This window comes from Patiria miniata, unplaced genomic scaffold (assembly GCF_015706575.1).
Source record: "Patiria miniata isolate m_02_andy unplaced genomic scaffold, ASM1570657v1 HiC_scaffold_6, whole genome shotgun sequence".
NCBI classification, from domain to species: domain Eukaryota; kingdom Metazoa; phylum Echinodermata; class Asteroidea; order Valvatida; family Asterinidae; genus Patiria; species Patiria miniata.
The window spans coordinates 22,020,202-22,082,223 of NW_024037073.1; the positions used below are offsets into that span (position 1 = coordinate 22,020,202).

The following is a 62,022-nucleotide window of genomic DNA, read 5'->3' on the forward strand; positions in this document are numbered from 1 at the left end:
TGTGTTATGAGTGGTAATAAGGTACTGCACCGCACCACACTGAACGAAACAAATTCCCTATCCATTCCAACCCAACCCAACCCGACCTGACCCGACCCGACCCGACCCGACCCGACCCAACCCAACCCAACCCAACCCAACCCAGCCCAACCCAACCCAGCCCAGCCCAGCCCAGCCCAGCCCAACCCAACCCAACCCAACCCAACCCAACCCAACCCAACCCAACCCAACCCAACCCAAGCCAAGCCAAAACCAAGCCAGCCCAACCCAACCCAACCCAACTCAACCCAACTCAACCCAACCCACACAAGTGTGTAAACACCTTCAATCGTGGACCCCTATTATCCATCTTTTGTTGTACATTACCTTTAAAGGTAGACCTCCCATATGTTTTGTACAAGCATGGGCAATTGTTGACCTTCGGAACCCTTTTATCCTCTATTGTTCAACATCCCCTATTAAAAAGCCAGCCTATCCCATCCATCCCAGCCCAGCCCCGTCGTTTTTTCGTAAACGACATCGGCATGGGGTGTACGCTATGGCGGTTTGGACTTCATGAACCATGTACTGCAGGTGTTGTTTGGAAAAAAATCGCGCCCAGTCCAGCCCAGCCCATCCCAGCCCAGCCCAGCCCAGCCCAGCCCAGCCCAGCCCAGCCCAGCCCAGCCTAGCCCTGCCCAGCCCAGCAAGCAAAACACACCATAACACAACATAAACATACATACAAAATACCTAAAGACCATCAAAATATCAATAAGCACTGTCTATAAACAAGAGGGCCACGGAAATAGTTTGTGGCATGAAATTGTTCATACTTACTAAGATACCACACCAAATTGGGGGCCCGAAGTCATTGATATACAGCGCAGGTCTAAATACTACCAGAGACACAACACCGCAAATGGCGGTCAATGAACCCAAAACCCCTTGAATTACTCCTGTCCATAGAATACCCTTCCAGTTACCACTTCGAGGCTGTGGAGCGGGTTGCACAGTCACCTGGGGAATGACACATGATAAGCGGTAATAGTGTAGAGCGACAATGATAATGCTACTAAAATGCTCGGTTATTTCATGAAAGAATGGTAAAGTGGGAATGTTATATTAAAGAGATAGTCCGGGATCTAGGCTCAATTAACAATCTGAGCACCAACGGTTTGATAACACCACGACATTAGGCCGTGTGTGTAAAAAACTAGCAAATGCTGGGAAGTTTAAGCAAAGAGTAAAAGCATTAACTTTGGAGTACAAGCATTAGGGAAAAGCAAACGCTTGATTCCGTATGAATAAAAGTTTTCCTTTACTGTTCAACATTTACTAGACAACAGGTAGCAAATGCTTTTTACTGTTGGATTGTTTTCATGGACGAATGATTGTCAACAGCGTGGTCTCTTTTGTGTGTACGAACTGCCACACACGGAGGGTTTACACGTGGGGTAATAGTCCAATTCAAGGTGACCGGTGATGCATACAGTACATGTAGTGCATTTGTTCCTCAAATTGAGCAGAAATCATGACACTTTTCGCCAGTTGCAGAATACAGAAAGTACACTTTCATCATTCATGAAAACTGTAAAGGTCCACACTGTGAACATTCCAAAGTGGATCCATCTCGTAAAAATATTTTCAGTCCTATTCAAGTTCAACCAGGCCTGCCGACTTTCACGGTTTTACCATGAAAATGCACGATATTTGTCACAATTGGATCAAACCACTCCTATACACCGCCTCTGGACAAATGTAGCCAAACATTGGGCGGAAATATGACGTTTGAAAATTCTAGAATGATATTGGTGTGGTGCTTTCAAACCTTTTGTGCTCAAATTGTTAATTAAACTCTGCCTAGCTCCCGGGTTAAGAGTTAAATGAGTTTGTGGTAGGCCTATGTTCTTTTTTAAAACAAACTCCTTTTTCTGTTCTGACATAAGCATATTAACAACTTAAAACGGGCAATGTCCGAGTTCCCTTTGTAACTCAATTATCGCAAATCTCTAATTGTTTATATTTTTTTTAATTTTTAACAAACTCGACACCGAAACGGCAAATTTCATACAGGTACATGTAATTGACGAATCATAAACACAACAACACACTCGCTCGACATGCATATCTTTGAGGTAGACAGAATTTTTTTGTTCATGCCGAGAAAAATTTCCATGTGAATAAACGCACTACGGACATGTACATGACAGTGCAAATAGCAAACGTGAACTTTATTTGTGCGTGTGTAGTCATGCATGACGACCAGTCGTGTACAGTTTGCAATAGGCAGGCAAGCAATATATGGGAACGACTTAAAAAATATCGGACAGAATGGCGGTTCCAAAACTCAAACGATTTACGGACTGATATAAAACAACTATTACTTCAAAGCGATGATGGTTAACAGCAATAAACTGATAATACCGGATAGAAACTGATATTTACTCATTCCAAAATATAATTTCATTAACTTTTCACCGTAGCGAACGTTCCTTTTCTGTAAAAATAAAAGAAGGCATTCCGGAATTGTTGACTGGCTTACCGTTTGTTGCTGGCCAAAGGGTTGAGGTGCTGCCACGTAGGTAGGTGGGGCGTTAGTAGTGGTCATCATCGTGACAGAAAGTATCTCTGGAGTCTCTGTAAATCAATCAATAAATTATTCAATCAATCAGTCTGTCCTACTCGTCAATATTTGCTAATGTTTCAAACATTTGAATCGGTCAAAAGAGTCGGAGTAATACACTTCTTGATTCGGTATTTATATGTTCCAGTTCGCATATTTGAATCGTGTCTCTCTCGGCAGGCGCGAATAAAGGCCTGCTTTCCTTCCGTCTCCGAGGTATAATTTAGTGGCGAAACAAAGTGAAAACAAACGCGATCGTTTTACCTTTACGCTGGAGTGTTCCTGTTTCCTCAACCGTCCTCACTGCCTGGCACGGCGTACTGTACACAGCGCATAACGACTGGGTTTGTCAGGCAATATTATTGCGCAACAATACGTCATATTCTAAATAAAGCATTTGCTAGTGGCATAGTAGCGTCCCATCCTCCTTCCCACAGTCAGCTATGGCAATGGTACGGGTGAGTGATACAGAAAGGGTTCTGCGTTGAAACCCTTTTTCAGCTCTCATTTGATAGATTCTGTATCTATCTGTATTGCTACTGCACAATCGCCTATGGTGGGGCTATCAAGTGCAGGTAACGCTGTCATGGTGCTGGGTGATTACTAAATTTTGAAGTGCGCATGGGTGGACAGTTGGCTGATATTAAACTTGTTTAGGCGGGTTTTGAAGGCATTCAGTGAGGGTTGGTAATAGTAGAGTCAGGTAGGAGGTTCCACTCAGGGATTGCCCATGGGTATAGCGAGTGGAGGTAGTTGTTTTTGTTTGACTGTATGCGTTGAAGATTTAAAGCGTTATTTGTTTGTCTTGTAGTACATCTGGTGATTAGCTGGTCACTGGGTAGATGAATTTGAAGGTGGGAGATATCACTTGGAATAATACCGTGAATTTCTTTGTAGATTGTGCATAGTCGAGCTCTGTTGCGTCTTTTATCAAGCACGCTGATGGTGTTCAATTGGTGGGGGTCCCATATGACTTGAAAATATTCCACCAGTCGAACAATATGCTATTTCTTTGGTGTGTTTATCACAGCTGGATAATGTTCTTTTGAGTAGACCGAAGGTTCTGTTTGCTTTGACTGCAATTTAGTTTATGTGTCTATTCCAAACGATTAAAACTTAACAAGACTGAAATCCTGTCTCGTTTATAAGACTTAAGGCCACTGTTATATTGAAGGCATCCCAGAGATGAAATTTGATATCAGCACTTTCAAATAAAGAACAAGAGATTTAGTGATGCCATCACGTTTTTCTCACATGTCAATACCAATCTACACATTTTAAAGAAGTGCCAATATTATGTTGTTTCAAGGGGCACAACATCCGAGGGATACAATATATATAGGACCAACAGTTTTGAGTAGATCATTTTTTTATTTATATAAAGTAGTTCTCAGTGTTTGCTGACACTTTACCAGACAATTAGGCCGTCGAAAAAAACTAAAAACAAACGCAAAGTCAGATATTACGGGGGAAAACAGTTTTCCGCACAAACATACAAATCGTAATAGCTGTTTCTTTGAAGATATGGTCAATAAACCTCTGTACTGATGGCATCACACTTTGTGCTTTCTTTTGGGAGCCTGGTGGGGACGACGTTTTTGTAGCTCCATAGAAAAGCACACATGTAAACAAAGTGTGACGTCATCAGTACAGAGACTTATTTCTCATGGATACATGATAGCATAATTATAATTTTCTTAACTGAATATACATGTACTGTTTACAGTAGACAAATCTGAGTAATCACTTTCGTCTTTGAATCCACAAATATTGAGTAAACCTAAGATCTAAACGAACAAGATGAAAAACGAACAAAAGATTAAAGCGCATAACGCGTTCTAAAACTAAATTAGATTAAACATACGATAACCGTAACAAAATTAATGGTAATATGTTTCTTTTCTTATTACTTATTTTTCTCATAACAAGTACGTTACGTTTTCAAGTCAGCGTCCTGGAACCAAACTTCTTGCAGAAAAGGTACCAGGTTATAGGGGCATGTCCATTAAGATCATGGGGTGGGAGGGGGTGCTTAAACACGCTCGGCCCTTCCCCTTGAGCCGGCAACAACTCGCCAATTCAAGAGGTGTAGAGATATTTTTTTTTTTTTTTAAATTTGAACACCCAATGTTTATCGCATCATTATGCATCGGCCCTAACATATTTAAATGCCTGTAGTGCATCATGATTAGTAACTAGTCATTGAATTCATATATAGACCCCTTTAAGCTCCGGGCTACATCTCGAATTTTGGGCAGCTTGTCAGAACAAATGTCTAGAAACGTTTAAATGGATGGCGAGCTGGATCGTCAGCCGTCAACTTTCAGCAAGTTTGAGGTCCATAGACCCAAAACCCGCGTAGCAAATGTGATATAAAATATGCTAAAATTTCTTTGCCGATTTTATCTCTCTTTGTATTATTTTCCAGTTGACTGGAAAATGCATAATTGTTTTGGACAATTTTACTGGCAACATACCCACAATTTGAGAAGTAGACCGCCATTAACAATTTTCCAGGAATTGTTACCGAGCGAATACCAAAATGTAGGCCTCCTGGTAAGCGCGGGCCATTTTTTTTTTAGTGAAGCAGCATATTAAGCACTTTTATTATCTGAGTACGTGTACTATTTGTTGCTACTGTATTAATAAAACAAACATATGCAGGTTCTTCTATTAAACTGAATGTGCAAGAGCAGCCAGGGCAACCTTAATGCAATCCCTTTTAATCCAGTCCTTTATGTATAAATGCCAATAGCTAAATGTACAGCCACATAACAATGTAAAAGCCAAACTTAAATCTTGTTCATTACAAAGTCATACTTCCGTTGTCATACTTCCGTTGGGTCAAAGGTCATCGACGATCTATTTCATGAGTTCCTGGTACTGTTGCTCACCGGTTGGGGGAGCTTGAGCCTGCGGATACTGCCCCTGCTGGGCTGGGCAGACTACATTAAAAGAGTAAAAATGGGGAAAATGGATGAGGTTTTAAGGATGAGACGAGCAGAGCAGGCTGTTATACTTTCTATGAACATGTACACATCAGCCCCAAAAAAGCAATTGGTATAGACACTATGACAATTTTTGTTACTAAAGAGTAATTTTGAAATATTCAAAAGAAAACGACCCTAAAAGGCTACATGGGAGAGACCACAAGCCTCTCACTTTGACATCTGATCATTATTACTATTGTACCTAAAATATCTAAAATGACATCCCTTACCAACTTGTGGCTGGCCAGCGGGTATGTTGTAGAAGGCCGTACCCAGGGGCTGTGTGGCAACTACCACGCGTGGTCGAGCTTGGTAGTGGATCTGTTAACACCAAGAAAGTGGAGAGTTTCTTAACATACATATCAGAAGAGTGAACTTGTTTCAATTGATCAAATCACGAATTAATGAATGTCCATATGACATTTTCTTTCTTTGTCCTAGCTTTGACCAAGGCTGTTCCCCACACGAGCTTGTTCCTACCGCACAGCGTAGGCTTATTGGTCCGGTACCCTTGTAATATACTTGGCACACCGCCGCCGGCGCCACGCGTCGTGCGCACTGTAGTACAGTTAGCCTCATCGACCGTTGCTTGTACTTTGTCTGCACGACTGTGCACATCCTCCCACACACATCCGTAAACAGCCATATGTGTGTACGGCTGTTTACGGATGTTTGTGTAGGGTGTACCGTACGCACGCAACTGTGTTTTTGGGTAGTTGTGGGGTACCACTATTGTCCACTTGACTTTCCTTCTTTTATTCTCCTTTGTTCCTATTGAAATCTTAAACTCCATAGCGTTTTACATATGGGATGCTGAGATTTTTAAAGACCGACTTGTAGGGTACCATTGTCCCTATCCGCGTGAGCTTGTCTCCAAATCCTCACAAACGCCATGGTCTGATAATCTTTCGTAGTTTGCATGGTGAATTATTCGAGACCATCACAAGTCCACCATCGTGTGCGTCGCCAGGATATTTTTTGTAGAGGGGGCAAAGCACATTTCCCCCCGAAATTCCTGTACTTTTCGAGGGTATTCTCTATTATCATATTTCGAGGGGGCCTGATTTCCCCCACCCATCAAATTAATATCAATATGACTTCGCGCAACGTTTCTTATTTTCCCTCTTTTTTTCTCCTTTTTACGGAGGGGAAATTAAGTTCCCCCTTGTCCCCACTCACGACGCCAATGTCCACCATGGATCTCCAAATGTGATCACAAAGCAATAAGTCCCAAATTAAGTCACAATTAGCATTTCGTGACAAAGGCATTTCAATAATTGATTACACCTTAAGTACTTGTGAATCGACTCCTGTCGGACCTGTTACTCTACTACAAAAGCGGTGAAGATATATAACAATGCATATACACAGGATATTACTCGGTGTTGTCACAACACGGTACGTACCACAGTCTGAGTTGCTGATCCACCACTGCAGAGGGGACCACAGGTCAAGCTGGCACCAACGATGGCGACAACAAACTCCGCTAAGGCGAGAAGTATCAGTGAAGCATACACACCATATACAGCATTCTGTATGAGAATCATTGCAAGAGATAATGTATTGGTGACCTTCACACTTCAAGGGCATCCCTCATATTTAAACCTAATTATTTTGTGGTACGTATCTTTCCCTCATGTACACATCTAGGTAATTTTCACTTTTTGCATCACAAAACGCTGATTATTATTATTAATCTAGCATCTCAAGAGTGAACCTAAGACGAAGGATTTGCTTAGAGATAAAAAGATAGAACCTCCATAAATGACGAAGGCAGGAACAATAGAGAAAACTCATTAAAGGTTATTAAAGCTATGCCAACCTGCAAATAACAGCCAACTGGTACATCTGGATAGTAGTAGTGGTGATAACTTCCGTAGTCGTAGTAACGCGGACTGTTGAAAGTGCAGACTGAATAGACGAAGAGCATCCAGATAACCGCAAAACAAATGACGCAACATGTCGCCAGACAAGCCAAGATGGACATGACCATGTAGCCGACAGCCTGTGCAGAAAATGAAATCCTAAGAATAGTCTTTCTAAAATCGTTTTGTTCATTATTGTAAGTGGTCCCAGGTCCGCAACGTGGTCAAAGGTTAATGTTTTACCAATAAGGTATGCAAGAAATTGTTGTAGGATTGTACTCGTTAGTTGTCATTTGCCATTCTGAGAATTTCCACTTTAAGAAAGCGAAACCCTATACCCACACTGCAAAGTAAGAAACTACTAACAATAGCTTACCACTTCGGAATTCTTCTTAGATCCAGAAACTATGCCAAAGATTCCAGCGAAGACGTAGAACTATAAAAACATTCAAGGCTGAAGTTCAGGGCCTATTCATGCAATTATGCTACATTTTGAATGCACAAAATTAATGCAGCAAAGGTATAACCACTCGAAAAAGTATCATCGATAATTTATTTGATACCACATCATTAACTTGCCCTTAAGAGTCTTCGCTAAGAGAACATTAATAATATATATATTTGCCCGGCAGGAAGGGAACATTCAATGCTGGAGTTTAGGTAAAGGCTACATGCTACATTTTGAATGTACATTTGCAGCAGGGGCATACCACACTCAAACAACCACACCCATCTTTGCTCACTCCTTTGTACCGTTTTAGCAACATGATCTCATTGGTTTCGTGCACGAATTTCAATCGTGGACTATCGGTCAATCGTGGACGTATTGCTTGTGCCCTAACCATTTTGTCCTAGGTCCACGATTTCGTGTGTTTACATACTCATGATCATTGGCAGGGTATTGGACACCACTGTAGCATTAACCTGCCAAGATAGTGTAAGACAAGTTCAGATTTCTGTGTAGACACCTAATGAGGCACCGCACCGCACCAAACGAAACAAAAACCCAACCCAACCATACTGGAATTTGTATCCTTGTGGAGACGTTCTTTTGTTCTCGTGTACTAAAGTTTTCAAGTTTAAAAGTGTAGTTTAAAATGCTCTTCAACCAGAATTAATTTCCTTGGCTGAAATTTGGACTTAATATCCCTTTTCTAAAACTCTTCTATTTGCGACTAGCAACATAGCTTCGAAATTCCTAGTTTTTGAGTAAAATCCATACATTCGTGAAAACCTTGTGGAGACGTATTCATCTATAAAAATTGCCCTGTGGAGACGAATACAATCTTTTGTTCCCTATTGTACACATGTCTCCAGAAGGTACGGTGTATCAGATCAACCCAACCCAACCCACACAAGTTTGTAAACATCTTCAATCGTGGACCCAACTTTCATTTGTACTTTATCTTTTAGGAAGACCTCCCGCGTATGTTTTATACACGATCGTCAATGTTGGACCTTCGGTAATTGTGGAACCTATTATCCTCCATTGTTCAACATCCCTTATTGAATCCAAAAACGAACCCAGCCCAGCCCAGCCCAGCCAAGCCAAGCCCAGACCAGCCCTGCCCAGCCCAGCACAGCACAGCCAAGCCAAGCACAGCACAGCCAAGCACAGCACAGCACAGCACAGCTCATGCAACCCAGCCCATCCAACACAACATAACACAACATAAACATACAAATAAAAAAAAAATTACAGACCAACAAAATATCAATCAGCACTGTCTGTTAACAAGACAGGTATAGAAATAGTGTGTTTCATATACTTACACAGATACCACACCAAATTGGGGACCCGATATCATCGACATTCAACGGACGTTTAAATACTGCCAGAGTTACAATTCCAAGAATGGCGGTCAATGAACCCAAACCAACTTGAAATATTCCTGTCCATTGAATACCCGTCCAGTTACCACTTCGACGCTGTGGAGCGGGTTGAACTGTCACCTTGGGAATGAAACAGAGGCTGGTTTGGTTGAGCGACAATGATAATACTAGTAAAACATTCGGTTATTTTATTGGAGAATGGTAAAGTGGGAGGGAGCTGGGTTCATTTAACAATGAGCACAAATAGTTTGTAAGCCCACCACACACGGAAGCTACGTGCTGTGCCAAAAGTCATTCGAGGCCGTTTGCTCAGAAAGTAGCTCACAAAATATCACCTTGTGCAGTCAAGTTTTGCTGAATATCAGCAAATTATCTCACCTGAAAAAGCTGCCCCCTGTTGGAAAAAAAGCCACCTTACATAATTCAGACTTTCCCCAAGGCCATATGCATGTATGTAATCTCAACAAAATTGTACTTGTTGACTTGTTGGGGGAGGCGTGGTTCTCTTTTGAGCTTTGGGAGTGGGGGTGGCAGGGGAAGGGGCTAGCTGTCAGGCGGCTGTTGGTGTAGATTGTAAAAGGTTCACTTGCAAATTGATATCTAGTATTTACAATTTAATTTAGGCAAATACATGCAGAAATCAAAATCTGAATATGGTGCCAAGGGAAGAGGCGGGGCCTAGCTGGGAGGGGAGGACTGGACATCATTTGAATAAAAGTGCACTTAAATCAGAGGACAATGGATATGGCCATTATCATTCATTGCGGCTTGCAAACACATGAGTTTTGCCCATGTGACAATGATTTTACCAACAATGCCAAGAAATTGGTGGGTGGTCACACCCCACCCTCAACGGTGAACCCCAAGCAATGCCCCCGGGGTGGGGGAAGGGGAGGCTGTGAAAAGGAAGTCTATGTTATTTCTAAAGTGTTCACTTGCATATTATTTATTTACATTTGTTTCGTTATGCAACATACAAGTTCAAACTTCGGTGGCACAGAGGGAGTGGGCGGGGCCTAAAGCCAGATGTGGGGGGGGGAGTACACGACTTACTATTCATCCACTGGTCTAAAAATGATACAAAATCTGATTCTGTTTGTGGAAATGTGCTAGATTCATGAACAATACCAATTAGAAATACAAGTTATTACTCAAAACAAAGGAAAACACTGAAAATACACTTTTTAAGGTTTTTGTGAAATTTACCATTTTTGGAGCGCTACTGCACAAAGGCTATACAATAACCCAAAATTTTCTAACCAGATATGAAAAGACCAATGTCTGAACTAACCATAGCCGAAGGGAAATTATTCTGAGTGCCCTGGCAAGTGCCATTTTGGAGGGATAAAAATGGGGTCAAAAATGCAATTTTGCTAGTTGTACCCACATGCTGTATTATAGGGCCTAAAAATAATATAAAGGAGATTTTTCAGAAGTGTAAGGGTAAGGATGATAGTTTGTCCTGATATAGTTACTTTTGTGACATTACTTTGCAGTTTGGCTTGATTTTTTGTTGCCTCAAAATTGCCCCAAAATGGCCAAAACACATAATGGCCCGTAACCATGGCAGCGGGCATTTTGGGAATTTTTTGAACGTGGACACTTATATGACGTATTTACACGAAATGACTCTTAACAACTTAGTCTGCCTAATCAAGTTCCCTTTGTAACTCAATAATCGTAAATCTCTAATTGTTTTTATTTTTAACAAACTCGATGCCAAAACAGCATATTTCATTGACGAATCGTAAACCAAACAGTACACTATACTAGCACGACATATTATCAGGGATGTTGACAGAATTTCATTTTTCTTATGCTGAGAAAAAAATTACCATATGAATGAACGCGCTACATACATGTACATGCCATTGCAAATACCAAACGTGAACTTTATTTGTGTGTGTGTAGTCATGTATGAAGACCAGTCGTGTACAGTTTGCCTGTACTGAATGGTACTAGGCAGGCAATATATGGCAACGTCTTACGAAATCTCGGTTAACAACAGAATGGCTTTTCCCCAACTCAAACGATTTACGGCCTGATATCAAAACGACTATATATTATTTCAAAGTAATGATGGTTAACAGTAATAACCTGGTAATAACGGATAGAAGTGATATCTACGCAGTACACAATATATTTTCATTTACTTTTCACCACGTTGAACGTTCCTTTTCTATGAACAAAATAGTCATTCCAGGAGAGTCGACTGACTTACCACTTGCTGAGGCGCAGCCACGTAAGCAGGTGGGGCGTTAGTAGGGGTCATCATCGTGACAGAAAGTATCTCTGGATTCTCTGTAATTCAATCAATCAATCAATCAATCAATCAATCAATCAATCAATCAACCGATCAATCAATCAGTCGGTCAATCAGTAGGTCAGTTGGTCTATCTCATTCGGCAATATTTGCTATTATTTCAAACATTCGAATCGGTCAAAAGAGTCGGAGTAAAACACTTTCGGCATCTATATGTTCCAGTTCGCATAATAAGAAGTAGGCCTATCTACTGGAAAAAAACTGTGGCTCTCGCAAGGCGCGAAAAAAGACCTGCTTTCCTTCCGTCTCCGAGGTATAATTTAGTGGTGAAACAAAGTGAAAACAAACGCGATCGTTTTACCTTTACGCTGGAGTGTTCCTGTTTCCTCAACCGTCGTCACTGCCTGGCACGGCGTACTGAACACAGCGGATACCGACTGGGTTTGTCAGGCAATATTATTGCGCAACTTGACAATACGTCATATTCTAAATAAAGCATTTGCTCAGTGGCATAAAAGCGTCCCATCCTCCTTCCCACAGTCAGCTATGGCAATGGTACGGGTGAGTGATACAGAAAGGGTTCTGTGTTGAAACCTCTAATCTATTTCAGCTCTCATTGGATACATTTGTAAAACCCGTAACCTATAGGGCAGCACTTTCGCGAGTGCAGCACCCATGCGCAAGAAAATGCATGCGCAGTTGGTGTTGCAATACTTTAGATACAATAGTAATTTTTGAGACAGGGATTATCAGACATGATGCGCCTTTGGAACGGTGGGAACGAGCAAGTACTAAGGCAAGCCACTGATACCCGTTGCCTTTGCTCTAGTCTGTCGAGCAGTAAGCCCGGGTCCCGAGGGAGTGTTTTAAATTACGCACTGGACTCGGGTAAATATAAAAGATTTTAAGAAACGTGAACGGAACTATGATTGGACATGCGGGGTTTCGTGGCTCCAATGCTATTTTGTCGAGACTTGACGAACTATTCACACATGGGCGTCGCTAGACCATTTTGAATAGGGGGCATCATGAAATATGCCGAAGGAGCGTCACGCAAAATGAGTGCAATAGATAATCGCACCGCCCAAATGATCCCTTTAACTCCATATCTAATTTTCTCCGTAAATATATAACGGTTAATTACAGTTATTACTTTGAATGTTATATATTTTCAGTGGGATAAATTCAACTTCTTCAAAAGTAAATCGTCAAAATGTTGCCCTATCCTGTTGAAAACTTTTTGGACAACTTTTGGACAGTAAGTTCGCTTGTTCAGGCCCGTCTCCTGATCCCAGACTGGGGGGAGGTCTTTTAATTCGAAAGTGGAACTATGTTTATGCGAGCACGGAATATTCTGGATTTTAGATGCTCTGTGGTATTTCCTGGCCATCAAAACTGAAGCTTGACTCTCTTTAGCAATTTGCCCTCTTTAACTTGATCCCTGATTTTGAGTCGTCACTAAAAAGTTGCTCAATTCGTAACTACCTTGTGGTTTCACAATCAGCTGTAGCTGTCAACTGCCATTTATGAAGCGACCCGCGCGGAAGCTCGTGCCGACATGACAAAATGAACAATCTTTTGCCATTATCTATTTCTTTTTCTTTTTTTCTCCATTCTTCATTTTCTATTTTGCCGACAGCACCATGAATTTGTTAACAAAACTTACTAAGGGGGGGGGGGGGGAGCGGGACATCCCCCACACCCTCCCCTGTAATACTGCCCATGTCCTCACAATATAAAAGAGCGAGAACATGAATCGAATGCAAATTTGAGCGTTTTAAAACTCTTTATTAACCTCATTTTTAGTTTTACGATAGAAAAAAAAACATGAAGAATGATTAAAACTAAATGTGATATCCTGATTTCATTTTAAATGACCCTTCCCTAATGAAGTTTCTTCAAATTAGAACGTATCCCAGAAATAAAATCTAGGAAACTCAGTTTTTAGCAGCACAAAACAAGCAAAGGCGAATCCAGAACTAAATTTTAAGGGGCCAAAGAGGGTTTTCCTGAAATTACGTACTGCAAAAACAAATTATTTTTCCAACCAATTTGAAAAGGAGAAGAACAACATTAAGAACACGTGGAAAATTATTAACTCTGTTCTCAAAAACAATACTCCTCGAAAAACTTCTAGTAATAATGTTAACAACTCTAGTATTAAAGATCCTTATTTAATTTCAGAGCATTTTAAAAATTATTTTGTCAATGTTGGACCCAAACTTGCAACTCAAATTCCCAATTGTCCTACTCATTATCAAAATTATCTTCATAATCCAAATCCTTTCTCTATTTTTTTTGCTCCTGTGACAGAACAAGAACTTCATGCAATCGTATTGAGCTTACCCAATAAGAAAAGTTCTGGTCATGATTCTTTTAACAGCTTTACTGTCAAAAATATTATTTCCAGTATTTCTGGTCCGCTTACTTATATAATGAATCAGTCAATTATTACTGGCATAGTTCCACAGTCTATGAAAATAGCCAGGATCATTCCTATTTTTAAGAAGGGTGACCCCACCTAATGAGTAATTATAGACCCATTTCTATCTTAACTTCTTTTTCAAAAATTCTTGAACGTATTATTTATACTTGCACATCTCATTCTTTAAAGAAAAACAATATTATATCTGATGTTCAATATGAGTTCAGAGAGAAAGACTCAACCTCACATGCTATCCTGCAACTAATTGACAAAATTACCACAGGACGCGAACAGTCTTGCCATACTCTGGGAATTTTCCTGGACCTCTCCAAGGCATTTGATACTGTTGATCATGAAATTCTCTTACCGAAACTTACCTTTTATGGAATTAGAGGTATTGCCTTTGAGTGGTTCAGGAATTATCTTACTAATCGTCAACAGTTTGTTTGCATTGATGACAAGAAATCTAACCTTAAAGAATTAACGTGTCGAGTACCACAGGGGTTCTTACTGGCTCCTTTGTTGTTTTCTATTTGATTTTGATATATCTTCTGAGATTCTTTCCTTTATACTTTTTTGCTGATGATTCAAATTAATTTTATTCCCATAAAAACGTAGACAATCTTATTGACACAGTTAACCGGGAGCTCACTTATGTTTCAAACTGGATTAAAGCTAATAAGTTGTCTACTAATATTGATAAAACTTGTTTCATGTTATTCAGCAACACAGTTTCTTGTCTTCCTCAAGATATTTTATTCGATAATTCACCGATTACTCAAACTGACTGTATTACATTTTTAGGTTCGTTTATTGTTGCCAAGCTATCTTGGAGTCAACACATTAATTACCTTAGTAAACTAATGTCGAGAAACATAGGCATTATCAGTAAATTGAAATATGTCTTTCCGTCCGAGGTTTTACATAATATTTACAATTCTTTGATTTTATCACATATTACCTATGGTACTCTAGCCTGGGGTAATACACATTTTGTAAATAGAATTTTGATTTTACAAAAATGGGCGTTGAGAATTATTGATCATGTAGACTTTAGAGCTCACTCAAATCCATTCTTCATTAGACATAAGACTCTTAAAGTCAATGATATTTATTTACTCCAGTTAGGAGTTTTTATGTATAATTTCTTTAAACATGAATTACCTATTTATTTCCAATCTATGTTTTGTATAAATACTTCTGTTCATCAACATTATACTAGACATGCCAGTGACATTCATATCCCATTTACACGGACTTCATTTGCCCAAAAAGGAATTCGTTTTCAAGGTTCTAGGTTCTGGAATTCTTTGGATAATGACAACTAATTGTGTTAACAGTCGTCGTTTATTTAAGCAAAAATTGAAGTGTATCTTACCGGGGAAAATATCAAAACGGCTGATTTGACCTGATTTAATACAGTTCATTTATATTATTTACCTTATTATCATAACCCCTCATGTTGGTTGATCTTCGTGAACAATACCCTATACTGCTGTGCAGTACGTCCTCGTCTTTGTCCTAGTCCTTGTTGCTTGTGTAACTTAGTCATTATTACTTAGTGTATAGCATTCAATTTAACGATGTCTGTTTAATCTAATCCTTTAAGCTATGCACATTATGGGGGTCTCTACTCGACAAGCCCTGCTTTTTGGAGACTCCCACCACTAACCGCCCTTCATTCTAATTATACCCATTTTCCATGTATTGTTATTTGATTGAGTGGAAATAAAGTATTGATTGATTGATTCTGATTCTGAAATGATCATTCACTTCTGAAAAGTGGTCATTCATTTTCGTCTGAATTTGAATGAACGTTTTTAATCCCGTTTCAATTCAACAAAAGTTCAATCGTTTTCACTGTCTGTGCATTCGGTGTTGAGAAACAGACGGCCAATTAGGCCTACGTTACCTGTACATTCATTTACGCAAGCATACCTTCTAAAATTGATTTCAGGTACATGCAGCTAATTTGATTGACGGAATGAAAAAGAAATTCCTAATTGTATCTGATGCCGATGGCATTAAACTAAAATTGAAATAGAACGGTGAATGATTAAAATCGCCCGGTAAGAGCAAACAAGGAGTCTTGTAAACGAATCTGAATGGACATAAACCAAAGGTACTGCTCAATCACTAAACTGATTGAACTGAAAAGGACTCGAATGCTCTGGTAGAGAAAAGGAAACGCGTGTTAAGAGCGATTTTTAAATTCAGAGGAAAATGAATGACCCATTTTCAGAAGTGAATGAACATTTTAGAAAATTGGCCGGGAAAACCTATAGTATCGCGCGCTATTTTCACATATTAAAATTAAGAGGTACATGTATGTGTAAAGCTGATGGATATTTTTATAATTTTTTTTGGGGGGGGGGTTGAGAAAATGTCCTCCGTCCCCCCCCCCTCCCCTATCCGCCAATGACCCCAAGAAAAAAGACAACAGAAGGTTTTCCCCGTACGGGAAGTTCTGACAAAACAAAAAGCCAACAAAATTGACTGACATGTTATCAAACAACAAGTACTCACAGTAAAACAAAAATAATATCAGCTTTACCTCGATACATTAGAAAAAACCTGAATGAGCACTTTGTAATTATGACATCCAAATCTCTTTAGTCATTGCCGTGGAAAGTACCGAGCAAGAAACATGTATCAGCCTAAACTAATATGTGTGAATTACAATCTAAAGCCTAAACAAATAATTAAAGAAAAATAACACTGTTTTTTTTTTGGGCTGAGAAGGCAGGTGAGCTCGTATGGGATATTTTATCAATACCAGCCCTTCCTTGTTAAAAAAAATATCTAATTGTCGAATTAGAAGGACCAGCTCATTCTATGTACAGTTTAGTTTACCATTTCTTAGTTCATAATAACACCAATTCCGCCACGTTTCATATATAAAATGGATTCACCCCCCCCCCAACAAACCGATGCCATATTGCAATGAGTTTCGTATCCAGAATCGTAGAGAATTGAGCACCAACTCAACATAATTCAAAATATTGCCTATTTTATCATGCTCCCTGTACAATGTTTAAGGGTAATACTTTTATTTGTAAACTACCACACCTACTGTTGGCATTGGCTGGTGAGCATTTTTGTAGTAATGAGTGCACAAAACACAAACAGAGAGAACTTGGCGTTTGCTTTCATTGTCGGACGTCTTAGAATATGCGGCAATAACTCACATCCGATCCAGCCAAACTTCAGCCGAGTCCGTGATTTCTGGAATGGTACATTATTATTTAGTATACACATTATCTGTAATAACAGCTTCTGAGTAAATATATGAGTACATCATATTTTCTTCATCTGCTACTTTATACAAATTAAGCATCTGCAACACTCTAACTTTCATTTAATGATAATTATAGCAAAATGGTGCCAGGGCAACATATTGTATTACCTCTAAACAAATTTCTTGGCTAATAGCTAAATGCACACAAACATACAGCTTAACACAACAAGTCAAGACTTAAAGTCTGTTTCAAGCCCTATAGATATCATGATTCCATCAGGTCAAAGTTCACGGATGACCTATTTATTGAGATCCCAGTACTATTGCTCATCGGTTGGTTGCGCTTGAACCTGCGGATACTGCCCCTTCTGGGCTGGATAGGCTGCATAAAAACAGGAAAGGGGAAAATGGAAGAATAAAGTTTTAAAGGATGAGACGATCAGAGTATGAAAAAACGGCTTACATATTGTGAAGACTCTAAACTACCAAATGGCGGCATGTGAATGACCACAAGCCTCGGAGTTTGATATCAGATCAGTATTACTAGGCCTCTACCTTAACATATTGAAAAAAGACATTTCTTACCAAATTATGGTTGACCGATGGGTACTTTGTAGAAGGCCGGTCCCTGGGGCTGAGTGGTAGCTACCACGTGTGGTTGAGGTTGGTAGTGGATCTGCTCATGCCAAAAGAATTCGGTTTTTATTAGTAAGTTTCTTAAAAAAAAACATATCATCAAAAATTAAATATGGATTTGTTTCAATGGATCAAGTACATGTCCACAGATCATTCCTTTCATCGTCCAAATATTTGTTAACGCTGTAACATAAATTGGAAAAATGCGATTAGGGCCTATTTTGCAAAAAAGAGTACGTCTTTTCTTCTAAAAAAAAACAGGTTGTACGCTTCAGTGTTAATCCATAACGTGAAAACTATAAACAGAAGATTTACGACACAGTAAAATTGAAGTGCTTTCGAAGGAAAGCAGGTCAAAAAAGAGTAAAAGTTCTAGCAGCTCATGTTGGTAAGACTGCTTGTGTATACACCATACAGTACCTAGGTTTTAACTCAACTGACTTCACTCTGGATTGCAAGCTTTCCACTGGAGTTTGTCTCCAAATCCTCTCTTACACGATGGTATGATAACCTTTCGGAGTTGCATTTACTAGAGACCATCGCAAATCCACCATGGCCCTCCGAAAGTAATCACAAGGCAACAAGTACCAAGTGAAGTAACAATAAGCACTTTGTGACAAAGGCATTTCAATATGCCATTGTCACCCCTATGTACCAATTGTACTTGTGAGTCGACTTAATTATTGATGGACCTGTGATGGACTCTTCTACAAAAGCGGTGAAGATATATAAACAATGCAGATACTGAGGTAATTCGGTATGACACGTTACGTACCACAGTCTGAGTTGCTGATCCACCGCAGCAGAGTAGACCGCAGGTCAAGCTGGCACCAACTATGGCGACAACAAACTCCACTAAGGCGAGAATTATCACTGTACCATAAACACCATTCACGGCCAACTGCACAATAATAATCCCGAGAATTAATGTATTTTTAACATTCACACTTAATCCCACTTTTAAACCTAAATATCTATGTAGGTAATTTTGAAAATCCTTTAATTTCATCATATCTTTTGAATCACAAATCGCTGTTTAGAGAAAATGTAAAATAAAAAAACTACCGTTAGCATGATTCTTAATTAATTATTATAACACCCCAAGAGTAAAATCAACGACGAAATAGTCGCTTAGGGGAAAAAAGTGCAGAAACCATCGTAATTGTCGAGGAAAGAAACAAGGAAACATTTCTCATTAAATGGAATTAAAGTTTTACCTACCTTCAAATCACAGCTGTAAATCACTGCGTTATAACTATCGTAGTGGTAATCCGAAAAGCAGATTATATTGATGGATGCCATCACATTAGCCCCAAAACCAATGACGCAGCACGCAGCCAGACAAGCCAAGATGGACATGATCATGTAGCCGATAGCCTGTGCAGATAAATCGCAAATCCTTTTAAAAAATCTTTAATATTAATATGTTTTGGTTCATCGTTATAAGTAGTCTCAGGTCTGCAATTAAAGTGGTCCTGTGTTAATGTGTATGCCATAATACATGCAAAATGTCGAAGTAAGATTGTACCCGTCTGTTGTCATTTCTCTTTCTGAGGATATCCACTTTAAGGAAGCGAACCCAAACCCCACACTGCAAAGTATTATAATTCACAATAAGAATAGCTTACCACTCTGGAATTCTTCTTCCATCCAGACACTATGCCCATGATTCCAGCAACGACATAGAACTATATAATAAAAAAAAAGTGTAAGCAGGGGTATAACCACTCAAACATCCACATGATCATTGGCCTGGTATTGGACACCACTGCAGCATTAACCTGTCCAGAGAGTGTGGTATAACTTAAACCTTCTGTTTGGACACAACATGTCATTGTACACCGTAAAACCTTTTTGTGTGCAGAGCACGCTCTATTTTGTGACATGCTTCAAAATATCGTGCCTTAAAATGCTTTTCCTCTGTGAGGAAAATGACCAAAACCATCCCAACCCAACCCAACCAAACCCAACCCAACTCAACCCCCAACCTAACCCAACCAACCCAACCCAACCCAACCCAACCCAACCCAACCCATAACCCAACCCAACCCAACCCCAACCGAACCAAGCACAACCAAATTCAAACACGTTTGCTTATGGTGTAGATCGATGATTTTCTATTATTCCTCATCTCTTTTCCTTTGTTTATACTCTAACCTTTTTTTGCAACTTACACCTCTCATCGGTTTTGTACACGTTTTCTAATCAAGGGGTCCTTGATTTGGTTCCTGTCCTCAATTCATCGATGATGTTGCACAATGTGTATCCTCGATTTACACCATAAACTAACAAACACAAATTCGACCAAGTGTGTAAACACACCCAATCGTGGACCCCCTCTTTTGTTTGTAACATTTTAGGAAAATATCTTATGTTTTGTACCCGATCGTCAATTCGTCATCGGTACCACGAACTGACACTGTGAAAACGCCAGAAGTGAGTCGCGCGTATCACGTGACATTTGTGTCACTTCGTGGAAACGCAAAACCCGTTTTTGACGCGTAGTGTGCTGGCACTTTACACGCGAAAGAATGGTATAGTACACTTCGTGAAAACGCATTTTCCGGTTTTTACCCATTAAGTTGCAAATGTTAATTAATGTTTATTAATGTTTTGACAAAACTAATTAACTATGTGCTTAGTAACTTCTTGAGGTGATAGATTATGTGTAATTAATCACAAATCAGGAAAAAAATCGAAATCGCAAAATATCGATTTTTCGAGGTTAGTGTCACTTCGTGGTGACGGTGACGCAGTTGTGCGTGAGTGCGCTGCACGCGCGAGTTTTTAAAGAACCAGGTTATTTTGTATTGTAAGATGGAATCTTATAAGACGGGTTATTTTGGGTTTCACGAACTGACATCCTCCACAGTGCGGCTCTTTTAGAGCCCCCCCCCCTACATTTCCGGTTTCACGAATTGACACTGACCTTATTTTCACCAATTAAAACGCCTTTTAATTGAATGTTTGTGTAAGCACACAATATACGGATGGATTACATGCCTGTAACACGTTTCAAACCTTTCTCCGTTCTGTATTGCCGCATCATGCTTGGGTGTCAGTTTGTGAAACCGAAATTGTTGATTTTACACGTAATATCAACAATTTCGGTTTCACGAACTGACACCCATTTTCACGAACTGACGCCCACTTGCGCGTGAGTGTCAGTTCGTGGTGCCGATGACGAATTGTGGACCTTTGGGAATTGCGGACCCTATTCTCCTATATTGATCAACGTCTTTTATTGAATGCAAAACAAACTCAAACCAACCAGGCTGAACCAGCCCAGCCCAGCCCAGCCCAACCCAACCCAACACGTCCCCACCCTACCCAAACACAACCCATCCCATCCCAACTCTGGCCAACCCAACCCAACACACACATAGTCGTGTTTTACTATATTCATGAGGACCTGCCCCTTTTCTTCGTTTGTACACGAAATTCTCCCGAGGACTAGTGCCCAGGTACTAGGTCCTCGGGCAGCGTCGGGCCCATTGTTATCGCTTTGTCCTCAGTCCTCAGTCGTATATGATAACCTGTACAGCACAACCCAATACAATACAATACAGAACAACACACATGCACATTACAACAAGTAAACGGCCATCCTCCATACAAACGATCAGCGTTGAAATACGCGCTGTATTCACACACAGATGGGTATAGGCTAATGCATACACCCTCGACTTACTGAAACCATAACTCCTAATAGAAACGGGTACTGAACATAGTAACTGTACCCAATGTAAATTTAGTTTGTCTGCTTGCTGTAGAAACCAAATATTTCTGCTTGCGAGAAAAATGTATGTACGTACTTTTCGAATTCAAAACGACAGCAATTGCACTTCGGGCACACTGACTATGTCAGACATCCATTAAAAATAGCTGTACATGCGTTTTAGGTGGCCGATTCGCTCGGCCAGATGGCATACGGGGCAGTCTATTCGCCTGTCACTCACGAAGTTTGTTCAGAAAGTAACTGCACAGCTAGTTGCTGTCAATTCTAGTGAATATTTAAACCAAATTTGAATGAAATTCACAACAATTTTATGTACGTACTTTTCATTACCATTAATCAATCTGAAGTTGATCGACTGTACAATCGGCGAATAACCCAATTTTGGCTTGTGTGTGCGCCGGGTGTGTGTGCGCGCGTGCAATTCACTCGCCGCGCGCGTGCAGCTTGTTTGTCACGCGCGTTACTGCATGCTGATGGCTAATGGTCATTTGTTTACTGCGTTTGCACATGACTAAATCATGTCACCGCGTTGGCACTAAATGTGTATTCATTACTTCCCAAATCAGTGCGCGCTGTAATTGGCTGTATGTAAATGAAATGATGATATCACAGCTCATTAAAGAGGTTGTGGAATGCTCTAAGACATTTCCGTCATTTTTCGGGTATATGTAGCCTAAGGTGTGATGAAATAAAAACGACTATTGTTTCTGTCATGAAATGAGTACAAAAGGTACTTTTGAGAGCTGTTTTTCAGGTCCAGTTTCGACCCGAACGTGCAACTGTGTAAAAGTCGTCGTTGCGGGCAGCAAACAAAACACAGTAAATCGTGACGTAATAAACAGGACTCCCGATGCACAGTAGCATACACGAGTCCTGTTTATTACGTCACGATTTACTGTGTTTTGTTTTTATTTCATCACTACATATACCCGAAAAATGACGGAAATGTCTTCAAGCATTCCACAACCTCTTTAAAGTTTGTCACCTCGCCCGTGCGTACTTGTTGTATTGAATAAATGAACATACAACCCTACTACACAAACAGCTCAATATCGACCATTACAATATCAATCAGCACTGTCTATAAACAAGAGTGACATATATGTTTCATACTTACTAAGACACCACACCAAATAGGAGATCCGATATCACTGACATAGAACACACGTTTGAATACTGTCATGGTCACAATCCCCAGGATGGTCGTCAAGGAACCCAAAACCACTTGAATGACTCCTGTCCATAGAATACCCGTCCAGTTACCACTTCGAGGCTGTGGAGCGGGTTGCACCGTCTCCTGGGCATGATACAAGAAGTAGAATATTGGGTTATTAAATGTTGAGGTGGGAGTGCTATAAAGCGATAAACAATCATTAGTTGAGGACAAAAAGGTTTGATAATACCAAGCCATTTTCTGTCGGAGGGGTGTTCTTTTAAACTACTGGCCATTCTTAAGTTGCCCTGGGTCGGATGGGAGTCAGGGGACCAAGGTCAATGTTAAACATTTTGACTTTAATTAACATGTTTTTTGATAGTGTTGAGATTGACCACTTACACCAAAAATGCTACGAAAATGGAAAAAAGGTCGCACAATGTTACTTAAGAATGATTTAAACATTTAAACGTTTTTTTCATTTAATGCAATGGATACGTATATCCTCGGTAATAGTGCAAATGCTTTATGTCCATTGTTTTGTGACCAAAGAATATTCATCCCCCTACTTTGCATTGTCGCTCCATTAATTTAATTGTTCTTATGCTAAAATTACTAGTCCGAAAATCTAGGACTCTCAATGCTGTGTATGAGAGTCCGAAAACGTAGTTTTACATGCAAAACAAAATAAATATAGACTGGCACCTGAAACAACCAGTCCAATAAATAAGGCCTTAAGTCCTGCATCAATTGACTGTGCCTGAATAAATATCTGGCACGTCTGGTGTTAGTCTCTATGTCTTCACATTTCTCCTTAGTCAGCAACCAGACTAATGACAATGAATGAAGAGGTCAGTCTTTTCAAACAGTTGGACCATGGTTGGACATGATCTAGTCTAGTCTTTAGCCTCATCTTGAAATCATTTGACGGAAAGAATGTTGCAACCTGACGCTGTTTTTTCTTCATATATCATCTCAATGAAGGTCAGTAGAAGGTCAAAAATGATAAGCATGAATTTGGAACTGTCATGGAGTGTCATGGCCTAGCGGTTAAGAACACCGGACTCATGTTCTGGTGTTTCAGAGGCAACAGTGAAGTGGGTTCGAGCCCGGGCGCGGACACTTGTGCCCTTAAGCAAGGCACTTAACCATTATTGCTTCGTCCTTCGGATGGGACGTAAAGCCGTAGGTCCCGTGTGTTGTATAATGTCTAATGCACGTTAAAGAACCCAGTACACTTATCGCTAAGAGAAGGGACTCGCCCCGGTGTTTCTGGCAGTGCGATTATCTTCAGCCATGAAGTCTGCACTTGTAAGGAAGGAAGGAAGGAAGAACTGAGAAACATTTCCAATTAAGTACCGTTCAATTAGAATACAAGATTACGTAAAGGCACCTATCAATCTCAAAACACATTAGGCCTACTTATCTAATGGAAGTGATGGCTTAAAAAAATAAACAGATTTTGACTGATATAAACCTCTATTTACTCACAATATAGGCCCAATTTGAGTGTTCACGTTTCACACGTTCATATTCTGTGAGCAAGAAAGGCAGGTGTAGTAGGCTGACTTACCAGTTGTTGCTGGCCGACGGGCTGAGGCGCAGCCACGTAGGCAGGTGGGGCGCTAGGAGCGGTCATCATCGTGACAGAAATTATCTCCGGATTCTCTGTAAATCAATTAATCAATCAATCAATCAATCAGTCAGTCTGTCTGTGGGTCCGATTATCAATATTTGCTCGTACTATTTCAAACGTGACTTGTGAAACGTCAAAAGAGTCAAAGCAACACAGTCTATGTTCCAGTGTGCATTTTGAATGGTAAAGAAACATCAACTGGAAAAGACTGTCTCTCTCGTAAGGCCCGAATAAAGACCTGCTTTTTCCTTTCGTCAAGAGGTATACTTTAGTGGCAAAACAAAGTGCAAACAAACGCAATCGTTTTACCTTTACGCTGGAGCGTTCCTATTTCCTCAGCCGTCCTCACAGCCTGACACGGCGTTCTGTACAAAGCGCATACCGACTGTGCTTGCTATGCTCAGACAGTAGTTTTGCGCACCTGTTCGTGCTAAGAATGGACGAGGCGAAACCGAGTGTCTTGTGGAACGAATCTACACTTCCGGGTCTATTCGCCCAGTTAATATATTTCAAAATACAACAATAGTTCATGCAAATAAGATCCCTGGTTTACCGCAATCTCCACGTTTGTGAATAAGTGTAGATTTGTACAATCTATTCAACTCTGCCTGGCCCAGCGCTTGATTGCATCGTGACAAGATCCTATTGATAACCCTTCGGTTTGGGTGCACATCTTTTGTTCCATTCATCATGCGGCACGTTGATCCGTCCTACAGAATTGCAAGGAAATGCATGTACGCCACAATCAAATTAAACAAATCTATTGCTTAAACAGTGCTTTCCATCGTATCAACAATCTCAAAGCCTTTTACAATTATTCCCCACTTAATCAGGCCACGGGACCACACAGCAGCCGATATCAGCGAATATTCGGTCCTCTGTACCCGAACAGCAGGGGGGTGCATAGCCTTTAGATTTTATTTTGAACCCCCCCCCCCCCAGACAAAATGTTTCCTTGCCCCCCGAAAAAAAAAATAATAATAGTGATAAATCGTCACCCCCAAATCGACACCACCCCCACCCCCCATCCCGGACATTGGCGATCGGAGGAAATCAAGAAAATCACAAAACCATAATTAGCAGATTTAACATTCAAATTGTAATTTATTTTCTGGCGAAACCCTGTTTCGGGCGATTGGGTGTTTATTATCACCTCCCGTGAAACGACCTATTGTTTGACAATGACAATGAATTCGGTTTCGAAAAAGCGTCCCAATTGAAAGGTGGAACCATTGGAACAGGAGGCTAACGCAACTTGAGTGTTTATTCAATGAGTGCTAGTGGTGTGCTCACAAACACTACCTTGTGGGGTACCGGAACAATGATATATAGTATCCCACAAGGAATACCCAGCGACTTGCGGGGTACCGTTTTGGTACCCCGCAAGTGTTTCAAGAATAGATATATGGATTTTACTCAAAAACTACGAATTTCCAGGGTGGATTGATCCGTAGCAAATGGAAGAGTTTTAGAAAAGGGATATTAAGTCCGAATTTCAGCCAAGGAAATTAACTATGGTTAAAATAAGAGCATTTTGACATAAATGTGCGACGTTGCAAAAATTTTAGTACACGAGAACAAAGGAAGTACCCCACTTCTATGCCTATGTAATCGTGGGTGCACGCGCGTGTGCGATGAAGTTACTAAACGAACCGGATAAGTACTCATCAGTACACTTGGATGGAGCCAAAAGAAAGGCAGGCGGCATGTTTAGTCTGGTTCCCTAGACCTGACAATTATTCCCGACGCTCACGTCCAAATTGTAGGTCAGGCAGCCTCCGTGGTTAAAAATAAACATTATGACATTGACGGCCCTTTTTAAAAGCTCGGATTCGTTTCCGATTTCGCTTTATCACATAGCTTTTAATGTTCTCATCAAATTTGTAAATAAGTCACTTACTTCGTAATATCATACAGTTCTGATCATACAGTTTGATATTTCTGTAGGATAAAACTGACTAATGTCAAAATTAGGCACCCAAATAGCACCGTTAGCAGGCGGAGCCGAATGAAGACCGAGTTTTGGAAAACCTCGGTAACGGTCGTCAAATTCACAATAATACATGACGCAGCAAAAAGTTCGTCCTTACGATCCGAGTATACTTGATGCCCAAAATCTTCGTTGAATTTCCAGGTTTCTTAATGAAAGCAATGAATATTAATTATTAACTCCTTTAAAAAAGTTTTTAATAGGCAATAGCAGTTAATGTTATACTCGGAAATACTCGGGTGCTATCCGATTGTCGACGAAATGAACTCTGCAAACTTCGGATATTTTCGGAAAAAAGGAGAGGTCCTCCCGTTTTAGCCACGTGACGTAACTTGTAATACAATGTATTACCGGAGGCTACCGGACCGAAGATTCATCAGGAATAGTCAGAATCTGTTGCTCTGGGAACCAGGCTAGCGACATGTCGTAGACTGGTACCCGGTCCCTTTATTCTTGCCTGATGTTTACAGGCTTTTTAAATTACACGCTGACCTCAGGTGAATGTAAACGATTGTACACATGCTGTAAGTTTACATAAAACATGTACGGAGCTACAAGACTGCGCAGAACTGATGAGGTTTCGTGGGTCGATTACTTTATTTTGTCAAGGCAGGACGAAAACTCTTCACAATATACAAGTAAAAGAACGTAATTCAAAAGCATGCAGTTCAAGAGTTTTAAAATCATTTATTGACCGGAATTTAGGGCGATCAGAATCAAAAGATTCCCTTTATTCAGGTCTGCATAAAAAGAAACATTGATAACAACTAAAATGAACGTGATATGTTGATTTATCTAATATCCGGATAAGTTTTAATACCCTTTACCAAATGTAGTTTCTTAAGACTAAAGGACATTGTGGTATACAAGGCATCCTATAAATGATGCAAACAAAATTAACTGACATGTAATCAAACAATAATTACTCAAGATAATTTTTTTTTTTAAATCAGCTTGTCATCGGGACATATTATTGTCATTTGCTCATTGATACATTAGCAAAACCAAAGTAAGTGGACTGTGTATATGTAAAAGACAAATCTGAGTATATTTTTTTACTAATATAAAAATGTGTGAATTTCAAAGCTCTATGCAACTACTTAAAGAAAATATAACAATGTATAAAATTACGTGCGCGAATTGTTGTTAAAGTTAAGGGCCGGGGAACTGGTTTAAATAAAGTCATACCAGCTAAATCAAGTCTGCAATCTTGAAGTTTGTTGTTGCTGCTACATTAGCATTTGCCTCAAAATGACCGAAGTTACCCATTTGATTGGTATGCGTTGTACAGAGAACTGTTTTTTATTTTATAATCATACAAATTCCGCCAGGTCAAACATAAAACAAAAACCCCTTTTAATGCCAAATTGCTATAGATTTCATGTCTAGAACCTCTAACAATTAAACACCAACTCCATATTCCAAATATGGCCTATTAAGCTGCCTTCATAATGGGCCATACCTTATTTGTAAAAGCGGCGAACCCGCAGTTGGCATTGGCTCGTGAGCAGTTTTGAAGTTTCGAATGCATACAATGAGTAGAAAGAAAGTGGCTTTGGTTTTCAGGCATTGCTGGATGTCTTTGAATATAAACCTAACCTCCTAGTGTTTAAGTCGGCAACTCAAACATAAAGCGATTTTTTTTGCAGCCGAGGCCGTGATTTCGAGAATGGCACATTATAAGTGTATTAAATAAATACATTTTTAGTATTGTAACAACAGCTTTTAAGCGAATATCTGAGTACCCTTTTCTTCATTGACTACTTTATAAAAAATAATCATGCCAGCGGCATTCTAACTTTCATTTGAGGACAATTATTATATTGGAGCCAGGGCAACATTATACCTCTAAGCATATTTCTTGACGCGTGACAGCTAAAAGCTAAATGTACAACCACACACAGCTTACCATGATTAGGTCAAGACGTAAAATTCTGTTTCGAGCACTATATATCATGATTCCATCAGGTCAAAGGTCATCGATGACCTAATTGATGAGTTCTTGGGACTGTTGCTCACCGGGTGGGGGCGCTTGAGCCTGCGGATACTGTCCCTGCTGGGCCGGGTAGGCTGTATCAAAACAGGAGAAGGGGAAATTGGGAAATGAAGTTTTAAGGCTGAGACGACCACAGTAGGGTGTTATACTTTCTTTGAACACATACACAGAGGGAAAGACAGCTTATAGATATTGTGAAGATTCAAAAAACGAACCGAAAAGGCTACATGGGAGAGACCACAAGCCTCGCAGTTTGATATCAGATCAGTATTACTATACCTTAACATAATTATTCAAAAACAGACATCTCTTACCAACTTGTGGCTGACCAGCAATGTTGTAGAAGGCCAGTCCCTGGGGCTGTGTGGCAACCACCACGTGTGGTTGAGTTTGGTAGTGGATCTGTCATTATCAAGAAAAGTTATGTTCCATTGGACAGTTTCTTTAAATATATCATCATGTAATTAAATCCCTAGCACTGCACCACCTGGCAAACGCACGTGTATTTGTCACTGCTCCCATAGCTCAACACTATTTTTACCTCGAATACTTTCTTTCACGATCCCAAACACCTGTGTATTATCATTAATTTAATATTTTCCTTGTTTTTATTATTGAAGTGTCCAGTTCTTGATTTCTGAGCAAATCCAAAGGTCGATGGGGGGTCTACCTGATGTTCCCCAATACTGATGTTCCCTAATACCGATGTTCCCCGAAATCCTTAGGATTTGGGTTAGGGTTAGGGTTAGGGTTAGGGTTATAGGGTAGGGATTTCGGGGAACATCGGTAGTGGGGAACATCGGTAATGGGGAACATAGGTATGCACCCGGTCGGTGGGCATTATCGTTTTAATCCGAGTACTTGTTTCTGCCTTTAACAACTTTAAGCAACTTTATGTCTAGAGAGCGGAAACAGCATTCGTCTTTCCAAAAGTTGGTCTACTAGATTAATCAGTGCTAGTCCATGGAATGAAACGGTGGGGACTCGAGAATAAGTAGATTTTTGTTAAAATAAAGTGAAAATTGCTCTCGAAGGAAAGCATATCAGCAGATGGAAACGCATGCCTAGAGACATACGAGGTAATAACTGCTTGTGTATACATATTACGATACCTAGGTTATGCATTATGAACAAGACAGTGTTTTTCTAAACTTCAACTGGACTAATCTTCAAAAGCATTACACATTATCAGTTGGTACAACAGTCAAAACTCCCCAAAAGCCCATGACAAGTTTAATCACATGACATCAGGTCCCACGTCTTGTCACAATAATTAGGTCTTTGTTATGCGCATTTCTATGTCATTATTTGAGCCTCTTACTTGTAAACTGGACATTTGAAAATAAAACTTAAATAAAACGTTATGCTCGTTGGCCTATAGCGCCAGTGGCGCACCCAGGATTTGGCTTGGGGCCCTCACAATTTTTTTTACATTTTTTATAAGTTATATTAAAAAAGAAATTGCCCCACATTTCTGTGCAGTATGCATAAGGATGGTCATTTTTGAAGAGCGCCCCTATTTGGAAGATGGGTACCAGCCCCCTCCCCTCCCCTTTTTTTAATTTTACGGAGGGCAAGTGTCCGGAGAAAAAAACCACACACATGACTACATTTCGGCGCGGATGTGCCGTTGCTCCCACCCCCCCCCCCCGGCCCGCCTTCCCCCACATCAAAAGCTGGATACGCTACTGGTTCGAAACCACGCACCACCGTACATGAATCAAACAAGGCGTAATCACCGGACTATGGAATTGTACTATAAATATGCAATTGACTGCAATTGACTGTCATTTACTAGTTGTGGATCAAATTAATGTATATTCAAAACAATGCTGATCCACAGAGAATATAGCTTGGTGTTGTCACAACACGGTACGTACCACAGTCTGAGTTGCTGATCCACTGTTGCAGATTGGACCGCAGGTCATGCTGGCACCAAACATGGCGACGATAAACTCCGCTAAGGCGAGAAGTATCAGTGTAGAATATACACCATTGATGGCCGCCTGCATAAAATCATTGCAAGAGATAATGTGTTATACCTCGTTACAACTGACATTGTAGTAACCAACGGATAATGTATCACCAACCGATAATGTCACACAAATTGACCGATACTGTATCACTAACCGATAATGTAACAGAAATTGACCGATAGTGTAGTAAATGTTACTACACTAGCTATCGGTCAATATTTGTTACATTATCGGTTAAGACAGATAATGTAACAACAATCGACTGATAGTGACACTATTGTCAATTTGTGTGACATTATCGGTTGGTGATACATTATCCGTTGGTTACTACGTTATCAGTTGTAACATACCTTCACACTTCAAAGGGCCCACATTTCAAAACATATGTCAACCTTCAAGGGCCCACATTTCAAAACATATTTCAACCTAAATACCTTTGCGGTACGTACATTTCGGTTTGTTATTATGTACATAATTAAAAAAAAAAACAAGTTCATCATTAGTTTTAATTACCAATCGCTGTTTTGGAAAACAAAATTCATGCAAAAAGCATTATTTATCGTCATTCTCAATTACTCAATCTAGCATATTAAGAGTACAATCTACGACGGAGGACTCGCTTAGAAATAATAGCTGTAAAAAGATAGAACCCTTCATGATTATCGAAGGCAAGAACGAGCAAATATTTCTCATTAAGGAGGATTAAAGTTCTACCCACCTCCAATTCACAGTGCGGGGAACTGTTTCCGTAGTAATCATAACCATTACTCGTATAAGGCGGATATCTGCAGTGCAAATTGATGGTTGCAATCCTGGCAGCACCAAAACCAATAACGCAGCACGCAGCCAGACAAGCCAAGATGGACATGACCATATAGCCAATAGCCTGTGCAGAAAAATCACAATTCCTTCAAAATCTCCTGTCAAACAATTGTACGTAGCTGAAAGCGGTTCAGACATTAAATGGTCCGGTTTGAACCTGCAAAATATTTTACTAGTTAGTATATTCTTCCTTTTTTGAAGAATTTTCACTTGAAGGAAGCAACACCCAAACCCCACACTGCCCATACGCAATCCCCTAACAATAGCTTACCACTCCCGAATTCTTCTTAAATCCAGACACTATGCCCAAGATTCCAGCGACGCCATAGAACTGTCGAAAACAAATAAGGCTGAAGTTAAATTGCCGTCCGGAAAGAAAGTGGCCAGAGCTTCGATAAAGGCTAGGCCTATCCCTACATCTAATAATAATAATAATAATCGCAGTGCTTATATAGCGCCATATCAGGCCATGATACCACGCAGCAGCCGATATCACGTATCAGTGCTCAATCGGTCCTCGACCCTCACACAGGTACCCATTTATACTCCTGGGTGGGGAGAGGCAATTGTAGTGAAGTGTCTTACCCAAGGGCACATGCAAGCATATGTTTCTGGCAAAATTCGAACCCACGCAACATCGTGCGTGAGTCAAACACCGTAACTACTTGACTACATGGCCTTCTAAGGACCATGGTATGGTGTTCTATAGACGCCAAATCTGCGTCGCGTCGTGCTTTCACGTCGTGCCGTCGCGTCGTACCGTCGCGTCGTGCCGTCGTCCGTCGCGTCGTGCCGTCGCCCGTCGCGTAGTGGCGTCGCCCGTCGCGTCGTGCCGTCGCCTATTAAATTACCGTTTCTAAGCACGTACACTGCATGAGGAAGCGACGCACCTTCACACGTCGCGTCGTGCCGTCGTGCGTCGCGTCGTGCCGTCGCCCGTCGCGTCGTGCCGTCGCCTGTTACCTCGGCGCTTCTAAGTAGACTGCTTGAAGAGGCGACGCACACATTGCCCGTCGCGTCGTGCCGTCGCCCGTCGCGTTGTGCCGTCGCGTCGTACCGTCGCCCGTCACGTCGTGCCGTCGCCCGTCGCGTGACTGTATCTTTCTTGGCAATAGGTGGCGCCTTCATTCTTCATGTACTTGTGTTTAATAGGAAGGGGAGTAATCATACATGTCGCCACTACATTTTAAGTTAAATGGAATGGAGTTTGGCCGCCACCATGCATTAAAGTTTTTATCAGACTTGTGTTTTCTTTAAAAGAAGTAGTTTCTGGCTAGGAAAATAGCAAGGAAGAACCGGTTTTGTGCGAGCAAAATTCAGGGAACAATCTGTTGATAATAATAACTTGTTGGAAAGTTCCAAAGTCATTCCAAGACAGTTGCCACCGTGAATAAGAGTTTAAAACAAGGGAGGAGGATGGGATTTGCTATCAGCATCAGCAGGGCCGTTCCTCATTCTTTTCTTTTTATGGGATGTATGATAAAATTTGAGTGCGAGCTGATGAATCTTTTTGAAAACATTGTATTTGCAACCAGCTAGGGAAGATTTCCGTTTATTTAAGACTTAGAAGCACTGGTATGGATACCTGTGTAAGTATATGACTAAACTGCCTAGAGCGTATTTGTTAAGGTTTTTTTCTTTTTTGGAAATTCAATACGCATAATTATAGGGAGTAACATCAGTTCCACTGCTGGGTTGCGGTGATGGGTGGGTTACAACTTGTCAACACATATTTCGCCAGCGGGCCCATTAGATTGGTGATAACCGGAGAGCGGGAGTTTCAAAAAACTCATCCGGTGTTTAGGCGACGCAGGGACTGGTTTGTGTACATGTGGTTTTTGTTTCTAGTTCACTTAATGATTTGATTTATACCGGTGATAATATGCCACCTGTTTTTTCTTTTTTGTGTGTCGGGGGAAACAGTGCATATTTTCTGTGCCCTTTTTACGCACTTCATCAGTCACCCTTTGTTTAATTCTTTTATACGTATTTACTTTATTGCTAATGATGGTTAAGAATATTTTACGCGTTAGCATTTCTTGTAATGATCAGATTAAGTGGATTCCTTATTTTTTATTTTTATTTCGAAATCCATGCCTAAATGACCATTATGTTAGTTCTGTTTCTTCAAGAAGTTCCGATAGGACTTGTACGTTCTCCTCATCCAAGTTTTTTTTTTCTTGGTTGGATGGTGGAGATGGGTTAATCCTTGATCGGACCAGGCCATCTTTTATGTTTTTTGTCGTTTGTATGCCAGGATGGGTTGGGTCGCAAAGAGTGCACTGAGAAAATCATTATCGCTGATCAGATTCCAGTGTTTCAGAAGGGCCTGCTTAAGAGCTGGGTGTTTAATTTGTGGGTGGTAGGGTAAAACAAAGACCAGCGGGATATTCTTTTCGGTTTTTGCACGCTTTTTAGAGTTCACGCGAGTTTCGCCTTTTTGGAGAAGAAGGGCCAAGGGCGGATCCAGAACACAATTTTTTTGGATTCTAGATGCTCTGTGGTGCGATCTGAGGCAATTTCTGACCACTTTAACCAATGTTTTTTTGAGGAAAAGATGGTGGTGTACTCATTGCCTGCCTTTATTGCGATGTCACATAAAAAAAAAATGGTTTCGTTTTTTTGGGGGGGGGGGGGCCATGGCCCTTTGGCCCCCCCCCAGGATCCGCCCTTGAGAAGGGCTAAGTCTTCTTGGTTGTATCCGCGTTTTTGAAGTTTGTCTTTGAAGAATTCAGCCTTCTCCTCAAATTCTTTTGAGTGTGTGCATATACGGTCATATCTCATTAATTCTCCCTTAATCAAACCGCCAAACACTATATCAGGGTGGGCTGAATCTCGAGCAAGATACTGAAAGGTATCAGTTTTTTTGGTTGCTACTCGAGTATCCAGTTTCCCTTCTTTTTTGAACCGTTCGCCTTTGTAGATGACGAGGTCGAGGAAGGTGACTTGACTGTTTGAAATCTCTGACGTGAACTTGAGCGTGGGATGAATTTGGTTTAGAGTTTGGACGAGAACACCGGCTTGGTCTTCGTTACCGTTAAATATTATTAAGACGTTGTCCCTGTATATCATGTAACTCGCAATTGAAGGATTATGTGGGAGAATAATTTCTTGTTCATATTTGAACAGGGTTATATCGCATATTTCTGGACTGCATTCGCTTCCCATAGCCACGCCAATTTTCTGTCTGAAGAACTTTCCATTGAATTCAAATATGTTTCGAAGCATGATAAGTTCCAGGAGACAGCGAGCGTGTTCTCTTGTAGGTTTGGGTATTGCGTAGTACAGACTGTTATCGGCAACTTCAAGTGCATCGCAAACTGATTCAATTGCCTCATCTTGTGGGCAGTTCGTATGGACACAATGTCCAATGTGATCAATAGGATATCCTGCTTCAATGTCACGTTGTTTAGTTTTTCAAGCATATGCCCAGAATCGCGTGTATATGTGCTTTGTTGTTTGACAATCGGAAGCAGAAAATAGTCTATGTATTTTGAAATTGATTGAGTCGGACCTCCGCAACCACTAATAATTGGCCTCCCCACAAACCGTGTACAAACTGTACGACATAGCAATTTGCAACACTTTCACCGCACGGCACGCATGTCATAAATACAGTACAGGTACATGAAGAATGAAGGCGCCACCTATTGCCAAGAAAGATACAGTCACGCGACGGGCGACGGCACGACGCGACGGGCGACGGCACGACGCGACGGCACGACGCGACGGGCGACGGCACAACGCGACGGGCAATGTGTGCGTCGCCTCTTCAAGCAGTCTACTTAGAAGCGCCGAGGTAACAGGCGACGGCACGACGCGACGGGCGACGGCACGACGCGACGTACGACGGCACGACGCGACGCACGACGGCACGACGCGACGTGTGAAGGTGCGTCGCTTCCTCATGCAGTGTACGTGCTTAGAAACGGTAATTTAAGAGGCGACGGCACGACGCGACGGGCGACGGCACGACGCGACGCCACGACGCGACGGACGACGGCACGACGCGACGGTACGACGCGACGGCACGACGTGAAAGCACGACGCGACGCAGATTTGGCGTCAATAGAACACCATACCATGGCCTTCAAGGCCATGGCCTTTCACCATTGCCATCTGGGATGAACATGTACCGTAATTTTCGGAATATAAGCCGCGCGGCGTATAAGCCGCAGCACGCAAAAATCTGCAAATAAAGATTTGAAGTCGGCGTATAAGCCGCACCGGCGTATAAGCCGCACCGACCGCTGCGGTTTCAATTTTGTAAGGCCTCCAAATTCTAGTCAAAATGCTCTAAACCAGTTCCATTTACACTACAGAAGCTATTAAAAGGACCACAAAAGTTATATCAAATCATTTACAATCGAAACTTTTACAAACAAATATGGGAATTGATGAGAAATAAACAATGGGAACTGCTGCCGGCTGCCCCGTCATAGCCCGGCAGCCTGCGCCACGCACGCCGGTGAATGACAACATTTTCCCACAGCACGTGAGAGAGTATGCAACCCACCGTGTGTTGTCTGACTGGAGCGCTACAAATCTTGCTTTGTGGCAACAGATGCTGATTTGTTTTGTCCTAAGAATAAACAGGTCCGTTTTTACCGCAAAACTTATCAAATTGTTGCGATTAGTTGCGAGAAAAATTCAAGTTTCGATCGTAACTTTCTTCGGAAATAGTCAAAACGAAGCGGACATTTTAATAGACGATTCCATTAATTTTGTAAGGGGTGATTTAGTCCCTCTTTTGAGTTTTACATCGTTTCTTGAATACATTTCAAGAAAACAAAATATATTGTGACGTTGAACAACTGATTATGTAATAAAAAAATGTTTCGAACGCCATAAAAATTTTAGTGGTCTTTTTTCTTTTTTTTTAAACAGCGAAAATATTGGTAATTATTGTTCCCAAGAAAGAACACCCCTTTGTTACCACAAATGGTGTGGTCCGCTGTTGGGAAAGCATGCCTGCATATATCGCTGCTGCACTGTACCAGTATCACGTACGGCTGGTGGCAAGTGTCGAAGACAGCTTTCATCACCGTACTTTTTTACCGCTCGGTACCTTTACGTGAGACATGGTTTCGGTTTGTTAATGACTTTCTTAATTTATAATTCATTTCAGCAACATATCTCTTCTAATACCAGTACATTAAATACACATGTGAATTTCATTTTTATTCTTCAAGGCTCGGCGTATAAGCCGCCCTGTGTATAAGCCGCAGTAAACATTTTCATGGGCAAAATCAACGTATAAGCCGCGGCTTATATTCCGAAAATTACGGTACTTGTGCAGCAGATGTATGTGGGAAGTTCCATGGTAACTCACATCACATTTCGAGGGGGTCTTTCGTCAACTCTGCATTAGTATTCTTTAAAGTCAAAGCGTTTAGAATGGATTTTTCGTCACAGAATATCCCTTGAAATTAAGAAACTAAACTAAAGGAAAAGACCAACTAATGCGGTTGGGCCATAAATGTTTTTTTCATCCTTGACTCCTATTACACAAAAAAAGACAAGGCAGAAAATTAAATACCTTGCATTTGAAAGTCCTCACAATGTGCACTGATGGAAACAAAAAATATTTTCAGTGCTCGTGCATCATCAGAGTGTAAGCCATGCTCGACCATTACAAAAACATAAGCTCGACAATTACTAAAACATAATCATAACATGTACAGAGGTGTGTATTTCAGGAGCTTGTGCATACGCTAACTCACGTTACAGATTGTACGCCCATCTTTTGAGCAAGTTCAGACATGCTTACAAGCTAATAACCAACAAAAATCTTATTTGGCACAAAATATAAACCTTTTTATATTCCTTAAAAACAAAACAATCACCGTATACTTCCACCTTGCATGGACAACATGACTACATAAAAGCCAAAGTACCCACTGCCGGGTCTTGTTGTCCCCTTTAATTTGATACCCTGTTCAAGGCTGTGGTGCTATATACGAATCCTACACCATTATCATTAGCAAGGTGGTGGACACCACATCATGAACCTGCCCTTAGCAGTGTGCGACAACTTTAGCCGTCTATGTGTACACAACATGGAAGTGTCTATTGCATCCCAAAACCTTTCATTGTACATGTAAAACGAAACTCCTTTTGGTGAACAGACGAAAAAGCCCTGTTTCATAACCTCGTGCAAGTAAAACCCTTTCTTTTTATTTCTATGAGAAAAAAAATCGTTGCCTGGTGGAAATATTCCTCCATGTCTCCTCTTTCTCTACACAAACCCGCTTCATAAACGACTGCACTGAGCTTAACGACCTAATGAAACAACAGTTTTGATGCTGAACAAGTTAACAACGATCATGAGGCAGTAGAACCAACAAAAGAAACAAATAAACAAGCAAACAAGCAACCCAACGAACAGCCCAAGGAAAATAAATCAGCACTGTCAATAAACAAGTAGCATGAAATTATGGCGAATAATGTTCAAATCACTTACTAAGATACCACACCAAATTGGGGATGCAAAATCACTGCGTTCTACACTGCTAAATACTGTCAGGGTGACAATCCCAAGAATGACGGTCAAGGAACCCAAAACCATTTGACTTATTCCTGTCCATAGAATACCCTTCCAGTCACCATCTCGAGGCTGTGGGTTGACCGTGCCGACAGTAACAGGAGCTGGTTGCACCGTCACCTGGTGAATGAGGATGCTTGGGTTGAGTGACAATGATATTTTGGGAATTTATAGGGTGATAGTGGGGAGTGTTGATTGCGGTAAAATGAATTTGTCATATTTTATATAACAAAGTCAAAACCATATTAGCATATTTCGTGTAAGTGCAATGTAAACCCAACCAATAGAAATTCAATAATGTTTGACTCTTGTACACTCGCGCAACACACAAAACATGTCCTTGAGGTAGAAAGAATTTCATTTTTCTCGTGCTAAAATTACCATATGAATAGAGTCCTAGCCTGAGTACGTAAATGACATTGCGAACACCAACAGGCAACTGTATTTGTGAGTGTTTAGTCATGTATATGAGACCAATCGTATACATCTAGCTTGTACTGAATGGTACAAAGCAGGTAATGGCGACGGCATAGTAAAACCGATGCCGGATTATTATACAAAAGCACCATCACATCAATCTCAAAACATATTAAGTATCTCATAGAACTGATGACTGATAATAATAAACATATTTTAGCTGATATAGACCGTTATTTACTCAGTCTACAACATAGACCCTACTTTTCACTATACTGAACGTTCATATTTTAAATACAGGTGGAGTTGACTGACTTACCAGTTGTTGCTGGCCGACAGGCTGAGGCGCAGCCACGTAGGCAGGTGGGGCGTTGTTAGTGTTCATCATGGTAACAGAAAGTATCTCCGGATTCTGTGTAATTCAATTAATCAATCAATCATCAATCGGTCTGTCTGTCGGTCCGATTATCAACATTTGCTCGTATTTCAAACATGACTTGTAAAACGGCAAAAGAGTCGAAGCAACACAATTTATTTCGGTATTATGTTCCAGTGTGCATTTTGAGAAACATCCACTGGAAACGACTGTCTCTCTCGGCAGGCGCGAGTAAAGACCTGCTTTCCTTCCGTCTACGAGGTATAATTTAGTGGCAAAACAAAGTGAAAACAAATGCGACCGTTTTACCTTTACGCTGGAGTGATCCTGTTTCCTCAACCGTCGTCACTGCCTAGCACGGCGTACTGAACACAGCGCTTACCGACTGGGTTTGTCATGCAATAATATTGCGCACCATTACGTCATATTCTAAATTAAGCATTTGCTTAGTGGCATAAAAAGCGTCTCATCCTTCTTCCCAGGGCTCGCTTCTCCCTACGCTATGGCGCTGGTACCACCGAGTGATAAGTAATAGCCTTGCAATTCCTTGAGCTTTTATCGGATACATATTGTAAAACCCGTAACCGAAAGTCTGAACTTTCCCAAGTGCACCACCCATGCGCACGAAATGCACGTACAACTGACCTATACCCACAATGCTTTTATTAGGCGTGCTTTTAAGTCAAGTTTTTGCGTCTGGATTGAACACTTTGGATGGAGCGTGCAATGCGCTGGGGACGAGCCAAACAAAGGCAGGCGACAGATCGTAGACTGGTCCCCGGTCCCTTTACTCTAATCTGGGCAAGCCCGATTGTCGACGGAGATTTAGGAGCTTTTTATATTACACGCTGAGCTCAGGTCATATACTGTAAGTTTACATAAAACATGATCGGAATTATAAGACTGCATATACCAGCTGAGGTTTCGTGGGTCCAATACTATATTTTGTCTAGGCCAGACGAAAAGTCTTCACAACAAATATAAAAGTACAAGTACAGAATTTAAAAGCAAATTCAAACATTTGAAAATTATTTATTTAATGTTGAGCGATCAGAACCAAAACATTCTGTCTATTTAAAACCTTTGATATAGGATCTGCATAACGAAGTTGCGATAAAAAAGAAACATTAAATCATAATCACAATAAACGTGATATCATGCTTACAAGTTTGCGTGTCCATTCCCATTTGTTATTTCTTAAGACTAAAGAACATTAATTGTTGTATGGAAAGCATCCCAGAAATGAAATCAGGGGAACGGAGTTTTTAGCAGCCTGACCAAACACAAACACAACAGAAGGTCTCTCCCCCCCCCCCCCCCGGTACGGGAAGTTCTGATGCAAACAAAATTGACAGACATATTATCAAACAATAATTACTCATAATAACAATTACAAAAAAAACCGTTCAAACATCATCTTCTCATCGGGACATATCATTTGCTCATTGATACATTAGCAAAACCAAAATGAGTACTGTGTACATATAATATACAAATCTCAGTAGTACTGACTAATATAATATGTGTGAATGACAAAGCTTAGACATCTCTTTTAAGAAGAAAACAAATAAGTGTGCAACTTACGCCAAGTGCTGTTTAAGTCAACGGAACGGGTTTAAAAAGTCACAGCAGCTATATCAAGTCAGCAATCTTGCATTCTTTTTTTTTAATTTGTTTTTGCTGTGAATGCAAGAAAGCTAATGTGGGCTATTCCATCAATACCAGCTTGATCAACCAATGGATCTAATTCGAAGAAGCAGCTCGTTATGCGTTGTACAGAGAACTGTTTTTATTTCATTATCATACAGATTCCCCAGGTGAAACATAAAACCGAAACCCCTTCCAATTTAAAAACTAAGGCAATAAATTCCATATCTAGAACCTCAAACAATTTAACATAAACTCAATATTCTGATGTGAGTTCCACCAATCAAATGACAATAATTTGTATGTCGGTTATATAAAAGCTTATATTGGTCACACCTTTATTTGTAAAGCGGTGAACCTGCTGTTGGTTAAGGCTAAATTTGGCGCCGGAGCAATTTCGAATGCACAAAACAAACAGAAAGACACTGCCTTTGGCGTTCAGTGATGGACGTCTTTGAATATGCGGCAAACCAATCAAACAAAACTAACGTGTGTTTCAGTCGGAAACGCAAAACATGCACCGAATGTCTACAGCCGAGGCTGTGATTTCGGGAATGGCACATTATTACTTTATTTAATATATACATTATGCGTAATGTTACAACAGCTTTTGAGTAAATATCTGAGTATATTATACTTTTTTTCATTGACTGCTTGATACAAATGAAGCACCTCCAACATTCTAGCTTTCATTTGAGAAAAATATTCTAAAATGGAGCCAGAGCAACATATCGCATTAGCGCTGAACCTATTTCTTGACGCGTGACTGCTAAAAGCAAAAGGTGCATCCATACAGTTTACATGAACAAGCCAAAACTTAAATTCCGTTTCAAGCCCAAGATAATTCCATCAGGTCAAAGGTCATCGATGACCTATTTAATGAGTTCTTGGTTCTGTTGCTCACCGGTTGGGGGCGCTTGAGCCTGCGGATACTGCACCTGCTGGGCTGGGTAAGCTGCATCAAAGCAAGGAAAAAGTGTAAATGAAGTTTTAAGGATGAGACAGTGTAGTTAATATATACATTATCCGTTATGTAACAGCAGCTTTGGAGTAAATATTTTAGTACACTTTTTTCATTTAATACACCTTATATCAATTAAACATCCCCCACATTTCTCTTTTATGGGAAAGTTAGTATGAAAGGGAACCAGGGCAACATATTGTTTTGCCTCTTGACCTGATTCTCGACGCGTGAGTGCTATTAAAGCTAAATGTACATCCACATATACAGTTAACAAGCAAAAGTCAAGACTTAAAATTCTGTTTCAAGCACTAGATATCATGATTCCTTCAGGTCAAAGGTCGTCGATGACCTATTTAATGAGTTCTTGGTACTTTTGCTCACCAGGTGGGGGCGCTTGAACCTGTGGATACTGCCCCTGCTGAGCTGGGTAGGCTGTATCAAAACAGGAGAAGGGGGAAATTAGGAAATGAAGTTTTAAGGATGAGACGACCAGAATAGGGTGTTATACTTTCTATGAACACATATACAGAGAGAAAGACAGCTTATAGATGTTGTGAAGATTAAAAAAAAAAGGGCTACATGGGAGAGACCACAAGCCTCGCAGTTTGATATCTGATCATTATTACTATAACTTAAAATGTTGAAAAAGACATCTCTTACCAATTTGTGGCTGGCCAGCGGGAACGTTGTAGAAGGCCGGTCCCTAAGGCTGTGTGGTAACCACCACGTGTGGTCGAGCTTGGTAGTGGATCTGTCATTATTAAGAAAAGTTATATTTCATTGGAGTGTTCTTTAATAACTTCATCGTCGTCTAATTGAATGCATCGAACTCTCTTTTCCCATCGAACTCTCTGTTTAAAGATCGATCTGTTTTTATGATTTAAGTGGCTAATTATTTTGATTTCTGAGCAAACCAAACAACAATCTTGGCCAAAATGGTTGGGACACTTCCTGAGCCTGCCACGGTCACCCACTCCCCGCTCCCCCAGTCAATGTTGTTCTCTCCAGCTGATGGAGCACTCACCGCGCAATGAGAGACAACATCGAACGGGGGCGGGGGCTTGGGGGCTCAGCGATATTTGGCCAGGATTGTAGATCCATAAGGCATTTGCTTTATTATCCGAATGTTATTTTTTTCCGTTGTAACATTAATTTAAGAAAGCGATGTGAATACACGAAAACTCTATAATACCTTTATACATTTCGTCTACTAGCTTCAGTGGTATTCCATGGCATGAAACGGCGAATAACCAGATTTTTTTGGCCAGAATAAAATGGAAGTGATTTTGAAGGAAAGCAAATCAAAGGATGAAAAGGTATGCCTATATGACCTTACTTGGTAATAACTGCAATACGTGTATACATGCCTAGGTTGGATTAGACTGCTAAATTTAAACTGGAATTTTCCTCAAAAGCATGAAACAGTCACAAGTTCTCAAAAGTCCTTAATAACTTAATCACAAGGCATCATGACCAAAGTCAAGTCACAATGAGCTGTTGTATACGACCATAAAACTGGACTTGTCAACTGAATTGTAATTTTAATACTTGATCTTGATAAAACAACAAGCAATGCAGATACAGAGGATACAACTTGGTGTTGTCACAATGCAGTACCTACCACAGTCTGAGTTGCTGATCCACCACTGCAAAGGGGACCACAGGCCATGCTGGCACCAATGATGGCGACAATAAACTCCACCATGGCGAGAAGTATCAGTGTAGCAGAAACATCATTGATGGCTGCCTGCATATAATCATTGCAAGAGATATAATGTATCAGTTACCTTCACACTTTAAGGGTATCCCACAATTCAACACATATTAAACCTAAATATTTTTGCGGTACGTAACGATCCGTCTTATGAACGTCTAGGCATTTTTGAAAATCTTATAACTTCATCATACATTTTGAAGCACAAATCGCAGTTTAGAAATACTTTAAATCAAGAAAAGCGGAGGAGACGTGATTCTCATTAATATAGTGCTTCAAGAGTGAAGCAACGACGGCAAATTCAATGAGAAACTAGAGGTTATAGGAACAACCACACAGTGTTGGGCTATCATGTTTGTAGCAATCACCACAAACTTCGCCGAACACATCAACTCAAAAAACAAAATTCGACTTTTTCAACATGCCGCTAGAGGGTGCTCTAACATTTGATGACGTCACCTGTAATATTTTTGTAAAGTACAGCTTAAGCAGAGACTGACATCGTTGAAAACAAGTTCACATCAATTTTAAATTATCAGGCACTTCCGGTTTCGACCGGAAGGAAGGGTTATCCGATTTTGCACTTAATACAAAAAAATGACGACCCCACAATATTGTATCGATTGTCATAAAAACAAAATTAAATCTCTAACTGTTGATTTTTATATTGATTTTCAGAGATTAAATCTAGAAATCTTTGCTTGCGTGTAAAATGATACTTGATGACGTCATCGTGACGTCATTACCAGAAATCTCAAGAGCTATGTTACCTATGCTATATATAGCCAAATCTTGATTGTATCTGTCGCGGTTGATTTTTCAGCAATTTCGTAAGGTTTTTAAAAGGTCTTTTTATTATAACTTCTGATCTGATGACGTCATCAATGTTTTACTCGCACCGGTGTTGTATGAAATTTTGAAGCGATTACCGCACATGTCGCTACACACATCGACTGAAAATGCGTTTTTGACAGTTTTAACCTGTCGTCACCGATATTATTTGGTAAAGTTCAACATAGGCAGAGACTAACATCGTTAAAAAACAGGTTCACATCTTTTTCCAATTTCGAATTATTGAGCACTTCCGGCTTCAACCGGAAAGAAGGGCCACGTGATTTGACGTGATGAAGATCATGTATTATCATATCAATTCCCGTAAAATTCAAATTCCGGCATCTCACGGGTGATTTCTTATTTATTTTTAAAGATTACCTGACCCATAATGACGTCATAATGACGTAATATCAACAAAGTACATCCTCAGTGGGTTGTGCATTAATGTTTTGAAAAAAAAAAATACATGATAATGCATCATGGTTGTGTTATGGTTGGGTGAACAGTGAACACGTTTCAGTCAGAGCTCCAGAAATACTCATCATTTTTGCGAATTTCCACTCCTAATTATAAGTACATTATTCATTACATTAACAAACTCCATACCTGGATATTCATGTATAAGTTCACTAACAACCTTCTTCCGCTAGTCTTCTCTTCCTTCTTCACTTCCGTTCGCGCCATACTATAGCCACTCCACGAGATCCTGCACCAATCTATATGTTCCATTCACTCGCACCTCTTATTCTGTGAACACCATTCGCTTCTTTGGTCCTTGCGTATCGAATGCTATAGATGAGCGTATCAGATGTCAGCGGTCTTTTCAAGTCTTCATACAAGCAAGCTCTTATCTGCCATTATGCATCGTAGCCCTCTCTCCTGATTAAGTCTACTGTGTTTCTGTATTCCTCACATGTTATTTTTGGGTTTTTTTTTGTTGTCTTTTTGCTCATACAGCCTTTTGCCATCTTTTCATTTTATTATTATATGTTCCTTGTCTCGTGCCAGCTTACCCATTGTAATATCTTTGTTTGTTTGTTGGGGTGTTTGATTGTTTGTTTGTCCTGTGTGTTTTTTCTGTCGGCTGTTTTCCACAAGCTTCTGCTTATTAAAACAGCCCGATGCTCTATTAACTTCTTTTATTTTGCTGTTAATTTGATATATACTGCTTTATGGTTTAACGCTTTTCTCTAAAGTTTGTATATATTTTTCTCATGAAGCTTGGAAATGAATTTACAGTTGAAATGAATTGAATTCATATATGTTTTCATTTTGACAAACAGTTCTGAGGAAGAATTTTTCATGAAGAGTACAAATTAGAAGAATAGTAAATTCTTACAATGTTGGGCTGAAAGCCTAACACCTAATAGGCCTATACAGGTGTAAAAAAGATGAAGATAGAAACCCCCTGAGGCAGAAGCAAGAATACGTTTTCATTATAAGGAGGTTAAAGTTCTACTTACCTTCAAATCACAGTGTGAACGAGGATCGTCATAGACGGCCACGAAGACGGCCACGACGCGGCCATAATAATTATAAAGATAACGCGTAATTAAACGCGGATAGCAGTGTTCATTGATGAATGACATCCTGGCAGCACCAAAACCAATGACGCAGCACGTCGCCAAACAAGCCAAGATGGACATGACCATGTAGCCGACAGCCTGTGCAGAAAAACACACAATTTATTCAAACTCTTTAAAAAAAATCTTGATGTAGGCTACATCGCTGGAAGTGGTCCAATATTCGCTAAATGGTTCTATGTTAATATTGAGGCCATAATTATCTGCAAATAACATAGTAGGATTCTACTTATTGGTTACTCTTCCCATTTTGAACATTTTCCATTTCAAGGAAGCAACAACTGAGCACCATGATACTGCCGAGTATTAAAGAAACCCTTAACAATGGCTTACCCATCCAGAATGCTTCTTAGATCCAGACACTATTCCACAGATTCCAGCGAAGCCATAGAACTGTAAAAACATTCAAGGCTGAAATTTAAGGAAGGCTACATGCTTCATTTTGAATGTACATGTGTAGCAGATGTTTATACGAACCCAACCATCATTGGCAAGATATTGAAAAACTTAAACAAGATATGTGGACACAAAATGGAAGTGTCAAAAACATAACGTATCATTGTACACGTAAAACAAAACAAAAAACACACCGTAAACCTCGTAAGCTATGTGAAAAGTGAGAAATAAATTTTGTGAGGTGGAAATATTCCGCCCAATTCATTTTCCTCTCTCCACACAACTCTTTCCTTTTAAAACGACTGCACCTAGCTAAAAGAGTCAATAGGCATCAGAACTTACACAAGAAACAAAGAAAAAAAACAAATCGGTACTGTTTTAAAAAAAAAAAAAATTCGCATACAAATTCCCCAAAAATAAGTCCACCCTCCCCCCCCCCCCCGGCTGTGACACCCCCCAAAAAATTATACTGGTATAGTATCCGCCTGTTCAAATTACCTTACCCATTCTGTAATCTAGTGTTGATAATCGTGGAATTTGAACAGCGCCCCTATTGAAATATGGTACCAGCTCCCCCCCCCCCCCCCCCCCCCCCCAGTTTATATTTTACGGAGGCCACATGTCCGGAGAAAAAAACCTGTGTACATTTTCCGATTTTTTTGGCTAATGAACCCCCCCTCCGCGAAAATTCCTGGATCCGCCCCTGGTCAATACACAAGAATGGCATGGAATTCGGGAGTATTGTTTCATACTTACTACGATACCACACCAAAGTGGGGATGCAATATCACTGCTATCGTTCACACGGTTAAATGCTGAAAGGGTGACAATCCCCAGAATGACGGTCAAGGAACCCAAAACCACTTGAATTATTCCTGTCCATAGAATACCCTTCCAGTTACCACTTCGAGGCTGTGGGTTGACCGTGCCGAAAGTAACGCCGGCAGCGGGTTGCACCGTCACCTGGTGAATGATACGGAAATGTTCGGGTCGAGTGGCAATGATAAAAACTGAGAGTTTTGATATCAAGTCTAGCCTCAGAAGCATCACGTCAGTCCGCGCGTTAGAGCGCGTGATACTGTGGGGCAACCAATCGGCATGCGCGTCCTGCATGTACACTAGGCTGATGGGCATGTCTGGCTATTAATTATTCAGGCATGTACCGCGTGAACAAGGGCGTGATATCGCGCAGCGACCAATCAGCAGCGTGCATCCGGCTTGGTCTGGGGCGATTGCCTCGTGGCCTGGCGTGGGATCGGCACTGCTGTGAGAGACTTCAACGAGTAAATTCCTGGGAGTGACCGCGTTGTGTCGTGCAATCTCGTGAGCTGACAGCGTTTACTGGGTTACCGTGGTTGGACCGGAGCGGGAGAAAGCCCCATCGCGCCTTGTGTGATCGGTCAGTAAAGCTGGACTTCGTTGTTTACATCCCCCTGTGCAGTTTAAGGTCTTATCGGATATGATTTGGGGTGGATTGTTGTTAAGAAGTCTGGATATTTCAGATATAGGGCCTGAGTTAAGATAATAGTCGGACCCGGAGTAAATCTGAAGGTTGGGGAACAGTTAGGCTTACTTCAGACTTAAGGATTGTCTTCCGTTGTTTGTGCCATTACGCGTAGCTGCGGTATAGCTGCCCTGTGAGTCCGTAGGCTTGTTTTCCCATTGAGGAAGAAGTGTAGCTAAGACTGTTCGGAAGGTCTGTCTGCCGTTGATCTATGCCAATTGGCGTGGCTGCGGTTGATGCGGACTTGGACAACTGAGCTCGCTTTTCCTGCCGGGGAACCTGCTTAATCGTGACTTGTGGAGGGAATCGTGACTTGATTGCGGCCCTGTAAAGTCCGTGAATCCTGAGTTTCCCGAAGGTTTACTGGGGGTTAACGTTCAGAGGGCTATTATTATCGTCCGGTGGGTCATAGAAACGTTACTAAGTATCCCGTGTGTGTAATTCGCTGGTACGGTCAAGCCAGTAGCAAGGATTGTGTTCTATTGTATAAATCTATTCTGTTATTTGTAGACCTCATTGGGGTCATTTGTGCTAAGTGAAAGAACACTAGCCCGTTATTTAAGTCAGTGGTGCAGACGACCACTTTCTGATAAACTAGAAACCTCAAGTCTAGGTGAGGTATACCCAAGTGAGGTTTACCTTAAGTGAATTACCCCGCTAAGCTGTGAGTTATAATTGTGCAAGTTAATCATAAGGGAGTGCAGTTGACCCCTGTTGAACCAGACGATTATAATTGCATAAGCTAATAAAGGGTGCAGTTGACCCAAGAGCCGTACGAAGATTATAATTGTATAAGTTAATGACAAGGGGTGCAGTTGACCCTTCAGCTAACAGCGAGGTTTACTAGTGTTCATTATCACAGCGAGGTTTACTACTGCTTATTCTAATAGCGAGGTTTACTAGTGTTCATTATCACAGCGAGGTTTACTAGTGCTTATTATCACAGCGAGGTTTACTAGATTATCACAGTGAGGTTTACTAGTGCTTATTCTAAGAGGGAGGTTTACTAGTGCTTATTCTAAGAGCGAGGTTTACTAGTGCTTGTTTTAAGAACGAGGTTTATCAGTGTTAATTCGAACACCGAGGTTTACCTGGATTCATCAGATCTGTGAGGTTCATCGTTGTATAAATTATTGAATGGTGACGCATTGACATTATATTTGAAGTGTGCTAAAGGAATAAACTAGCTGATTAACATCTTGGAATAACTGGTCACTGTGAAGCTTATGTAGTCCCGCTCTCTGTTGGATATATCTGAATAAGTTAGTCCCCTCTTTTGTCAATAAAGTCAAATACTTAATTAATCGCAGATCGGTGGTATATTTCCGCCAAACGAACAGCCCCTAGGCTTAGTCCGCCGTTCGTTAACTATATCCCCCCTTGCGTCAGGCCAGGTAACCGCTCATCCTTGTGCGAGGTTTATAAATATTTTTGTGGGTTAGGCGAGCCCTCAAATTAGAATCCCTCCCCGGACCGTTCGGGGTTGAGCCCGCCCAGTATGTTGAAGGGATTGGGACCTTGCATGGAACCGATCGGCCTGGATTAACTCCACCTGGCTTCTGCACCATGGCTCTGGCTCATCACAAAGGAACCAATTTGCGACGCGCTCATCCTCAAGCAGGCAACAATGACTGTGATGAGCTTCATAGAAGTTGCCGCTGGTAATCCCAGTGGGCCGAATAATCCTCCAACATGGCTAGGCTTCAATTTATGTTGCCTATTGTGAAACCATGAGTCACCAGGTTGGACCGATTGGGGCGTCACGCTTCAGTGACCGGGTGGCTTCTGGCTTCGTACCGATTGGGGTGAAAGAAATTAGCATACCGGACCCAGTACCCGAACGGTCGTTATCTGATGGCTCGCCTTAAGGCCAGGTCTAATTACATTCTTCGATCGGGTCAGACTGTCGGGTCACCTAGTTATTCCCGCCACGAAGGGTGTATAGCTCGTTTCGCCACAATAGTATCATCGACACTGATGACAGAATGGCCAGTTTCGCCAAGGCAAATTGGGCCAATTTTACATTTTAATTAATCAATAGCTTGGCGCTCGTAGATAATGAAAATATATTTGAAGCGTGATTTTAGATCAGAGTAATTAACTAAAAGTGGCACAAAAAGGGCGGAGGGGGCGGGGCCACCACCACCATTCATGTACATTTTCGCTGATATCGTCACAATGCACTTTTTAAATCGTGCCGAGTTTCCCTGACATGTTTGCTGATGTCTTGCATTTATTTGACACCAATTTTATGAAAACAGGGCACACTAAGCTTCGTTGCAAACTGTCCATTTTCAAAAACAGGTAGGCCTAAGAGAGTGCCGACTAACACATCGAATTGAAACTTCACATGTACTACAAAATTAAGGAGGAGAAAATAAAACCAGTTTTTATTGATGTCTTGGCAGTTGTAGAAAATGAAAAAGTATCTTAAGGCCAAAAAAAAAATACTCGGTCTCGAGTCAGCGCGCGCGTCGATGTTAATCATGCGCGTCAACCTTTTTTCCCCTTCAAGTTAACCCAGAAGCTACAACAACGACCTCTATTGCCGCACCTCCTCAAATATTTGTACCAAGGAGCACCAAAGAATGAGGAAATTGCACCAAGGCAAATGATAAAGGGCACCAAGGCAAATTATGGAGGACCCCAATGTGTAATGAGGACACATAAAAACAAAATAGTACCTACCTTGAGTGTACAATTCAAAATTTGAAGAAAAAAAACCACCAAAAAAATAAAAAATAAAATAAGGCCAAAAAAAAATTCTGTCTCTGGTCAGACCAAAGTTCCAGAATTGACGCGGGGACGCGTTTTTTTTTTGATTTTTTTTTTCTTCAAGCTTGGATTGTACAGACAAGGTGGGGTACTATTTTGCTTTTTTGGTGTCCTCGTGTACACTGGTGTCCTCCATAATTTGCCTTGTGCTCTCGATCATTTGCCTTGGTGCAATTTCCTATTCTTTGTTGCTCTTTGGTAAAAAAAAAAATGAGCAGGTGCGGCAATAGAGGGCGCTGTTGGAGCTACCGCGGAACATTTTGGAAAAAAAAAAATTGACGCGCATGATTAAAATCGACGCGCGCGCTGATCAGAGACCGACTTATTTTTTTTTTGGCCTAAACCGCGTCGCCGCATCAATTCCGGAACTTCGGTCTGACCAGAGACCGACAATTTTTTTTTTTTTTTTTGGCCTAAAAGTGAAGCGAAATTGGAATTCGATCTATTTGTCGGCACTCTTATGCACACATGTAAATGTACATTATCGATCCTGGGTCTCCCGCCACGCCTTGAGAACAATTTGTTTATCCCCCGGAAACAGCAGCGAGACACTTTCTGACGAACTTGGCCGCACTCGGGTTTCGTTGGGCTGAAACTAGTGATAGGTTTCGTTTTTCTTTTTCTTGTTACCCTTTTTTTCTTTACTGTGTTGGCAAATAATGCATTACCTGGTTTTAGCTCATATTTTTCGTTATCATCAAACATACATTCACACAATACTCGAAGTGCTTCTAGAAAAAATATCCATGTTTGTTACAGTCGAACGACCTTGTTTAAAAACAATCTTATTCAACGTGGTGCAAATTACTGGAACAGTCTTAGTGAATCTATGAAAAAATCACCATCACAGGCTATATTTGTCAAAAACTAAGAAAACAACTTCTTGATGCATATTTATAAATGTAATGTGTAAATTATCTCGTATTGTTATGTCTTAGTACCTGCATGCACACTCATTTGTTGTTGTAGTCCTTTGTCCTGTCTGTCCCATTGTCTGTCCCTAGGTTAGTGTACAAAAGCATTTTTGCTTCACCAAAACTTAAATGTTGTTCTTTGTGTAATAATTTGATATTAAACTTAACCTGTAATATTGTATTAACTTATTGTAAACACTGTAGCCTTCATCCAAGGACAGCATCGAAATAAATGTACTACTACTTCTACTACTACGTGTTTGAGCGGGAAAAAAAAACCCAAAAAACAAATTGTCGTATAGTTTTTAGTTGTTTGTGTTTCAGTAGAATAAAATGAAACAAATACGAGTGTGCTGTGATATTTTTTTATCTGTATACAGAGGACAAGGATTTTTTATTTTGTTTTTAGGAATACGCATCAAAAAAGGAATGCTGTAACTCGATGCGTTGTCCCTTTTTCGAAAGACAGACCCCAAAACGGTGTCCTGTAAAGGCTTTGCTTTTTCTTTGTTTTTTATTGTCCCAGCCACGTGTTAGCCATGCCCAGGTCATCTATCGCTAGATCCTAGTATGGACCATGGTTCATCCACTAGAGGGGGTGTAAGTCTTGTGATCCTACTGGAGGGGTTGGAAATTGGCGGGAAAACCTAATGTGCTTGTGCGCATTTACATAGGCTTGTGTACAAATGCATTGTTCACATAGGGATTACCTCGACCACCCCTGTGGCAAAAATGGAACTGTCAAATGGCATTGAGGAGGTTAGTGTCTGGTTTTATTGACTGTTTATAGGGCCTGAGTGATACCAGGGGTTAATCTGGGTGAATGGTGGACTTTGAGGGCCGGGTAGCTCAAATTACATTGTGTCATGGATTGATTCCATGCAGCCGTCTAATATCACAGCGCCAAAAATTAGCACGCGAAGGGTTAAAATTCAAAAAAGGGTGTACGGTTAATGGTTTGCTTTTCCTTTTTTCTTTTTAAGATTCTAAAACGGTAACTGGTAAAGGGTGGGTTTGCTGGGTTTTTTTAATTCAAAAACGGTTACTGGTAAAAGGTTTGCTTTTTCCTTTTTTTAAATTTCAATTCTCAATTAAAAAGACAGAAATGGGTAAAGGGTTTGCTTTTTAATTTTTTTAACAGATTCAAAAAGCGGTAAAATGTAAAACAAGTTTTTTTTCTGTTTCCGTTTTTTTAGACGCATAAACGGTAACTGGTAATCGATTTGCTTTTTCTGTTTCCACACCAAGATTATAATAGGGTAAACGGTAAAGGTTTTTTTTTTTTTTTTTTTTTTTTTTTGACAATTTTCAAACGGTAATTGATTGGACGGTATGTACACAGATCATTATCAAGATGGGAAAGTTACATCTAGACACCTGTTTTGGAAAATAGACATTTTGCGATGAAGGTAAGGTTTGCCCTATTTTCCAAAAAATGTGTGTCAAAATAACTGCAAGACACCAGCAAACCTGTCAGGGAAACTTGACACAATTTATAAAAGTGCATTGCGAAGATATAAGCAAAAATATACGCAAAAATATACATGGAAGTGGGTAGCGAGCCCGCCCCCTCCCCGAATTTGGCGCCGCTCTTATTTAATTAGTCTGATCTAACATCACTCAAAAATTATATTTCAATTATCTTCAAGTGCCAAGCTGTCAAACGAAACTGATTTCGTTCTTGTTTTCACAATGTTAAGTAAATGTAAAATTGGCCCCATTTGGCATGGCGACAATGAGCATCGGTCTGATCTAGCGAAGCTTAAGACTTGCCATTCTGTGATCAAGGTCGATGATACTATGCCTTGGACCATAAGGGGATTTTTGTTAAACCCTATCCAGCTCTCAGCCTAATATGCTAGGTATTTATTGGGTAGTAGTGTGGAGTGATGAAAAAGATGAAATGAATTTGTGATACTTTGTAGAACAAACTCAACGCCATAATGGCATATTGCATACCGGTGATTGATGTAATGTAGGCCTAAACCAACAAATTACGAACACCAACAACTACGAGAGAATAATTTGCCTTGTAGGCCTACACTCGACAGGCGTACAACAAGTACAGAACGTGTCGTACAGGTAAATATGATGTTCTTTCTCATTCTGACATTACCATATGAATAAAGGCACTACGCACATGACATTGCAAATACCAGTAGTAAACTTTACTGGTGTGTGTGTAGTCAAGTGTGAAAGCCAGTCATGTTCAGTTGACCTGTACAAACTGGTACAAGGTAGGCAAAATGGCGACGGTGCATTGACGGAATCTTTTACCCAACCCGAGCAAACAGAAAGTAAAATCACCATTGATTTCTAAATTACACATTTTCTCACAGATCCAATTGTCAATAAAGCAATCATAGAAATGAGCAGCTATTACCCAGTCTGCTGCATTAGTCTTAATTTCACTTTTAGCCAAAACTGAACAGTCTAATTCCCGAAGTGGTCACGGACTTACCAGTTGTTGCTGGCCGACGGGCTGAGGCGCAGCCACGTAGGCCGGTGGGGCGTTGGTAGGGGTCATCATTGTGACAGAAAGTATCTCTGGAATCTGTTAATCCAATCAATTAATCCATAATTAGTCAGGCGGTCGATCGGTTCAATTCATCCATATTTTCACATATTTTATAAAAGTGAGATAAGGTCTGAGTGTTAATACATTTATACTTCTGATTTTTCAAGTTCACATAGTTTCGCAAATGCTCCATGGGACATCTTCTGGAAAAACCTGTCTCACTCTCTCAAGGCGCCAATAAGCACTTGCTTTTCTTGCCATAGTAATGATAAACATTATTATAGGACATTTAAAAGTGATTTAAGCGAAAAAACAAACGCAATCGTTTCAGTACCTTTCGCTGGATAGAGTGTTCTTGTTTCCTAAAACGGCGTCACTGACGGAAACGGCGTTCTAAAGACCTACACACAGCGCATACAGACTGGGTTTGTCCATATATCGTACAAGGGAAAGAAAAGACACTCTGCTGAAAAAAGTAAAACAGGAAGTAGTTTTTCGTTTGAAAGGGCGCCACCACATTACTGGTAGGTGTAAAGTAAATTTGCTCCAGTCACTGAACGCGAGGTGTGCAAGTTAGTTGTGCAAAGCCACTAAATCCCCCCTTTCATGTCAATCATGGAGATATGTAACATCATAAATCTGTTTTTTCCCTGATTTAGTACCACTCAGGTGCTTCAGGGGGAAATGCTTAGGTACCTCATTTTGAGACAGTGTACAGTATTGTGCTGTGAATGAGCTGACTGTATTGTAAATAGGCATGGGCTTCAATTGGTGGGGGACGGGGGGTTGGACATGTGCCCGGACATGTGCCCCCCCCACCCCCCCAACCCCCACCCCCTCACACACGCACTTTTAAAGTGTGAGGGGTATCGTATCGTTTGTCCCCCCCCCCCTGTACACTTTTTTCGTCAACGGATACAAATTGTAGCCCATATTTCATTCTGTAGTTCAGAATAGCTGATTCAATGACTCCACACTCGAAAATAATGTATAAATGACGATCTCTTGCTCAAAAACAAATTGGTTAAAATGGTCAGAAATCGCCTCAGATCGCACCACAAAAGAATTTCCGGGCCCTTCAGCAGGCCCCGGACCCCATCACCCAAGGCCATAAGGGCTTCGCACTTGCATTAGTTCTGATCAAGGTATTTACCCCCATTTTTGAGAAGCGATTGACGCTCTGGTACCTGTAAACAGGAATCAGAGATGGGAGTAGTATGAATAATTCTCCCCCAGATCTTGCACTTTACATCATGTCGACATTGTTTATGGCTTTTTGTCCACATGCTTTTTCAAGTAAACAATACAACAGTATGTTAATTAATTCATTGTTCATTTGTTCATTGATTTTTTTTTATTGATGACTGTTGAGTTTTTTATATTTCTAAGAATTTGTGCGAATTTAATAATTGTTACTCTTATTGTTGAAAGAGAACAATACAAGCATTCTATTCATGTTATAATCAGTTCGAATTTGAAACTGATTGTATAAAATGTGAAATATTATTGAGAACAAAATTACTTGGAAAGTGTTATTTTGTATTGGACTGTCTGAAGTAGCAGTAATGAGTAGACCTACTACTACAACAGAACAAACAATTGACAGAAATAAGATGGGATTTTTGCGTCGGGGTGATGTAAATCAAATTACGTTTTGCCCTTCACCGACGTATAGACACTGTATACTAAGTGTCTTACCTCCCGAGTGAAGGTTGGGAAAAAAAACACTCAGGTGGGTTCGAACCCACGACCTCCTGCTTTCTAGTGCAGATGTCTTACCTCTCCACTATCGTGCTAACGGGATCGGTTGGTTGGTTCGAATCTATTGTACATAGCAGCGGGTACCGCATTAATTATTAATAAGATGGGATTTTTTGTTTTTGTTTGCAAACAATGCAATTAAATCAAATCAAACACGTTACTAAGTGTTACTATTTCACTGACACGTCAACTTTTGTCCGCACTTTATTCATGTATTCGGTCATTCATTTATTCTTTTATTCGTCTCTTCACTTTGTCATCTCTTGAAAATCATCACTGAAAATGCCTCTTGCCTTTTACACACAATATTATCTATTTCTCGTGTTGATTCTCCGTAGCCCCTCACACGTTTACCTACCCAACGCTAGTGATGCCCGTCCCCATAGACCAATTTGGTGACATCATAGAGTTTCATCAAGTGCATATAATATGTGGTTTGTCAAACAAAATTAAGGGTACCACCGCGTCATATTCTAAATAAAGCAATCGCTTAGTGGCATTAAAAGTGCCTCGACTTCACAGTGGTACTGAAGGCCTTTTCCCTCAACTGTGTACGAGATCTCATTGTATACATTATTGCAAAACCCGTGACCCAAAGTGAGTACACGAACTACACTTCCGTGAGCGCACCAATCGTCAACCATGCACAAGAAATGCACGTAGTTGTGTAGGCCTATTTCAAGTGACTTCACCACAATACTTTTCGACGCCTTCGTTTCCTTCAACAGTTTTTATTCATGACCGAGTAGCCGGGTGTGTGCTTGGAGCCGGGGGAATGTGCCCCAACAAATTCCCAGTGCCCGCATCCCCCACAAAACAAAAAAAACCGTTGAGGCAAATGGGAATTCAAGCATTCTCTTTATTTTAAATGTTTCATAATAAGGTCTGCACTACGAACTTTACTATTAAAAAAAATCCATTAAGTTTAAAGACAAGTGAACGTGATATCCTGACTATTTATTTTTTAATCCCTTTTCCAAATGTGGTTTCTTAACACTTAAGGACGTTGTTGTATAGAAAGCATCCCTGAAATGGGAATACGTTTTAGCAGCATAAAATATAACTAAATGTTCAGCCCTTACGGCAGTTCTGTTCCAAACAGTGTAGGATAACATTTTAAAATTCTGGTCATTGTTGTATGGAAAGCATCCAAGATATGAAATCAATGGAACGGAGTTTTTAGCAGCATGACCAAACACAAACACAGCTGAAGGTCCACCCCCGGTACGGGAAGTTCTGATGCAAACAAAATTGACAGACATGTTATCAAACAATAATAACTCATAATAACAATTACAAAAAAACGTTCAAACATCACCTTCTCATAGGGACATATCATTTGCTCATTGATACATTAGCAAAACCAAAGTGAGTACTGTGTACATATAAATGACAAATCTGAGTAGTACTGACTAATATAATATGTGTGAATTACAAAGCTTAGACATCTCTTTTAAGAAGAAAACAAATAAGTGTGTAACTTACGCCAAGTGCTGTTGAAGTCAACGGACGGGGTTTAAAAAGTCACAGCGGCTATATCAAGTCAGCAATCTTGAATTCTTTTTTTAAATTTGTTTTTGCTGTGAATGCAAGAAAGCTAATGTGGGCTATTCCATCAATACCAGCTTGATCAACGAATGGATCTAATTCGGAGAAGCAGCTCGTCATGCGTTGTACAGAGAGCTGTTTTTATATTTCATTATCATACAGATTCCCCAGGTGAAACATAACACCGAAACCCCTTCCAATTTGAAAACTAAGGCAATAAATTCCATATCTAGAACCTCAAACAATTTAACATAAACTCAATTTTCTAAATTATACGACTCCCTGTTATGCTCAGCGTGGAATGGGAGAAATATTATCGCAAGGTAAAATCTGGACTTTTCCATTTCACGAGGCGAAGCCGAGTGAACTGGAAATAGTATTTCCCATTCCCCATTGGCGGATAGTATACTTTTTGAGCCCGGGCGTGAATGGGGGCCATAACGAATGTCACGTGATGGGAGTTCCTCCAATCAAAGGACAAGGATTTGTATGTCGGTTATATAAAAGCTTATATTGGTCACACCTTTATTTGTAAAGCGGTGAACCTGCTGTTGGTTAAGGCTAAATTTGGCTCCGGAGCAATTTCGAATGCACAAAACAAACAGAAAGACACTGCCTTTGGCGTTCAGTGATGGACGTCTTTGAAAACGCAGCAATTAAATACAACAAAACTAACTAGTATTTTAGTCAGAAACGCAAAACATGCCCCGAATGTCTACAGCCGAGGCTGTGATTTTGGGAATGGCCCATTTTTAGTTTATTTAATATATACATTATGCATAATGTTACAACAGCTATTGAGTAAATATCTGAATAGGCCTATATTATACTTTTTTTCATTAACTGCTTGATTCAAATTAAGCATCTCCAACATTCTAACTTTCATTTGAGAAAAAAAATATTCTAAAATGGAGCCAGAGTAACATATCGCTTTACCTCCGAACCTATTTCTTGACGCGTGACTGCTAAAAGCTTAATGTGCATTCATATAAAGTTTACATGAACAAGCCAAAACTTAAATTCCGTTTTAAGCCCTAGATGATTCCATCAGGTCAAAGGTCATCGATGACCTATTTAATGAGTTCTTGGTACTGTTGCTCACCGGTTGGGGGCGCTTGAGTCTGCGGATACTGCACGTGCTGGGCTGGGTTAGCTGCATCAAAACAGGAGAAAGGGTGAATGAAGTGTTAAGGATGAGACAGTGTGGTTAATGTACACATCACCGTAATGTAACAGCAGCTTTTCAGTAAATATCTCAAAGTACACTTTTTTTCATTTAATATACTTTACATCAATTAAACATCTCCCACATTTCTCTTTTATCGGAAAGTTATTGTGAAATGGAGCCAGGGCAACATATTGTTTTGCCTCTTAACCTGATTCTCGACGCGTGAGTTCTATAAAAGCTAAATGAACATCCACATATACCGTTAACAAGCAAAATTCAAGACTTTAAATTCTGTTTCAAGCACTAGATATCATAATTCCTTCAGGTCAAAGGTCATCGCTGACCTATTTAATGAGTTCTTGGTACTGTTGCTCACCGGTTGGGGGCGCTTGAGCCTGCGGATACTGCACCTGCTGGGCTGGGTAAGCTGCATCAAAACAGGAAAAAGGGTGAATGAAGTTTTAAGGATGAGACAGTATATTTGAGTAAATATTTTAGTACACCTTTTTTCATTTAATATACTTTACATCAATTAAACATCTCCCAAATTTCTCTTTTATCGGAAAGTTAGTATGAAAGGGAACCAGGGCAACATATTGTTTTGCCTCTTAACCTGATTCTCGACGCGTGAGTTCTATGTACATCCACATATACAGTTAACAAGCAAAAGTCAAGACTTAAAATTCTGTTTCAAGTACTAGATATCATGATTCCTTCAGGTCAAAGGTCATCGATGACCTATTTAATGAGTTCTTGGTACTATTGCTCACCAGGTGGGGGCGCTTGAGCCTGCGGATACTGCCCCTGCTGAGCTGGGTAGGCTGTATCAAAACAGGAGAAGGGGAAATTAGGAAATGCAATTTTAAGGATGAGACGACCAGAGAAGGGTGTTATACTTTCTATGAACACATATACAGAGGAAAAGACAGCTTAAAGATGTTGTGAAGAATTTAAAAAAAAAGGCTACATGGGAGAGACCACAAGCTTCGCAGTTTGATATCTGATCATTATTACTATAACTTAAAATGTTGAAAAAGACATCTCTTACCAATTTGTGGCTGGCCAGAGGGAACGTTGTAGAAGGCCGGGCCATGGGGCTGTGTGGTAACCACCATGTGTGGTCGAGCTTGGTAGTGGATCTGTCATTATCAAGAAAAGTTGTGTTTCATTGGAGTGTTTCTTCAACTACATCGTCGTCTAATTGAATGCATTGCCTATCATGGCGATACCTTGCAAACGTACGCGTAATTGTCGCTGATCCCATATCTGAACATTCTTTTCCAATCGAACTCTCTGTTTATGATCGATCTGGTTTTTTTATGATTTAAGTGGCTAATTATTCTTGATTTCTGAGCAAATCTACAATCCCGGCCAAAATGGTTGGGACACTTCCTGAGCCTGCCACGGTCACCCACTCCCCCGCTCCCCCGGTCAATGTTGTTCTCTACAGCTGATGGAGCACACACCGCGCAATGAGAGACAACATTGAACGGGGGCCGGGGGCTTGGGGGCTCAGCGAGATTTGGCCAGGACTGTAGATCCATAGGGCATTTGCTTTATTATCCAAATATTGTTTTTTCCGTTGTAACATTAATTTAAGAAAGCGATGTGAATACACGAAAACTCTATTATACCTTTATACATTTCGTCTACTAGCTTCAGTGGTATTCCATGGCATGAAACGGCGAATAACTAGTTTTTTTTTGCCAGAATAAAATGGAAGTGCTTTCGAAGGAAAGCAAATCAAAGGATGAAAAGGTATGCCTATATGACCTTACGTGGTAATAACTGCAATACGTGTATACATGCCTAGGTTAGATTTGACTGCTAAATTTAAACTGGAATTTACCTCAAAAGCATGAAAACTCCTTTTATACAACAGTCACAAGTTCTCAAAAGTCCTTAATAACTTAATCACAAGGCATCATGACAAAGTCAAGTCACAATGAGCTGTTGTATACACCCATAAAACTGGACTTGTCAACTGAATTGTAAATTACTTGATCTTGATAAAACAACAAGCAATGCAGATACAGAGGATACAACTTGGTGTTGTCCAATGCGGTACCTACCACAGTCTGAGTTGCTGATCCACCGTTGCAAAGGGGACCGCAGGTCATGCTGGCACCAACGATGGCGACAACAAACTCCGCTACGGCGAGAAGTATCAGTGTAGCATAAACACCATTGACAGCCGCCTGCATAGAATCATTGCAAGAGATATAATGTATCAGTTACCTTCACTTTAAGGGTATCCCACAATTCAACACATATTAAACCCAAATATTTTTTGCGGTACGTAACGATCCGTCTTGTGAACGTCTAGGCAATTTTGAAAATCTTATAACTTCATCATACATGTTGAAGCACAAATCGCAGTTTAGAAATACTTTAAATCAAGAAAAGCGGAGGAGACGTGATTCTCATTATATTGTGCTTCAAGAGTGAAGCAACGACGGCAACTTCAATGAGAAACTAGAGGTTATAGGAACAACCACACGGTGTTGGGCTTTCATGTTTGTAGCAATTACCACAAACTTCGCCGAACACATCAACTCAAAATACCAAAATTCGACTTTTTCAACATGCCGCTAGAGGGTGCTCCAACATTTGATGACGTCACCTGTAATATTTTTGTAAAGTACAGCCTAAGCAGAGACTCACATCGTTGAAAGCAAGTTCACATCAATTTTAAATTTTCAGGCACTTCCGGTTTCGACCGGAAGGAAGAGTTATCTGATTTTGCACTTAATACAAAAAATGACGACCCCACAATATTGTATCGATTGTCATAAAAACAAAATTAAATCTTTAACAGTTGATTTTCATATATATTTTGAGAGATTAAATCTAGAAATATTTGCTTGCTTGTAAAATGATACTTGATGACGTCATCGTGACGTCATTACCAGAAATCTCAAGAGCTATGTTACCTGTGCTATATATAGCCAAATCCCATTATGTATCGTAGCCTTCTCTCCTGATTAAGTCTACTGCGTTTCTGTATTCCTCACATGTTATTTTTGTTGTTGTTTTTTTGGTCTTTTTTGCTCAAACAGCCTTTTGCCATCTTTTCATTTTATTATTATATGTTCCTTGTCTCGTGCCAGCTTACGTATTGTAATGTCTTTGATTGTTTGTTGGGGTGTTTGCTTGTTTGTTTGTCCTGTGTTTTTTTCTGTCGGCTGTTTTCCACAAGCTTCTGCTTATTAAAACAGCCCGATGCTCTAGTAACTTCTTTTATTTTGCTGTTAATTTGATATTTACTGCTTTATGGTTTAACCCTTTTCTCTAAAGTTTTCTATATATTTTTTTTCATGAAGCATGGAAATAAATATGTAGTTGAATTGAATTGAATCGATAGTTCATTTATGTTTTCATTTTGACAAACAGTTCTGGAGAAGAATTTGTCATGAAGAATAAAAATGAGAAGAATGGTAAATTCTTACAATGTTGGGCTGAAGGCCAAACACCTATATAGGTGTTAAAAAGCAGAAGAAGAGATAACCCCCTGAGGCAGTAACAAGAATACGTTTTTCATTATAAGGAGGTTAAAGTTCTACTCACTTTCAAATCACAGTATGGAGGAGGATTGTCATAGACGGTCACGACGCGGCCATAATAATTATAACGATAACGCGTGATAACGCGGATAGCGGATAGTGTCATTGATGTATGCCATCCTGGCAGCACCAAAACCAATGACGCAGCACGTCGCCAAACAAGCCAAGATGGACATGACCATTAGCCGATAGCCTGTGCAGAAAAAAAAACACAATTTATTCAAACTCTTTAAAAAATGTTCAGGCCATAGTTATCTGCAAATAACATAGTAGGATTCTACTTATTGGTTACTCTTCCCATTTTGAACATTTTCCACTCCAGGATCCGAAGCAACAACTGAGCACCATTATACTGCCGAGTATTAAAGAAACCCGTAACAATGGCTTACCGATCCAGAATTCTTCGTAGATCCAGACACTATTCCACAGATTCCAGCGAAGACATAGAACTGTAAAAACATTCAAGGCTGACATTTAAGGAAGGCTGCATGGCTTCATTTAGAATGTACATGTGCAGCAGATGTATATACTAAATCCAACCACTTGATCATTGGCAAGATATTGGAAAACTTTAGTTTTCTATGTGGACACCAAAATGGAAATGTCAAAAACATAACGTATCATTGTAC

The 62,022-nt window shown here is 40.4% G+C and overlaps 6 protein-coding genes across 8 annotated transcripts in view; all 6 read right to left on the minus strand.

The window, feature by feature from the left end:
* Window positions 1–2,913, minus strand: part of LOC119743334 — a 6,169-nt gene extending 3,256 nt beyond the window's left edge. The window contains exons 1-3 of the mRNA XM_038219737.1: window positions 2,870–2,913; window positions 2,525–2,619; window positions 820–999 (exon numbers count right to left, since the gene is read on the minus strand). Coding sequence (XP_038075665.1) covers window positions 820–999; window positions 2,525–2,593 — 249 coding nt within the window. The 5' untranslated portion in view covers window positions 2,594–2,619; window positions 2,870–2,913. The remainder of the gene's footprint in view (window positions 1–819; window positions 1,000–2,524; window positions 2,620–2,869) is intronic.
* Window positions 2,914–5,231: 2,318 nt separating this feature from the next.
* Window positions 5,232–12,122, minus strand: LOC119742948. Its single transcript, XM_038219230.1, has 8 exons — window positions 11,918–12,122; window positions 11,515–11,594; window positions 9,234–9,413; window positions 7,837–7,896; window positions 7,418–7,600; window positions 7,002–7,127; window positions 5,826–5,916; window positions 5,232–5,550 (listed from the first exon to the last, which is right to left on the minus strand). The coding sequence occupies exons 2-8, from the start codon at window positions 11,566–11,568 to the stop codon at window positions 5,468–5,470; spliced, it is 777 nt and encodes a 258-aa protein (XP_038075158.1). The 5' UTR covers window positions 11,569–11,594; window positions 11,918–12,122; the 3' UTR covers window positions 5,232–5,467.
* Window positions 12,123–15,086: 2,964 nt separating this feature from the next.
* LOC119742949 (membrane-spanning 4-domains subfamily A member 4A-like) lies at window positions 15,087–24,877 on the minus strand. Its single transcript, XM_038219231.1, has 8 exons — window positions 24,693–24,877; window positions 24,321–24,415; window positions 22,712–22,891; window positions 19,484–19,543; window positions 19,077–19,232; window positions 18,631–18,756; window positions 17,805–17,895; window positions 15,087–17,601 (listed from the first exon to the last, which is right to left on the minus strand). The coding sequence occupies exons 2-7, from the start codon at window positions 24,387–24,389 to the stop codon at window positions 17,809–17,811; spliced, it is 678 nt and encodes a 225-aa protein (XP_038075159.1). The 5' UTR covers window positions 24,390–24,415; window positions 24,693–24,877; the 3' UTR covers window positions 15,087–17,601; window positions 17,805–17,808.
* A 3,092-nt stretch (window positions 24,878–27,969) lies between these two features.
* LOC119742950 lies at window positions 27,970–38,892 on the minus strand. Of its 2 annotated transcripts, XM_038219232.1 has the most exons (8): window positions 38,814–38,892; window positions 38,448–38,540; window positions 37,631–37,831; window positions 31,439–31,498; window positions 31,064–31,231; window positions 30,250–30,375; window positions 28,684–28,771; window positions 27,970–28,443 (listed from the first exon to the last, which is right to left on the minus strand). In XM_038219232.1, exons 2-8 carry the CDS (start codon window positions 38,514–38,516, stop codon window positions 28,361–28,363), a joined length of 795 nt encoding a protein of 264 aa, XP_038075160.1. In that variant the 5' UTR covers window positions 38,517–38,540; window positions 38,814–38,892; the 3' UTR covers window positions 27,970–28,360. The 2 variants fall into 2 exon arrangements, with proteins under 2 accessions (XP_038075160.1, XP_038075161.1); XM_038219233.1 differs by lacking the exon at window positions 37,631–37,831.
* A 529-nt stretch (window positions 38,893–39,421) lies between these two features.
* On the minus strand, window positions 39,422–53,365 carry LOC119743335. The gene is made up of 8 exons (XM_038219738.1): window positions 53,297–53,365; window positions 46,399–46,605; window positions 45,580–45,639; window positions 45,127–45,327; window positions 42,737–42,862; window positions 41,776–41,866; window positions 41,497–41,547; window positions 39,422–41,106 (listed from the first exon to the last, which is right to left on the minus strand). The coding sequence occupies exons 1-6, from the start codon at window positions 53,363–53,365 to the stop codon at window positions 41,819–41,821; spliced, it is 711 nt and encodes a 236-aa protein (XP_038075666.1). The 3' UTR covers window positions 39,422–41,106; window positions 41,497–41,547; window positions 41,776–41,818.
* Window positions 53,366–56,684: 3,319 nt separating this feature from the next.
* Window positions 56,685–59,972, minus strand: LOC119742951 (endo-1,4-beta-xylanase C-like). Of its 2 annotated transcripts, none has more exons than XM_038219234.1 (5): window positions 59,903–59,972; window positions 58,879–58,969; window positions 58,601–58,651; window positions 58,207–58,257; window positions 56,685–57,815 (listed from the first exon to the last, which is right to left on the minus strand). In XM_038219234.1, the coding sequence occupies exons 1-5, from the start codon at window positions 59,948–59,950 to the stop codon at window positions 57,733–57,735; spliced, it is 324 nt and encodes a 107-aa protein (XP_038075162.1). In that variant the 5' UTR covers window positions 59,951–59,972; the 3' UTR covers window positions 56,685–57,732. The 2 variants fall into 2 exon arrangements, with proteins under 2 accessions (XP_038075162.1, XP_038075163.1); XM_038219235.1 differs by having other exon boundaries at window positions 56,685–57,732; window positions 58,175–58,257.
* Window positions 59,973–62,022: the final 2,050 nt, after the last annotated feature.

Excerpts from the sequence above, each read along its gene's own strand:
- LOC119742948 (XM_038219230.1), bottom strand. The coding sequence starts at position 11,568 with ATGATGACCCCTACTAACGCCCCACCTGCTTACGTGGCTGCGCCTCAG. Across the intron at positions 9,414-11,514 it reads TGGCTGCGCCTCAGCAAGTG|GTGACAGTTCAACCCGCTCC; the intron begins GTAAGTCAGTCG and ends TTCATTCCCAAG. Across the intron at positions 5,551-5,825 it reads CGCTGGCCAGCCACAAGTTG|TCTGCCCAGCCCAGCAGGGG; the intron begins GTAAGGGATGTC and ends CTTTTAATGTAG.
- LOC119742949 (XM_038219231.1), bottom strand. The coding sequence starts at position 24,389 with ATGATGACCGCTCCTAGCGCCCCACCTGCCTACGTGGCTGCGCCTCAG. Across the intron at positions 22,892-24,320 it reads CCGTCGGCCAGCAACAACTG|GAGACGGTGCAACCCGCTCC; the intron begins GTAAGTCAGCCT and ends TATCATGCCCAG. Across the intron at positions 18,757-19,076 it reads TTTACAGCTGTGATTTGAAG|TTGGCCGTGAATGGTGTTTA; the intron begins GTAGGTAAAACT and ends ATTATTGTGCAG.
- LOC119742950 (XM_038219232.1), bottom strand. The coding sequence starts at position 38,516 with ATGATGAACACTAACAACGCCCCACCTGCCTACGTGGCTGCGCCTCAG. Across the intron at positions 31,499-37,630 it reads CAATTTGGTGTGGTATCTTA|TTCTATGGCGTCGCTGGAAT; the intron begins GTAAGTGATTTG and ends TGTTTTCGACAG. Across the intron at positions 31,232-31,438 it reads TTAAGAAGAATTCGGGAGTG|GCTATTGGCTATATGGTCAT; the intron begins GTAAGCTATTGT and ends TTTTCTGCACAG.
- LOC119743335 (XM_038219738.1), bottom strand. The coding sequence starts at position 53,365 with ATGATGACCCCTACCAACGCCCCACCGGCCTACGTGGCTGCGCCTCAG. Across the intron at positions 45,640-46,398 it reads CACTTTGGTGTGGTATCGTA|TTCTATGGCTTCGCTGGAAT; the intron begins GTAAGTATGAAA and ends ATGTTTTTACAG. Across the intron at positions 41,867-42,736 it reads GATCAGCAACTCAGACTGTG|ATCCACTACCAAGCTCGACC; the intron begins GTAGGTACTGCA and ends TAATAATGACAG.
- LOC119742951 (XM_038219234.1), bottom strand. The coding sequence starts at position 59,950 with ATGACCTGCGGTCCCCTTTGCAACGGTGGATCAGCAACTCAGACTGTG. Across the intron at positions 58,970-59,902 it reads GATCAGCAACTCAGACTGTG|ATCCACTACCAAGCTCGACC; the intron begins GTAGGTACCGCA and ends TGATAATGACAG. Across the intron at positions 58,258-58,600 it reads GGCTCAAGCGCCCCCACCTG|CTTACCCAGCCCAGCAGGTG; the intron begins GTGAGCAATAGT and ends GTTTTGATGCAG.